Source organism: Dermacentor albipictus, chromosome 5 (assembly GCF_038994185.2).
Source record: "Dermacentor albipictus isolate Rhodes 1998 colony chromosome 5, USDA_Dalb.pri_finalv2, whole genome shotgun sequence".
Lineage (NCBI taxonomy): Eukaryota > Metazoa > Arthropoda > Arachnida > Ixodida > Ixodidae > Dermacentor > Dermacentor albipictus.
Genome location: NC_091825.1, coordinates 77,368,593 through 77,440,681, shown reverse-complemented (window position 1 = coordinate 77,440,681; position 72,089 = coordinate 77,368,593). Strand labels below are relative to the sequence as shown.

At 46.6% G+C, this 72,089-nt stretch overlaps 2 protein-coding genes, 1 long non-coding RNA gene and 1 other non-coding gene across 5 annotated transcripts; 2 read left to right on the top strand and 2 right to left on the bottom strand.

The window, feature by feature from the left end:
* Window positions 1–15,407: 15,407 nt before the first annotated feature.
* LOC139060312 (uncharacterized) lies at window positions 15,408–16,235 on the bottom strand. The gene has a single exon (XM_070539413.1). The coding sequence runs from the start codon at window positions 16,233–16,235 to the stop codon at window positions 15,408–15,410; it is 828 nt and encodes a 275-aa protein (XP_070395514.1).
* Window positions 16,236–20,885: 4,650 nt separating this feature from the next.
* On the bottom strand, window positions 20,886–39,374 carry LOC139060501 (lysosomal acid lipase/cholesteryl ester hydrolase-like). Of its 2 annotated transcripts, XM_070539657.1 has the most exons (7): window positions 39,263–39,374; window positions 36,241–36,391; window positions 35,522–35,614; window positions 32,291–32,431; window positions 29,610–29,681; window positions 24,818–24,886; window positions 20,886–21,198 (listed from the first exon to the last, which is right to left on the bottom strand). In XM_070539657.1, exons 1-7 carry the CDS (start codon window positions 39,337–39,339, stop codon window positions 20,944–20,946), a joined length of 858 nt encoding a protein of 285 aa, XP_070395758.1. In that variant the 5' UTR covers window positions 39,340–39,374; the 3' UTR covers window positions 20,886–20,943. The 2 variants fall into 2 exon arrangements, with proteins under 2 accessions (XP_070395758.1, XP_070395759.1); XM_070539658.1 differs by lacking the exon at window positions 32,291–32,431.
* A 13,124-nt stretch (window positions 39,375–52,498) lies between these two features.
* On the top strand, window positions 52,499–52,570 carry TRNAM-CAU (transfer RNA methionine (anticodon CAU)). Its single transcript has one exon. It is a non-coding gene; the product is annotated as a tRNA-Met (tRNA).
* Window positions 52,571–61,804: 9,234 nt separating this feature from the next.
* Window positions 61,805–65,243, top strand: LOC139060500 (uncharacterized). Its single transcript, XR_011514874.1, has 2 exons — window positions 61,805–61,954; window positions 64,907–65,243. It is a non-coding gene; the product is annotated as an uncharacterized lncRNA (long non-coding RNA).
* The last annotated feature ends 6,846 nt before the right edge of the window (window positions 65,244–72,089 follow it).

Below are 72,089 nucleotides of genomic sequence, written 5' to 3'. Positions count from 1 at the left end.
CCCTCAAGAACCGCAACAGTGCCCTCGTCGCCCTCTGCTGCGATGGCTTATGATGGCGGTATCTGAAGATGAGTTCCTCTGTGAGAGGTCTTTGGTCAAAGCGCGCTATCGCGGTTGCAAGTGATTGTCTCTGTAAAGTATACCGAGGACAGTCACAAAGAAGGTGTTGAAAAGTCTCCTCGGTACCACAGTCCTCACATGAGGCGTCGTCGGCCCATCCAATTCGGTAAGCCAAAGACTTGGTGAAAGCCACCCCTAGCCATAGTCGACAAAGCAGGGTAGCTTCGCGACGACACAGCCCAGCTGGAATACAAAGGCGTAGGGAGGAGTCAAGATGGTGGAGTCGGTAGTTGTGAAAACTTCCAGCGTTCCACAAGGATAACGTGATGTGACGGCTGATCATTCGAAGTTTTCGAGCGGCATCTGTCCTTGATAACGGTATCGGCTCCTCTTCGTCCCCTTGAAGAGCCGACCGAGCAGCGTTATCAGCGTGTTCGTTCCCTATGACTCCGCAGTGACTTGGAAGCCACTGAAATGTCACGTGGTGTCCTTTCTCAGTTAAGGTATGAATGAGTTCTCTAATCTCAAATACCAGTTGTTCGTGTGGTCCGCGCCGCAGGGCCGATAGCAAAGATTACAGTGCAGCCTTGGAGTCACTGAATATTGACCACCTTCGAGGTTGTTCTTGGTTGACGAGACGAAGTGCAGCGCGAAGGGCTGCAAGTTCCGCGGCCATCGGTGTCGCTGGGTGACAGGTCTTGGAACTGATGGTGGTGGCTTTCGCTGGGAAGACCACGGCTCCAGAGGAACACTGGAGAGTTGCCGATCCATCAGTATAAATATGTACGTGTTCGGCGTACCTCTCGTGCAAAAGAAGCAGAGTTAGTTGTTTAAGTGCTGGTGATGACAGCTCAGATTTTTTCCTGATTCCTGGTACGGTGTGGTGCACTGCGGGTCGAGCCAAACACCATGGAGGAATCGATGGCTTAGTTGCGGGGGTGTAGCCTGATGGGAGGCAGGTGTAATACTCCGAAATCGTAGTACAAAAAGCTGCCTGCGGCCTTTCTGATGGTAGTGTTGCCAGATGGTGGGAACAGGCACGGGCAACGTTCCTAATGTGCACTCTGAACACTTCTACCGCAATGTGTGTTTGTATAGGTTGGTCCTGAGCAATCGCAATAGTCGCTGCTGTCGATGTGCATTTTGGCAAACCAAGACAAACCCTGAGAGCCCGAGCTTGAATAGCCTGTAGAGCACGAAGATTTGTCTGGCGGGTGTTGGTCAGTACGGGCAAACTGTATCTCAAGAAGCCCAGAAAAAAAGCCCTGTACAATTCCAACATTGCATGCACTGACATTCCCCAACTCTTTCCTCCCAGAAACTTGAAAAGTTGGGAGATTGCTGTCAGACGCTTTTTCAAGTAGGTAACGTGCGGGCTCGATGAGAGATCTCAATCAATGATTATGCCAAGAAATTTGTGAGTCTTCTCATAAGAAATTATCTGGCCATTTATTGATATGGCGTAGGGTGTCATTGGTTTGCGGGTGAACGCCATCAGTGCACATTTGTCTGACGAGATTTCAAGACCTTGGTTGCGGAGGTATAGAGCTGTTAGAGTAGCAGTTTTTTGAAGTCTTGCACGTATCTGAGGACGTGTCACACCTGAGGTCCATATACATATGTCGTCGGCGTACATTGATACCTTGATCGCTGCTGGCAGATGATCAACGAGAGCAATGAGTGTGAGGTTAAATAGGGTAGGACTTAGTACACCGCCTTGAGGTACACCTCGGTACGTGTAGTGTAGTGCGGTTTTACCATCACCGGTACAGACAAAGAACGATCTCATAAAAAGGTAATGAGAGATCCATTGGAATACTCGACCACCTAGGCCAACCATCTCAAGAGCATCGAGGATAGCCTCGTGAGATACGTTATCGTATGCCCCCTTGACATCCAAGAACAGAGCTGCAGATAATCTTTTGCGTGACTTTTGAAGCTGGACGTACGTAGCGAGATCAACAACACTGTCTATGGAAGAGCGATCTCGACGAAAACCAGCCATGCAATTCGGTAACATGTTGTAGTGCTCCAGGTACCACTCCAAGCGGGCAAGGATCATCTTTTCTATTATCTTTCCTACACAGCTGGCCAGCGCTATTGGGCGGTATGAGGTGGTTTCAAGTGGGGACTTGCCTTGCTTCAGGAGAGGGACCAAGCGGCTTATCTTCCATTCTTCGGGAACCATGCCATCCTGCCAAGATAATTTGTAGAGATGTAACAGTTCTCTCCGTGCGCCGTCACTCAGGTTGTTCAAGGCGCGGTAGGATATTCCATCTGGTCCCGCGGATGAAGAACGCCTGCACAGAGCAAGAGCCGCTTCTAGTTCCTCCATTATGAATGGAAGATCCATGCGGCCGTCACGTGAAACAGGGATGCGACTGGGGGCTGGAAAGCCTGGACCGGTTGCTTGGCCAGCGATCCTTGCAAAAAAGTCTTCTGCAACATCAGCCTCTGGCCGCCCCTGGAAGAGCGCCAGCGCCTTGAATGGGAAGCGTTGTTCAGGGAAGGAACGTAGACCACGTATGGTTCTCCAGATGTGGGAAAGTGGTTTTCGGGGGTCTAGTGACTGGCAAAATCTTGCCCAACGTCGAGATGCCAATCTATCCATGCGACGTTGAAGTTTCTTTCGTAGTCGTCTGGCTGTCCTAAGGTCTTCGATGGACTTTGTACGCCGGTAACGCCGCTCCGCACGACGACGGAGCGCACGAAGTCGCTCCAACTCTATATCCAATTCCGTGTGCTTCGACGAAACCGTGACCGTGCGCGTGGCGTGTAGCATTGCAGACATGATTGCTTCCTCTAATCCAGAGGACAAGCCCTCTCGACAAGCATCCTCCATGGTGGAGGTAAAAGTGGTCCAATCAATTAATCGAATGGTGTTCCGCGGGGTGGGACTGGACATTCCTTTGATGACAAGGTATGTGGGAATATGATCACTCCCGTGTGTCTCGATATCCGAAAACCATTTAACATATCTTGTGAAAGTGATGGAGACGAAAGCTAGGTCAAGACAGCTGCCATAATTCACGCCTCGTATAAACGTTGGGCTGCCGTCATTCAGAAGTGAAAGGCCGTGGTTACAGGTGAAGTTTGCAAGTCTTTGCCCTCTTGCATTTGTTTTTGCGCTTCCCCATGCTATATGGTGCGCATTAAAATCTCCGATGATGATATATGGGCAGGGCACACAGACAAGATGTTCGTTAATCGTTTGGGATCAAAGATACTTGAAGGCGATATATAAACGCCTACAAGTGTAAACATGAGTTTGCCCTTTTTAATGGTGAGGCAAACGTATTGATTTTTATCATGAGGGGGAATCGGCTGGCGAACATAGGTCAGTTCTCGACGAATAAAAACGATGACTTTGCTGCATGCATTAGTTGTTGCGGATATAACAGCTTCGTATCCCGATAATCTGACTGGTTTTGACACATTAGGCTCACATATGACAATGATCGGGAACAAATTAGTATATATATACTGACGAAAGTCCGAAAGGCGTGATTTTAGTCCTCTTGCGTTCCACTGTATGATTGACGCTGCCTTGACTTCCTCTCGAAACGATGGGCGATGGCTGGCCATGTCTCTATTCGAGGGACTCAAGCACTGGGCTTAAGGCGTCCAGTACTTTCAGTGCATTTTGAGCAGACGTAGTTCCAAGGTTCGACAGAATTACTCGAATGGCATCTATGAGGGGACGCAGCATTGAAAGGACTTGATCTGCTTTGGGCGTGGCATCAGCGGCAGGAGTAGGCTCCCGAGCGGGCTTTACAATCTGTAGTTGTGTGGGAGATTGCTGGCTCGGAAGCGCAGGCCATTCTTCTTGAGACAAATTCCTTTCAGGTGACTTCCTTGTGCTGTTCAGCCCCTTTTTGGCCTGATTGGAGAATATGGGTGCTACAATGGAAGCGGCCCTCTCCTTTCGCGGCTCTGCCTTTTTTGAGGAGGTTCGGTGACGCCGGCGCCGACGCCGGATCGTTGCAGCAGCCTCCCTGTGTGTCGAATTGTCCCGAACCATTTGCTTGAGAACAGCGACCTCTTTCTTGATGCGAGGGCAGTCCCTAGACGAGGCAGCATGGGACCCATTACAGTTGCCGCACTTTAGGACAGTAGCCCGACACGTCTCCTCCGCGTGAGGTTCAGCACAACGGGGACACAGTATCGAGTTTGGGCAGACACCCTTGACATGTCCTAGCCTAAAGCACTGATGGCATTGAAGAGGCCTTTGTACGAAGGGCCGAACAGGGTGTCGGAAGTGACCGACTTTGACGTGTGTTGGTAAGCAATCTCCTTTGAAGATCAGTTTGACGCAGCGCGATGTTCCAAGGCGGCTCACACGCGTGATGACAACACCCTCACTGGCTGGTTTGACGAGGATAGGCAAGTCCGCGTTGGGAATGGCGACATCGATGTCATAAATGACACCTGCTGTGGATGCGTCATCCATCGGGATATATGAACGCACTTTGATGCGCCCTAGCACCGAGATTTGCTTCAGTTTTCCGAGCGCACTCCCGTTGGTAACATCGATTGCGAGGACATTTTTGCGTGTATTTATCCGAATGTCCTTAATTTCATTCGGCACGACCCCTTCCAAGAAAACAGATAGTTCTTGCCTGTTTAGCAGTCGGAGGTTGTTTGAGGGCTCTTCGGGTACGAACACGATGGCGTGAGGCCAGCGTTCAGGCCTTGACTTCAGAGTCGCTGTGCTCGCTTGCGTTGATGGGTTCGCATTGACAGTCCTCCTTTTGGCCCTCTTTCTGCGGACAGTGATGAAGCTATCATCCGATGAGTCTTCATCCGACATCGAGTATAACTCAGTGTCCTCGGTGTCACTGAGCACGCTTCCTCTCTTCCTCGTGAGGGACGGCCTTGATGACCTCTGGCCAGGAGGGCCTCTGGAAGGCTCCGCGTCCATGGCCACAAAACCGGGAGCCGAGGCACCAGGAAATTCCGAAGAATTCGTCGGAAACCAGAGAACACAGATAGAAGCGTTCTAAGAAGAAGGCACTTCGTCGTCGTCTGTTCTACTTATATACAGGAAATAACGATAACAGTAAAGGGGAACAGAAATGCAGCCATAATGAAAAACAGAGCTCTATGAGGATACTATTGGTACAAGCTGCTGGGCACATGGAGTACGTGGGAAGGTGTAATGGTTCCTGGTCTTAGTTTCGGAAATGTGGTTGTTTGTTTGAAATTAGGCGTACAATAAGGACTCGATGGCAGCCGAATGTCAGTGGGACACCTCGCATTGGGCGCTCACGGGAAGACTACAAATGAAGCTGCGCAGAATGGCATGTGTTTGACAAGTTTTGGAGTGAGGGAAGCTCACAGTAAGATTGATTATGAAGAACGACTGAGGAATATGGAAGAAAGGAAATGGGCTGGTAGAGTGTTGAGGTATTTGTACAGAAAAAGGAAAACATTGATTCACAGTCGAGGAAAAGAACTAAGAAGCTTACCAGCAAGTATGCGGCCTGCAGGGTGAGCAGCACAGTAACAAAAACGTCAAGCGGAAAGTAAGAGAGGCTCAAATAATCTCATGGATGGCGGCAATGGAAAAGACACCCGCCATGAGTAACTACATAAGAGGAAAAATGAAATAAGGAGAGAAACCATTTATGATAACTCGAAGGGAAGCTCATTAGTTTTCGAAGTGAGATCAGGGTGCCTTAGAAATCTAACCTATAAAACGAGATATAAGAACGAATAAGAAACATGTGGTTTCTGCGGTAGAGCTAGGAAAACCATGGAGCATGTTTTATTATAATGTGAAGATATCTGCCCAGCGGTCGATTTAGGCACCACTGGACTCCTTGAAGCCCTTGGGTTCAGCGAAACTAGGGGAAAAGTAAACATGTTCCCGATAGAGAGTAGTATGAGGTGATTGGAAGATTGGCGGACGTAGGGAAACGACAAAAAACGGAGACGTGCAAAAACAAAGTTCACAATAGGGGCTCAGAAAACTTGGTTATTGAATTTCATCGTGTGTTTTATTTAAACCTAGGTAGGACATTAGGCAGTATAAAAGCAAGAGGTTGGTTGCGCAACCCACCGTCCCGTTCCAAAGGTAACGCTCATAACATCCATCCATCCAAGCCGGTAGCACCCTGCGCATCGCGGATGGTTGTGATTAATCTTCGCGGCTATTCCAAGCATACTGCTTTGCCGGCAGCCATTTCATGTTTACATCAACGCTCGATTACGGCAGAGCCAGCATTTCTTATTTTTATGAACAACACTATTCAATCACGTATATTTCGTCATCAGAGACATATTCCATTGCAACCTTTTAAATTACCTACTACATTGATTTCCGATAGCCCCTAGCGTATTTCTTTAGAAAGTCGCTTATTGTGAGCCTCGAATCAGTTGTGTCGATATATGGACAGACCATGTGACATAAATTCAAAAAAGCACTACATTGTCAAATAAAGTGGCATTCGCGGAACGTTCAAACGTAATAAAGCATAAAATCACGCTTCAAGACCGCTGAGGGTCCCGTGTTCACAATGAAAATGAGCGCAAGAAGGGGCGATTATTTATGTGTTAGGTGGCGAAGAGTGCGCATGTATATCTCGGGGACACTACCCCGTTCCGCTTAATCGCGTTTAGAGTCGTTTGAATACGTGAAGATTCTAGGAATACTCTTGAACATAGGCGCTTCACTGTCGCGATTATTGTCGCAGCATCTTAATCGATGATGTGGTTAGTAGTCATGTGATGATCCACCAAGGCGTTCCAGCTTCCACTGCCTTCCTGACATTGTTCTGGTGCTGCTGAACCCTTCTTTCAAGATTCCCAGTTTCACCTATGGAGGATCCGTCACAAGGTGAAAATGGTCTCTAAATGTCATTCTATATTTTCGTCCTTTTGAACCTTTGGCGAGTGCCAGTTTATTTCACTATGTATCACCCTCGCCATCCGAGGTTTCGTCGAACTTCGGACTATAATAGAAGCAATAAATCTTGCACTTGATAATTATTTGTAACAGGATGTGGAATAAAGTCCAGGCTGATTAGCGGTGGCGTTTAAAGACAGAATGGCTTGTTATTTGTCCCTGCCAAATCTTTGGACATAGCGTAGCTGTTCCGGCACTCGGCACTTATCGGGACTGTCAAAAACTGCTGTCACGAGAATGGTTTGATGGAATACCAATCCATTCTGCCACACAATGTGAAGGCGCAGTGCTCCAAAGTAGTCAAGCCACTAGAGTTATTTCTACGCCACGTGACACATGTGGGGGCGATCATCCCAAAGAGATAATTGTCGTTGGCCCGACAAAACTGTGTGGGCGATAGCGGCCTAATAGTTGGAGCAACCGGCTTGGCTGGAGGACCGAGATTTGAACCCGGTGTCCAGCTCCGAGCTTATTTTCTTTCGCGTGTGATCTTTTCGGCAAGTCAGCATAACCACACCAACTCACCAAGCTTCATGTCAGGAGAGGCCAGGAGGTTTCGCAAAAATAATAATTTAAGATTCGTTCAAAAAGAAACAAAACATTTAATACGAGTTGTGCAGTTTTGCATACAGTCACCATTTGCTCTGGTAGTGCTTTAGCTGCATAAAGTGTCTGCTACAGCCCAGAGAGCTTCCTTATTGCATTCGACGCTGTTGAAAGTGGAGCGTCAATAGCAGAAAAAACAGACGGCCAGGTGATGAAGAGATCGTGCAAATTTGTATAGCGGTCAATTAAGTTTTCCACCTACAAGGCACAACGACGTCATCGAAGCCCGCATCACTTCAATGCAACTGTGAACGAGAAGACGCATTCCCGGAAACGTTGCTGATTGAGTTACTTCTCATTAGACTCTGCGAATTATTGAATTGAAGATGTTTTCTTAGCCGTCCGCCGTTGCATTCGGATAATAAGATAAGCACTACAGCTTACCAGCGTGTGAGGCTGTAAAAAGCCGCGTCCATGTGAATCTCATCAACATGCATGTTGAAATAGGGAGCAAAGAAAACGAAGAAAAAATTGTAGTAGAGTGTGGTTTCGATGCATGGCTCTCTGGGTTTCGGGCGCCGCACGCTTTCACGGTGCCACTCTGCGGGACGTTCCCCACCAGAAATGTGGCCGTTGTTATTCTTGTGTGTCACCTGAAACCGCCTTGCCGGTGCAAGTACGTTCGGTCGAGTCCTTGGCGAAGATCGTCCTTCACATAGATGCGGTAAAAACCGGTCGAAAATTTTGTTGCCATCACGGAGAAATAAAAAGAAAGGAACAAAAAACTCTACAGCTTCGGCAGTGTGACAGGTGATCACGGTGGGCCTGTGCCATTTTTCAAGCAATAATATTTAATAATACTTTTCCTGTTCTATTACATGTGATGTTTTTTCAAGAGAGAGAGAAAACATTTAATTAGACCATCGAGGTCGTTGCTCTTGAGGTCGAGTGGGTCGTGTCCTCATTCCAGGACTCCACTGGCCATAGCTGCCCGACGTACTTGCTGGACGAGAGCTTCTTGTCCCGCCAGCGTATCGCCGGTGAGCTGTACCTCCTACTGCTCAAATGACGTGCTAGGCGTCTTTAAGTGTTGAGGTTTGCCACCGCATCCCCCACGAGATGTGAAAGAGTGTAGGGCATGTGTCGCCGCACCAGGGGCAGATGCCGCGATATGTATGTGGGAGCATTTTACTGTATTTGTGTAGGTCTGGAAATGTGTTGGTCTGAATAAGTCTTAGAGCTACTGCCTCTTCAATGCTGAGGTTTCTGTGAGGAGGAGGATAAATCCTGCGGTTGAGTCGCTGGATCGCGAGTCGGTCGCAGTAGTTAGACGGCAGGGGCACGAAGGTAAATAGTGGGGATTGATGAGACGACTGGTATTGCCCCGCTCGGTTGATTAGTGCTCGATCTGGGGAGTTCGCCCTTTCGTTGCCCTCCAGTCCCGCGTGGCCCGGCGTCCACGTGATTTGATGGGATTCTTGCAGCCTCGGGCCTAAAATCTGAGCCGCCAGCAGCGGTGTTCCTCCATTGCTAAAGTTACGGCAGGCCTGTTGCGAGTCGGTAACGACATGAACTTCCCTGCCTACCCTGTCTTGTTGGTTTATTACCAGCGCCGCGGCTATGGTCTCAGCCGCAGCTGGGGTCTCTGCCCTGACGGAGGCCGCGAGGGTCAAGGAGTTGTCTCTCCCGTTCACGGCGGCTACCGCGAAGAGGCCTCCTACAGGGTATACGCCGCCACGTCCACGTACGTTACGTACGGGTCACCCTTGAATTGTCGGCGCAATCTGTCGACGCGAGCCTTGCGTCGTCCTTCATGAAGTTCATGACTCATGTGCTTCGGTATCGGGTTCGCCTTGATCTTGCCTCTGACCTAACGGGAGTGATCGTTGCCCATTGAGTGAGTGAAGAAACATTTATTGTAGGTCCGGCGAGGACGCGAACTCGTCGCGCACCCGGCTAGTCCCACGTCGGGACCGGCAGGTCTAGCCCACCGGCCCGGTCGCGGGCACGCCGGACAGCCAGGATTTGCTGTTCCAGAGCGGGGCTACGCAGAAGCGAGTCCCACTCCTCCTTGATGAACTTAGGGTATGTCGACCCGCACTCCCACAGCATGTGCGCTAGAGTAGAGGTCTGCCCGCAGGAGGGGCAGGCGTCGTCGCGATACACGTCCGGGTAAGCCTCGTGGAGAACGGACAGACACGGATACGTACTAGTCTGCAGAAGCCTAAGAGAAACGGCTTGCGCCCTATTCAACCTGGGGTGAGGGGGCGGAAAGACCCTTCTAGACATGTAGAAGAATTTAATAATCTCGTTATGAGTAGCGGGAGCATCCCTGTGGCCGTAGGGAGGAGGGGAGTCGGTGCTTCTTGCAGAGGAAGCGCGGTCGGTGAGGTCACGCGCAGCCTCGTGAGCAGACTCATTCAGGTTCTGGGGAGCACCCTCGACCGACCCTACGTGAGCTGGAAACCAGTGGATTGAATGATGCGTGAGAGCATATCGATTCGAGTTGCTAAGAAGACGAGCAGCTTGCTTGGCGATGCAACCCTTCTGAAAAGCCCTAACTGCCGTTTTGGAATCGCTATATATCTCGGACCCACGACCGTCTAGCAGGGCGAGGGCGATGGCGGCTTGCTCGGCGACTCCGGGGTCTGAAGTGCGAATGGAGGCGCAATTAGAAATCTTGCCGCTGGAGTCGACCACAACGATGGCAAAGGTCTTCCCATCGCTGTACTCCGCGGCGTCGACGAAGCTTGCTCTAATGTCTCGTTGCTTTATCTGTTTGAGGATGGCTGCTGCTCTGGCCTTGCGTCTGCCCTCGTTATGGACGGGATGGACGTTTCGGGGCACAGGGGCCACTTCGAACTTGTCTCGAATGCACCTAGGGATAGGGGTGCTGACCATCGGGAATCCCGCAGGGTGGTAACCCAACTCTTCGAGGATGTGTTTACCTGCCGCTGTGGTGCTCAGGCGAGTGAGTTGCGCACGTTCTTGGGCCTCGGCAATCTCCTCGGCAGTGTTATGCACCCCCAGCTTGAGGAGATCCTCGGTGTGGGTCCTGATGGGTAGCCCGAGAGCCCTCTTGACCACTTTGCGGATGAGAGCGTTGAGCTTGTCTCGCTCCGCTCTGAGCCAGTTGTGCATAGAAATTGTGTACGTAAAGTGACATAGCACGAAGGCATTGATAAGCCTGAGGAGATTGTTTTCCTTCATTCCTCGGTGCCGGTTTGCTATTCTGCGAACGAGGCGGAAAGCGTTGTCCGTCTTTGCGATGATCTTGCGGAGAGCCGTTCCGTTCCCGCCGTTGAATTCGACAAACATGCCGAGGACCCGAATAACGTCGACCCTGGGTATCACCCCCCCGTCACAAGTACGAAGACTGATGCTGCTTTCGGAAACTGGCTTCCAATCTTTGGGTCTGCCTCCCTTCTCTTTTCTGTAAAGCAGAAGCTCCGACTTGGCGGGGGAGCATCGAAGTCCGGTGGGGCGGAGATACTCCTCGATCACATCGATCGCCTCCTGCATGGATTCTTCGACTCTGCCCTCGCAGCCGCCGGGGCACCATAAGGTGATGTCGTCGGCGTATATGGTGTGCTTGACGCCCTCTACGCGTGCCAACCTCTCGGAAAGACCAATCATACAGATGTTGAACAGGGTGGGTGAGATGACGGCGCCCTGAGGAGTGCCCCGCCCTCCGAGGGGCACATCGTTGGAGCGGAAGTCCCCAATGCGAAGCTTGGCCTTCCTGTCCGTTAGGAAAGAGCTGACGTAGCTATGGAATCTGTAACCGAGACCCAGGTCTGAAATGGTCTTTACGATGAAGCTGTGGAGCACGTTGTCGAAAGCTTTCTCGAGGTCCAGACCGAGCAAAGCCTTGACGTCTCTGGAACGGCCATCCACAATCTGATGCTTTATTAGCTTCATTGCATCCTGCGTCGAGAGTCCGGCGCGGAAGCCGATCATGTTGTAGGTGTAAACCTCGTTGTCTTCGAGGTACCCGTTGACCCTGTTGAGGACGACGCGCTCCATGACCTTGCCGACGCAGGAGGTTAGAGAAATCGGCCTGAGGTTCTCGATGTTCGGGGCCTTGCCGGGCTTGGGAATGAGCACCGTACAGGCCATCTTCCACTCTGCAGGAACAACGCCGCTATTCCAGCACTCGTTGATTTTGTCGGTCAGGAAGACGATCGACGTGTCCTCGAGGTTTCTCAACATTCTGTTGGTGACTCCGTCTGGACCAGGCGCAGACTTGCGGTTGAGTGCGAAGATGGCCTGTCTGACCTCGGCAACGGAGAAGTCTTCGTCGAGCTCGGGGCGTGGAGGGCCTCGGTAGTCCGGGAGTTGGGTCACTGGATCTCCATCGCGACAGACGGGCAAGTACTTCTGTACGAGTTTTGAGACGAGCTCATCAACCGTGTGAGACCTGGTGGCTTCGTGAAGGGCCCGGGCCAACGTATGCCGCTGATTTGACTTTGAACCGGTTTCGTCGAGAAGGTGCTTCAGCATACCCCAGGATTTGCCGTTGCGCATCTGTCCGTCGACGGATTCGCAGAGCTCGTCCCACTGCTGCTGGCATAGCGCCTTGCAGTGTTCATCGATGACCTTGTTGAGCTCTGAGATCTTTTTTCGGAGTCTGCGATTGAGCCTTTGGCCCTTCCATCGGCGGAGCAGGGCGTTTTTGGCCTCGATCAGGTGGGCAAGTCTGCTGTCCATCCGCTCGACGTCGAGATCGGTTTCTACTTTCTTGGTAGCCGCGGAAGCGTCGTTCCGGACGCCTTCGCACCATTCTTCGAGGGTGGCGGGTGCCCTGTCTTTGCCGGGTTCTTCGCGAATCTTGCGAAAGCGGTCCCAATCGATGAACGTGAATTCCTTGATCCTACTCCGAGACACCTTGAAGTTGGTCTCGAGAATGTAGTGGTCGCTGCCGAACTCCATGGCGGTGTTCTCCCAGCCCACGTCCTCAACGTTCCTGACGAACGCGAGGTCGGGTGTCGAGTCCCGGGTGACGGAGTTGCCGATGCGCGTAGGAAAATTCTTGTCAGTGACCAGAGTGAGGTCCATCTCGTTGGCGTCTTGCCACAGGTTGCGTCCCTTGGTAGTGTCGTAGACGTAACCCCAGATGCCGTACGGTGCGTTGAAGTCACCGACGACGACTAAGGGTCGAGGGCCGGCCAAGTCGGTCGCTTTCTTGAGGATGGTCTTGAACTGCTGGCGCGAGTCCCTGGGGCTGCTGTAGATATTGAGGACGAATACGCTGTTTCTGCGGTGATTCTGCTGTGGTACGTTGAGCAGGATCTCAACCATGACGTATTCAATTCTACCACTTGCCAGCTTGAGGTCGTGGGTGAGATGAGTCAGCCTTTTATCAATCAAGGTGCAAATCCCTCGCCCCCCGGGCAGGCCCGACACGGCCCTGTAGCCCTGGAGCGAGGCGGCGGAGACTAATGTTTCCTGGAGAGCAATGATTTGAGGTTTGACAGCGAAAGACCTGAAGAACTGCTGCAGAGGGGCTTTTTTGTTAGAATACCCCCTGCAGTTCCATTGCCAAATGCGAAAACTCTCTTTGGACCTATCCATTATGGCGGACCGGATGGACTACCACCTAATGGGGCAGTTAGGGCTGTGCAAAGACTGGGGCCTCCTGTCACCGCCCTGGTTGGATATTGAAGTCTAGCTTCCTTTAGTATGGCGGGAACGGTGAGCGGTTGGACGACGGAGGCGGATGAAGCCATTCGCGCCTCAATGGCATCTATGCGATCAGTGAGAGCTCCGAGGCCCCTGTTGGGGTCTCCGAGTGCAACCTGAATTTGACGAACGTTATCGGTGAGACAACTGACGCTAGCAGTGACCTGTCGGAGGCCATCTGCCAGCCCAATGAGAGTTTGCTTAATCTCGCTGACTTCTGCGGACAACGCTCCCGATTCACCTGTTTGTTTTACTACTGCTCTGCGTTTGGTGGACGTCGCAGTACCGTCTACTGGGGCTGGGATTGGAGTCTCTGTGGCCCTGCCTGGTGCACCGTTATCCGACACATTCGAAACGAGTTTCCGAATCTCTGCCATTTCGTTAACTAGCCTCTTGATCGTGCTCTTGAGATCGTCGTTCTCTTTGCGTAAGCGAGTGACTTCCGCGTCCCTAGCTCGCTCTGGGCGTTGGTCGTTACGAGGTGCCTGAACAGCTTCTACATTGGCACCGGGCTTGGGACGTGCCAGATCGGCCCAAAGGAGGGTCGGCTGCTTCCCCAAATATGTGGAGGCGGGCTGAGGTCCAGATGCTGGCTGGGTTCTGCAACCCGGGCCGCCCCTGGAACCGGATCTGGATCTGGATCGGACTCGGGATCTTGACATCGACCTGGCCCTGGAGGCGGAGCGGCTCCTGATGTGACCCCTGGAGCGGCCACGAGACCTGGATCTCCCCCTGGACCGGGAGCGGCTGCGACCGTGTTGGCGTTCACACGATGCTTGCCGGGCTTGATTCGCGCCTTCCATGGGCGGGAAATGTTCGGCGTTGAGGGCGCGGGAGCGTTCCCCCCGTCTGCGTCTGACGAGATATGGCGTCTGAAATCGTCGCTTGCACTCCTTGGCGGCGGTAAGGTGGTCGCCACCGCACAGCTTGCATTTGGGATCGCAGCTATGCTGGGCGTCGGGGTTTGCTTCTCCGCATCCTCTGCAGATGGCGTCGTTCGGCGAAGGGCAGACGTCGGAGCGGTGCCCGAGCCTGCCGCAGCTATAACACACGTCCATTTGCTTGCGAAATAAAGTGCACCTGACAATAGTGCCGCCGTAGGAGACAAAGTTTGGCACTCGGTACCCCTCGAACAGGACCACCACGGTGCCGGTGTTCTTGATTCTTTTGGCGCCCAGCGCCGTGGGATTTCTCGGGTTTACAAGTTTTTTGTCGATCACCGCGGGCCCGTCGCTAAGGGAGACGCCTCGGATGACGCCCTTGCACGTGTAGTGGGGGGCGGCCTCGTAAGCGCTCACCTCGAAACGTTGACCGGCGACGGAGATGCCCTCGACACCGACGTAGCGTGCAGCGTTGTCCCTGTTTGGTGTGCTGATCACCATTATGTTTTGTTGAAAGTTAGGACACATTGTGTCCGTGTCTCGCGACGCCGAATCGAGCCCGGCAGCCTGCCATATGGCGTCGGCGACTGCGGTAGGTCCGCACTTGCTGATACACAGGCCTCCCCTGGGCCGCACGACGATCTTTGCCTCTTCCTTGGGCATCGGAGGCATCCTGGCTCCTCGAATTATCTTGCTTTTAATGCCCGCGAGGTCGGCGCTACGCCGAGCGTGGGAACTGGTGTTATGCTGAACGTCGGCCGCACTGGCATTGGCCGCGTTTCTCGTGCTCCTTGAAGAACGTCTGGCGGCAACGAGCTGCCACCCTGAGTCTTTAGTGAAGTCCTCGGGGGATAAAAACTCCCCTTCCACCTCACACTCCATCACAAAGTCCGTGGAAAAAGCCTCCGCCGAGAAGAGGTGGGCTAGCGATGCCTGGCCTCGCGAACCCTAACACGGTTAGGCTCAGCACACAGTCATGGCGTAGTCGAAAGAAAAACGGCAAGAAATGTCACAAAAGTCCACCCACCCACAAAAGTCGGGTATCAACGTGTTCCTCTTGACTTCACGGATCCGAAAATGTAGAAAGTTCAGGGGTACACACTCGAAAAACATACGAAAATGTTGGCAAAAAGCGGGAGCCGAGCGAACCACGTCAAATGTGGCTGAAACCCACTGCCGTGCCCATTGAGAGTGCGGAGCTCTGTTGCCGTTCCGGCCCGGTAGAGGATGGCTCTGCCCGCCGCCGTGTTCTGCAGTCTGGCTTTTTGCGAAGCCATAACGATGTCCGACAGCTCAGCGAATGTGTTGTGGATACCGAGGGCCGCCAACTTCTAATTTGAGGTGGTGACAGGGAGACCCAGGGCCGTTTTGTACGCGTCTCTGATGATGACATCGACTTGTTCTTGGTCGCATTTCTTTAGCGAGTGGTAGTGATACGGCATGCTATACGTTACTCTGCTGGTCACCAGAACCTGGACGAGGCGAAACGTATCTTCTCGCATGCCCTTGCGGCTTCTTGTTATTCGTTTGATAATCCGCGAGATCTGGTTGGTGGCAGACGTTAGGGTTTGGATGGTGTGGAAGGCTTTCAGGCTGCTCTGGATCCAAAAACCCAGAATCCTTATCTCATTGCCTTCCGTGATCTTCTGGACCTCAAAATAGAAGTCGATGGGGCCGGAGGACTTGTAGACTCCTCCTCTGTGCACCCGGATCACCTCGGACTTCTCGGGCGCGCAGCGCATTCCGCTCGCTGCCGGAAATCTCTCCATGGCCATCGCGGCCTCCTGAAGGGTCGCCTCTTTTCGCGCGAGGGAGCCCTTGGTGGCCGAGAGTGTGATGTCGAAGAGAATCGGGGAGACTATCGCGCCTTGCGGTGTTCCATTGTTCGGCACGTCAATCGTATCAGATCGAGTCTGGCGTATTCCGATGGTTGCCGTCCGGCCTGTCAGGAACGATTTGACGTAACTAAAGAAGGACTTTCCGCAGCTGGTGTCGGTCAGTCCCTTGAGAGTGGCCTCGTGAGAAATGTTATCGAAGGCCTCTTTCAGGTCGAGTGCGAGCAGGAGGTGTTTTCCTCCCTTCGGGATGCCTTTGAAAACTTCTTCCCTTAGGATTAGGAACGCATCTTGCGCAGAAAGTCCCGGCCTGAAGCCAAGCATAGTGTGCGCGTCCAACATTACATAGAGGACGGTGTAATTTTCAAACAATGTTTGATTGTTGCACCGTATGTACGTACCTGCTTATCTTGACCTTCTTTAGTTTTCTTTTGCATTCCATTTTTCGTCCTTAACTTTTAGTCGTATAGCTCTTCTACCTTTTTATATTTGCACCAGTATTTAGACGTACTTTTGTTCCCGGGAAGACAAAATAAAGAGTGATTGTCTGATTAAACGTTTATTATGATGATTCTTATTATTGTTGCTGTTGTTGTGGGGATCATTATCATCACTGCTATGCCAGGCAGTTTAGCGATAAGTCTTCGGAAAGCAATCACATGTACGAAAACTGCATTGTTCAATAGTTACCTGATACACATGGATGATTTGGACAAAAGAGTGTCTTGTATGTTCAGGCCACGTTTAAGTAACAAAAAGAAAAAAGAATCAAGAAGGAAAACGAACTTCGTACATGCTATGTTAAAATGCTTCGTGGGGTGTGGAGGTCCACCCAGAGTGCGAGATGAACAGCTGTCGTGACATTGTTGCCAACACGAAGCACACGTGGGGTGCCGTAATGACTAGCATACTGCATTTTTCACTATAGTATTTTAGTTTCCTTATGCGGTATTTCGTTATTATTCGCTTCATAACTCTGCAACAATTGACATATATATGATTTCGGAATTTACTATAACTAATCTTTCCTTAATTTTAATTCCCTTAATGTCTCATTTTTTAGACGCCTCGTGTACCACCCGATTCATCACCTATCCAGAAGGATGGGTTGCGTCATCTCGTCGTGGGAAACGTCTAGCCGGTGCATTACCATTGACAGTCATCATGAGGTAACTACCGCTGTCATTTTTGACATCCCTGAATGACGTTGGTGTTTCCCTCCAAAATTGAAAACACCAAACATACCGTCACTTTCTACATTATAAATCAACCGATTACCGTCAAATTGGCGAAAATCTAGCTTAAATGTAGACAAGCTTCGGGGACGTTGAGAACAATGCTATTTCGTTTGATGATCAATTCGAGGAGAGACTTGATTCGCGCTTCTTGTTTCTGACTAGGCTTTCGCAATATAAGTAGTGCCCCACTACAGGCCGCGCAAAAAAAAAAATAAAAAAATAAAAGAAATCGGTAAAGTGACATAGCCAAGGATTGTACAATGTTGAACTAAATTACGATATGTCATACTGAACCACTATATCCTCGAGATTTATGCCCCAAAAAGCGCCACAAGCCTTTCAATCTCTTCACAAGCGACGCGGAAAAAGCGAAAAGACCGAATCAAATGTTTGTACCTTCACACAGAGCACGTGCCCATGTGATGCTTATATGTTGCTATCCCACATACAATCGATCAGAGAGCTTAACGTTACAGCGCAAACACCTAAGACCACCATGCACAACTAGGCCGCACCATGTACCAACTAGGCCCTAATGAAGTTTTACTGAAATTCCGATCAGAGAGGCCAGTCGATTTCAAATATTGCAGTAACGATTTGATTTCTTTGTGAGCTTGTGACGCACGGGGCACTGGTAAAAGAATCCTTGTCTTTAAACAGTCCACGACCTACCACCTATCCGGCTTAACACAGTTCGAAGGACTTCAAGCAGGAAAAGAAAAAAACTAGGTAGCCCGTCACGTGGTGTGCCAGCGGGGAACGAAGCACGCGTTAGGTGCCTGGGTGCAGAACGCGCCTCATACATGACGCGTTTCAACTTTTCGTATACTTGGAAAGTCATCGTATACGCGAGCCGTGTCCATAATTGTTTATTTTTTAGAACATTACACGAAGGAGCATTCATCAGTAAGAACACATACATGGTAGGTCACGTCGTTCAATCACCGAGCATAAAGGCACAATTCACGGCCTACGAACATCACAATGACAAAATGCAATGGGCACGGAAATCCGCAATTAGCTCACGGTTGCTTGCATGCCTTGCTGGACTTTACGCCAACTTCGAAATCAGAGTCACTTTGTTCCAGCACTCTACAATAAATGTACAACGATGCTGAGGGGTGTAGGCGAAATGTCACAAAAAGCTTGAAGAGGCCTCGTGAAGGCATGGACATCACGATGCATTATGTAATAGCTTCCGTTACGGTCTACTTACTGAATAAAAGTGTTGCGGAAAATACTTTCAGCCCAATGTTACAGTACAAAAAGTAGCAAGAAGGTATTTAAATATGTTTTGTCCCTCAAAAGAAACACTTTGTCAAAAAACAAAAAAAAAGATGTTGAAACTAAACAACCACGGGAGGGAATATTGCTTTCGCAGATTAGAAACCCTTTAATAAACTTGACAGCGCATGTATTTAATAACTGTTGACCATTCTTTACCTTTCAGAAGGGACTTTATTATTTACCTTTATTGCACGTACTCTGCATTGTTTGGTCGTTTTGTTTAATGCCTACATTGCAGTTGTTAAAAGCACAAATTTATATTAATACAAAAATTAGGTAGAATTCTCAGACCGTATAAAATAGGCTTATAGTTGGCGAGTGACACAATTCTTTTTAATGTTATTAGAAATTTTACATATCGCCTGTCGCAGCACATGTCCAGCCCTTCAGTTGAACTGTACAAGGAGAAACACCGAAAATTAGTGGAAGTAAATTAACATTTAACGAAGTTTCAATAACTCAGATCATAAATATGCATGCCAGAGGACGAACTGGACTTCACGAATTGAAGCCGGTGTGCTTGCCATATTTGGAATTCTGAAGCTGGCTCAAGTGTTGAGTTATGTGGGGCGAAACACACTGTAAAATAATTTACACCCTAAAAAGTGAAAAAGGGTGTAAATGTGTCTATAACTGACACCCTTAGGGTGTCAGTTATATAAATCACACTCTAAGGATGTGAGTTATAGACACATTTACACCCTTTTCCACTTTTAAGAATGTTGATAATTTTACAGTGTGCGTTGCCGTTTCAGTTAAATTTGTCCCGCACTGATTAAAAAGGCGTCTTGTGACAAGGTAAGCAGAACAGCACCACAGCTTGTCACACATTTGAGGGTGCTTGTTTCAAAACCCATTTCGTGAGGACGTGTTTTGCGAATTCGCAGAATTTCATCCGTTTATTGAATGATATATATGCCACACGATCATTAGTAAAAAATGTAAATAATGAAAATGTGCTACTCATGTAAGCTGCTGGCTCCCTTGCGTGATCTACTTCATTCTGTCACAGAAGATTCTTTGCTTGTGTGTGTGCGTATCCTTTCTCCGTTATTTCGTTTTTTTTTCTTGCTTTTGTAGGTAGTTGCTGACGCCATAATTATGGCATAAAGTCCGGATCCTTTGAGCGTCCCACAGATATCTAATTACAGCATCTTCTATACGACCCGTTAAAAACGAGCGAAAGGCGTACCGCGGCTTTTCACGTGAAAAGGGAGTCTCATCACGTCGCTGAAGGCTTAAGTGCTGGTTGTGTGGTATCACAAACAACTGCAGAGCTTAATATTCAACCGGTGTAGTGGTTGAAGGCCGTTCACCAACCGTGTCGCTGACCGATGCCAAATTGGCCCTTCCAGTTGCTTGCTTCTCTGAGAAACGAAATAAAACACGCTAGCGAAATAAGACACGCCATGACCCTTTTGTCCCATCATTTGCTGATTGGACATGTTGCAGCAGAGCCGCATTACGTGTACGCGCGTTTCAGCGGTATCTGGTGCCACGAGGCCGCCACAAACAAGTTTCGATGAAATGATGAGTTTACTTTTTCACACCTGCTGCACTCCTTGAGAATGGTAATCTTTGGTGAGATTAAAAAGTGATGTAAATATTTACTTGGTCGCGCTCTCGGACAATTCAGGCTCCATTACTATGCTATGAAACAGTAAAAATGAGACAAATATTTTGAGTCAGTGCTCCTTGAAGACTAAATAATGAAAGCGTGGCATACTATGTAGTCCTTAATTGAGGAAAAATAAGACATTAATCCAATCGCAGCAATTGCTACAAAGGAAACCCATACAGGTGCCTTGAAAGAAAAGCCTCGCTGTTGAAGAAAAATTCATCCTGGCCCGGACTCGAACGCGGGACCACCGCCTTTCAGTAGCAGCCGCTCTACCATCTGAGCTAAGCAGGAGACTAGAAGATGACAGGGCGAGGTAGAAGTTGTCAACAACTCGAAGCAAAGGCAAGAGTCTGACGTAATAGTTTTGCGGAAACCCACAAGGTGGAGAGAAATGATCAATTAATGGAAAATGAGACATCCACCCAACCATAGGAACTCTTGCCTTTGCTTCCAGTTTACAAATTCGACTTCGCCCTGTCATCTGCTAGTCACCTGGTTAGCTCAGATGGTAGAGCGGCTGCCCCGGAAAGGCGGTGGTCCGCGTTGGAGTCCCAGACTAGGGCGAATTTTTTTTCAACTATGAGGCTTTTCTTTCGAGGAACCTGTACGGGTTTCCTCTGTAGCAACTGCTACGATTGGGTGGATGTCTCATTTTCCCTTAATAAACCATTTCTTCCCCCTTGTGGGTTTCCGCAGAAATATTACGTCGAACTATGCAGTCCAGTAGAAAATACAGGTTGGCTTCCGCATCCGCCTTTTCAAATGGACATTTAATGATTTGTCTTCGTATTGTATACGTGCAACATGGACAGCAATAAGAATAAGATAAGCGACTAACGAATAAAAGTTTCATCGTGCAGTGTTATTTCGCTCAATTAACCCCTATTCACGACCCCGAATCGGCGTACTTGTGGATGACATCTATGGCAACCTTGTGCAGAAATTCAGTGGCATTGAATCCAACAGCGAAGTCCAGGTGCCGCATGGTTGGTTGCGGAACGACGTGGTGGAGCACGACGTTGTCTCCCAGTCTGGAAACGAGGTAGTCCACGTCACGTGGGTCCGCCATTCGGTCTCCCTCGGACGAGAAAAGGGCAAAGAGCGTCCTGATGCGCTCCATAGGGTAGGCAGGGGGCGTCGCCTGTAGGCATTCGTGGAAGGATTGCAGGGATTACTACACTCCGCACGCGAAAGCACAGGAAGGTTATTTCTATATGCTGATTTTGCTTGCTCTTTAGCGATCCCCTTAGTGAGGAAGCTGTGGTGGCGAACTAACAACCCAGCCCGATGCGCCAGTGAGGTGCAAGGTATAAAAGAATTTAGGTGCAAGTGTATACAAAAAGAACAGCCGCACTGATACAACTGATTAGGAGACGCAGTGGATAAGTGACTTACATAACTGCGCTCACGATAAACAGACTAGTCCCGTCGCCGTGTTCGTTGACATTCGCTCACAAACATTAGCCTCATGAAACTACACCATGCCGACCCGCTCAGGTACCCCTACATATCGGGATATACTATTCGTAAATGCATGGCAAGCATACGATGACCTGTGGAAAAGAAGTGCCTGAAGAATGTACAGCACTGCCAAATCCGAAAAAATGATTAACACTTCTCATTTCTTTCGCCATGGGGTAATTACCATCAAACTCTTGGAGTGGAGTGGTGCGTAGTAATTCTTGTTTTTTTTTGTTTGTTTGTTGAAGGTTAGATCAACAAATATGCTTAACTTTGAGAGCGATTCCCGAAGGTCATAAGTAACTGAAATGCTTTATTAGAATAAACGAACAATACAAGCATCCTACAAGCACGAATGTGCAATAATCTTCCCTGCTTCCAATAATAGTAGGCCACTGGAGTACGCTTTCACTAGAAATGGCGAGATCACTTACCACGGACACACTTTTGTCTTTTTTGCGTGGCCACTTATGATCTGGAAGACCTCCTTTTTTTTTCATCCGCACGGGTTGCCACATGGCCAATCACGGTATAATTTTTAAGATTTACAGACTTTTTAAAAATCGCATGTGACAGCTATATACCAGAATTCTTGTCCGTGAGCTGGACTGTTTAAAGAGGCCGACATTACTGGCGGTAAAAACCGAAACACATTTCAAGTAATTCAGAAAAATTCAGTAATTAACTTCTCAAACAATTGCTTTACGGTCCACATCATAATTTACGAATCGTAGCCGGTGATTTCACAATACGTTTCTATTTGAAGTTAATTTCCAAGATGGCACCAGTTGCGGGATGTTTCCGAAAATGCCGGACGAAATACATGGGCGTTCCGGTAACAGAGCATTTTGTTACAAAAGTAAGTGGAACAACAGTGAATCTGTATAGCGGATTTGATGGTGTGTATACTTAAGCTGATGTTACTGTGGGAATTTATTCCAGGTGGAGACACCTTGGAAACTCACGGGTTAAAATTCCTAAATTGTAACGTGCCGTAATGTAATTCATTATGAAGTTCATTAGTGAAGTTTTGTCAATTAGTTTAACATGTGTTTGAATTTCCCCTGCTAGTAATGTCCGCCTCTTAGGATTAGTGCGAGTGTGTCCCATCGGATTAGGAACTTTCCGGTCCCGGTGATGGAACGTTGTTGCAGGGAAGGGACCTGTGTGGGCTGTAATTTAAGAAGGAGAGTGATATATATCGTCAGCTGTACTTCTATTATGGCCGTGACCATGACCCTGCGCCCAATAGACCTTGAGGGCGAATCGGGTCCACATGTGAGGTGTTTATATACTTTTTATAGCTGTTATCACATTGGCTGACATCCCTTTAATCAATCAGTTCTAGCATAAGACGTCTTTTTTTTCTTTTTGTGTGTGTGTGGTCCATGTGTGCGTGCGTGTGTGCGCGCATGCGTGATCTTTTTCTTTATATAACTGCTATCAGCTGGAATGTCGAGATGTGTCAGGCTGATGAAGGCGACCCGTCACCTATCCATCAGAACAACCGCTTAGTGTAGATCACAGAGTGCCTGCTAGCAACACGGATTTGTAGTGCAGTAAAAGGCCGATTACTTCTTAGAAACTGTTGCTGTCTTACTGGCGATAGAAATTTAGCCGTTACTGATGGAACGCACGCTATTGTTTCAGTGAGGGCGCTGCCACATAATCATATACAGTTAGCTTGCTCGAACATCCCGCCCTCTTTTCCTTAAGCTTGCGATAGCTGGCCCACACAGACCACGGCAACGGGTCCTGAAAAATGGGCTTAAGAACAAGTCCCGGAAACTGGCTAAACTCTGTTGGCGACGACTTGGACTAAAAGCCTTCCAGAAATTATGTTTATCCCTCTCCCACACTGAAATGGCTATATACCTGACGCGCACTTGCCGTACTCCTACTGCGTGTCGTTTAAGGATTTTCAGCGCTCCAGGAAAAAAAAAAGAAACATTGGAGAAGAACGGATAAAATACCACCGGACAGGAAGGAAACTGTCGTTTTCTTTCTTTGTTTTTATAGGGTGTTTTTTCTTCCCTCGAACCACTGGAAGTGGCTCGAATGTCGAAATTCCGGTTAGCCCTTCTTTGCGCCTCATATATATTCTATCAAACGCAATTTTCCACTGACTGACAGCTACACAATGGAACATCGATCATCGGCAGAGAAGCTACATTGGGGATAAGTATAGGCACTGCCACGCATACCAACGTCTCCAAGATGCCAGCATAACACATTTACGGAACTTATTATCATTCAGTACTTGGAAACAAGATTCCGTGCTTTCGCAATTGTTATTCTCAGTATTTATTTATTTATTTATTTAGTTATGACATCCTCAAGGTAAGTTGTACATTACAGATGGGAGGATCATAAGCAAAAAAAAAAAAGGGGACGGTAACAACACTCGGCATTACAATGCAAAACAAGGACAATTGCAACATTGACTTGCTAGGGCATAATCACTTAATTTTATTTTCTATTGCGGCCCTAGAAAGGACAAGATATGTTATGGCCACTAACGATGGCGACAATTTATTCCATTCTTTGCATGTTTTAGGAAAAAATGGATGCGAGCACGTGAGTGCGTTACAACGAAGTAGGCTGACTTTCTAGGGGTGGTTCAAGCGGAAAGAAATAAACGGCGCCGGCTGAATCCAACGTGAACGCAGCGCGCTATTGTGGTAGAAAATTTACTAAGGAAATACGGAATGGTCTTCTTCGAAAGGACAACGATGGATGGTGCAAAATGCGCTTCGTTTCTGTTACACTTGCGGTTCAGTGGTAGTTATTTGGTATGGACCTAGCTGAGTGGACATTGCGCGGCCTCAAGGTATTGAGTTAAGGTAGTATGACCTGGGTCCACGCTGGGCACCCAAAAGGCCGCTGGTTCGCCTTTCAATTGTCATTTTTCTTGTTTCTTCTTATTCACAGTGGCTGAGCTTAGATGCCTTTGTTTTGCCGGTTTAAAATGAGTGTCGCCAACAGCTTTTTGTCGTTCAACATGCGTTGCCACATTACTATGTCTCACCACTTACAACTTTTGTCTGTGCGCGTCGATGCTACCTTTATGTGGTGATTTGTTTTTTGAGTTCTAAATCTACATGTAGTCCATGAGATTCCTCCTTTTGTTTCGTTCATGTTGGTCTGCCTTATGTAGTAATAAACGAAAAACGTGTGAAACCGCGCGTCGTTGAAGTTCTGGTATCGTGCAATCATTAGCCCTGACTCTGCTCCAAGCAGGCTGATCGCCAGATTTATGATAACACAAAAATAAATAAAACAGAATTTGGAAGTTTTACCTGAGAGTAGCGCCGTCTGTTTTCTTTGACACCGTGATCGTACATGATGAAATCATTGGCACGATAAATCTGAAAGAAGTTTTCACTGACATTTGGTAGCCTCTTAGAAGCTAGCGCCAAGTAAGGCTTATCTCCAATATATTCAATTAATATTATTAAATTCTCTAGTTTTTTTTGTTACAAAACGATCATCTCATTATGGGTGGAACGCCGTAATGTGTGCGGCCGGATTAATTTCCGCCACCTGAAGTTCTCCCATAGGTTATTTCAAAGTGCATTGTTATCCGGGTTTGTTATTGGGGCTACATGTACAGATACATAAAATTGTAGAAACGAAAGAAATCGAAAGAAGTGCCTGTGATTACTCGCCAAAATAAATCGTTCAATCTTATAAGCTTACATCTGCTCGCTATTTAGAGGCGCGGAGGAAGGAAAAAAACCAAGAAGGGGCGCTGATGTCACACTCCGTGAAGCCTCCGTGACGCTGGAAGTTGGCTTTAAGGCCAAACCACGAGGAAAAAATCTTCGGCGGATCTTTGACGTCGGCGCCGAGTGGCGTCACACGTTGGTAGCCGGCGCCCTTGAAAACAATGCGACTCCGGCTGACGCTCGCTCGGCGCTCCAAATCTGAGCGAGCGAGACCGCAGCTCCGACGTCGGAAGTGGCGGTATCGTTGCCAAAGTCATGTCTTTCGAGTATTGCACCTTAGCTTTGGAAAAAAAGTTCGAAATGAACTCCGCAGATTAGAGAGTGAGGCCGGTCCCCTACTCTATCGGCCGGCTTTTGTGAAAATAAATTTTCGCACTCTCATCACTGCACTGCAAGAATACAAAGGCGATGACTGGCATCATACTTCACACACATCAGGAAAACATCGACCTGTGGCTAGCCCACCTGCAGTTCCCGATAACATGCTTGAGCACAATGCCGGACGCCCCGAGCTTCTCGCTCGGCTGAGTTTGCCCGGTGGGCGTCAATGAACAAAGATATATATATAGCGCGGAAGGCACGAAAGCAGCAGACAATAGGACCATCGAGAAAGAAATCATAGAACGTTCAAATAAAGCGGCGTGCGTTGCAAGACGAAGGGCGCCTTCGCACGCCGCTTCCTACTTTCAAACAGAGACGACTGGGCTGTGTTACGTGCTAGCGCCGCTTATTGTTATAAATGCAATATCGCAATACAGTGACTGTCGACGCCTTTCGAGGGCGCGTCACGGGCGTGTCTCCTCTTTCGGACATTATGTGTCCATCCACCGTTCCCTCGCGGTACGACGCAAAGCGTAATAAATCGCGAATTATTTTAAGGCACATTCAATGCACATCTTGCACGCTGTGTAAATGCTTATGAACGACAGTATAGGACGTAATAAATGTATACCAAATTTCTATTTCATGTAACGCATTATGTATAGACAGTGCACTGACTGGAACGGTAAACAAATGAAAGGAGGCAACAGCCGTTTGACCTCATAACTCCTTTTTTCGGCTGTTGACAAGCTAACGCCCAAGTGACGAAAACCCAAAAGTGAATCTATATAAGCCAAAGAACCTGGACGGAAGTCGAGGGTTGAAATTTATGTCTTGGCATAGACCATTAGCTCATTTATCGGAGGGCATCGCCGGAGCTCGCGGGGGTCCCGAGCTTTGCCCAACTCGGGCCATCCTGCATATAGCCCTCCTGGTCGTGGCTTGAGGAACCATTTTGCTTTATTGAATAAGATCGGGACGGCCGCTCACCGCGGTGGTGTGACGAGCCATAGCACTCCGACGAGGAGGCCAGCAGAACACTTTTACATACACTTACTCCGGCTTGATGTGTATCGTCCTCACGGCGACAAAGTTCTGCGGTAGCCGAGCAGTTCGCAGGTATGCATGCGGCTAGCGTGCTGACCAGGCCCGCTGCGCGCGACCATCGACCGCTTGATGGGGGCGCCGGCGTACGTTCTCCTGTCGATCCTTGTTCACTCTTGCACCGCATCCGCCAAGTTCCACTTCACTGCGGTTCTCGAGCACGCAGAAAATGTGTCTGCGGTAAGGAGGGTTAATTGCTCGCAGCAGCCGCTTCTTTCCCACCCTTCCGCGTGATTGTTTTGCGTGCCACAAAGCCACAATTGACTCGTCCGCTGTCAAAAGCCGGAACGCTGCACGACTGCATCACAGTCGGTGATGACGCGTTAGCACGAACCCGGCGAAGACGGCAGCGATACTCCGACATGGTCCTTGGTCCCTGGCGCTATACGTGGTGTACAGTGTTGTATGTGCGCGCTCGTTTCACGCTTTTTATTTCTTCGAGTTCCACCTGGCCACAACAACTGTGGGGAGAGAACGGTCTAGCTGACACCTTGGCACAAAAACATGGAGACTAACGCAAACCTGCACGCACGGCGCCTCTGCGACGGCACGAAACCGACGGAGCAGCACGCCATTGTGCTGCTCCGTAAGTGTCGTGCCACTGTGCTCCGACAACGCGGCTACTACAGCGAAACATACCACGTGACTACCTCCACACCTTTTTCCTATAGCGCGTGGACTGGGTAGGGCCTCTCCTCACTTTTTTTTCCTTCCTCCATGGTTACACACAATTCAGAGCCAAACGGAGGTATAGCATTTGTCAGAGGTTTGTTAGTAGATAAAGTGTTTACCAGTTACCTAACCGAATAGGGTTAAGCCGCACTTTTACAGTACTCATTTTTGCGATCCTCGGAAGTGCGCCCTGCTTGCGATGAGCAATGCCAAAGATTTTTTTTTAAATCAACACCATGACACTTTCCACGCGCGCCGTCTATATTTCAATTCTTAGATTCTAATTGCCTTCCCGGATCAACCACCAGTGTATATAGCTTTTCCTGCAGTCATGCCGTACACACGTGGACCAACAGGTGGATTGTGACGTCAGACTGCATGTGCCCAAATAACTCGTTGAGAACTCGGTTGTGTGCGATATATACGCAGAAAAAGCACATGGGAATTCCTATATAAATAGGAGGGAACGATGAAATCGTCCTTCGCAACAAGCACTGCACCATTCTTGACCAGATTTGTTGCATATGAAAGAAAAAGTTCAAATTCAGGGACCGTGTGAAGCAAAATTTTTATTTATGTCTTCAGTTTCTTTAGGAATACCCCTGAGAAATTTTGAAAAAGCTAAAATACCAAGTTTGCACTGTTGTAGCTCGGCAATGAAAGATGTTAGGACAGTTATTTAAACTGAACCAGATAATTCATTTGAAGCGGACAAAATTTGTGCATTATACACCGCTCCGACATACGCCACTTATTTATTAGTCTGTCTTTTTCAAAACCTTCGTAAACATTGTAACAATTTCACGTAAGCTGTAAATCGATGCACCAAGTTTGTCCACTTTAGATGCTCTCAGGGATGTAGTTTACAGAAATGCGATGTCAGCTTTTGCTAGACAGGTATAGATTATAAACTACATACTTCAATATTTTTTAACGTCGGAAATTCAGGAATTTACTTAAACAATTCCATTCCGTAAGGCAAAATCTTGCTTCCTGCAGCCACTATAGAATGCAACTTTTTCAAACGTAACATTCTTTTTTTTATGCAATAAAAAAGCATTTTTGCGTTTTGCACGTATTTGAATAAGCGGAATTGGAGCTGGCCATAAGCCATAGCTTCCTCTCATGTCCAAAATTTCATAACTAGAGCACCCCTACACTAAATCGGTAGCTCACGCAACCCCCTCTAAGTCTGCCTTTTAAAGAGTACCGCTGACACACTATAAATGAACCTCGACTACTTGCGACACCGGTTAATGGAAACGAATCTTGAACATTCTGTTTGCCCGTTATGTTTCCGAAGCAGTTTTGCTTCGGAAACATAGAAATGCACACACATGAGAAACGCAAAACTTTTGGGACATTCACTGATACTATTTGAATAAATGGAGGAAATATAAAACCTAGCGGCTATTAGACCCTCAAATATGATTTACGATTCTGAATTACACGAAGAACTCAATGAATGAATACCACCAAATAAAGAAAAATTGAAGCATGATATGTACAGTTATACAATTTCAGCAAAAACAGTTAACAAAATTATGTAGATTTGTCTAAAGCAGAGAATTATGGCGTATTAGCATGTAACTTAGTTAAAGTTGCGACATTATTTACCAGAGTTCATCAAAAGTATTGCTCGCAGTTTAGTGGTATATTTCAAAAGTATTCTATTCTTGTGCGTTTTAGTTTTTGTTTAGTGCGTTTTAGGTGTCCTTACAGATGCAATTTACAGAAAAGTCTTTCGTAGCTAACTTACAAACTCAATGCTTTTTTTTGCTTTATGTTTTCTAATTTTGGACGACTTACGTAAAAGAAAAATTATGACTAAAGAGAAAATATGCCCTCAGCAGACGGCGTACACACTATGCATTGTGAGATCTAAAAACTTTTTTAACAAAAAAAAAGGACAAGCTTCAATAAAGTTGTTTCGATAAATGCCCAATAAAATGCCTACTCATTTTTTAAGTTTTGTCATAACGCTTGCTCGGGTAAATGATCACATGAAGTTGTATTGTCTTCTCATCGCGCTTGTATATTGCTTACCGTGAAATTATTTATCAAGGCCTATCTTGAAATCAAATGAACAAACAGCTGCACATGTGCAAGAGAACGCCTGTTCGGTGCCTGCAAATGCTTTTCACAGGGCACACAAAAGTTGGACGAATACGATTATCACGTTATTAAGGTGCACATGACCAATAGCCTAATTTCCATGGCAAGGTGCTAAACCGATCTGGGTGGGCTAAAGTGCAGTGCTGCCTACCTGGTAGTAATGGTGTAAGTTCTGAACGGTCGTGCCGATTGGGTAGTGGGCCCCGTACATGGGCATTCGCGTCTGAAAGAGATAGCCGATTAGCACAAACCTTCGTTCCTACCGAAGTGTCTAGCACGAAGTTTAACTATAGGCAGCTCATGGCATTCTGTTTTTGATCATGAGGCAGCACATTCGACTGACATGTAGTGAGACCACAGAACGAAGAGTTAGATATGCAAAAGGGAGTATGATGCTCTTCGCACAATTTGCGAAAGAATGTGCCTGCTGGTAAACATAACTGATGCTATGTACTTGCGCTGCACATTTTGCGACAATGAACGGATAGTTACGCAGGCAAAGAACGCAGAAAAGCACTCCCGAAAGACGTCCCAAAGTCTCATTCGCGTTAGATTAAGCTGCGCTAGAGAAAGCATAAACATCTTATTTACAACGGGAAAATAAGACAACTTACCGTATTGCTCGATTGATCGAATGCTACATTGACTCATTTTTTCGATATTTTTCTTATGCCCTGTTGCAAGTGACAAACTACCGCACGTCGAAGCCACGCAGATTCAGTATCTGTCTCTATCACTGATCCCCACTGTGATTCCGAAAAACCAAAAGCGCTGTCAAACTCTTCTGGGGTGCTATACTGGACATCGTCAAATTCCACCAAAATAGTCAATTTCTGTAATGGCGGCATTTTGAGCCAATCAGATAGGCCGTAGCAGCCCCCTGGGCCAGCCAGAGCTGACAAGATGACGGAATCATACAATATGACGGTATTTGAAAATGTCCAGAATAGCATCCCCGGACTACTTGGCGCAGTAACACCCGTGCAGAAGCTATATAGGGCCCTGCAGCATTTCCTTTATTGCCACAGAAAGTTGCCTGCGAGTTTAAAATGGCGCAGAAAGAAGTGAAGAGACTGAAAAACAATGATGTGCACCGTGCGTCCGTATTTCTGCATGTACAGGCAGTGTAAAAAAAATTCCGGCATGCGGGTTCCCCGATAAAATTCGATCTTCACGAAGTTTTAGCCAACCGCCGTGGTTGCTCAGTGGCTATGGTGTTGAGCTGCTGAGCATGAGGTCGCGGGATGGAATCCCGGCCACGGCGGCCGCATTTCGATGGGGGCGAAATGCGAAAACACCCGTGTGCTTAGATTTAGGTGCACGTTAAAGATCCCCAGGTGGTCAAAATTTCCGGAGTCCTCCACTACGGCGTGCCTCATAATCAGAAAGTGGTTTTGGCACGTAAAACCCCAAATATTATTATTATTATTATTATTAAGTTTTAGCTTGCACCCATTAAAACGGTACATCACTGCAGCTATGTTGATCGCTTACGCGACATATAGCACCCCTAGCGCGTTTGAAATCTAGGCGGCGTACTCAGGCTCAGAAAATATTTAGTTTCTTTTTTCTCAGATCCCGCATCATGCAAATTTTTTACTCTGTACACGTTCGTTCGTCTGCACCCTAAATTGATCGGTTCATAAAAGTCGCCAGACTCGCCATCAATGTTTTCACCAGGTCTTTTTGATTCTTTGCGCGCCTATTTAAAATAATTACGCCTCTCCCCATGTACCAAAAATCTCAAGATGTCGTTTTCAATGTAGCGGTGACATTTTTGTCTACGCATTATACGTGTAGGCAAATCGCACTGCATTAGACAAGAAAGACTGCAGAAACTATCTACACAAATCGTTCTACGGTCGTTCGTTGTCTAATGCGCTCCGATTTACCTAATACGCAAGACCAACTGGCCCGAAAGTTTCCGTTCTAGTCAATGCCATACATCTATCGTTCAGCCATGTAGTTGAGCATATCCTATGCATGCAAGTCATGGAAAACTCCCGTGTTTCACTTTACATGCGATATTGCATGCTCGTCTCAGTTTTCTGTTCTTGAATCAGCTGGGTCCTTCTAGTTGCGCTTTTTCTGGTGCCCTCGACATGTAGTTTGAGAGCGAGGTGAGAGCACCGTAGGAGTCGTGCAAAGTGATAACTGCACGAACAATAACTTCAGTATAGATTCACTTCGGCTTTGTAGCAGAATAGGAGCAAAATTATCGCAACAGCGCTCCTTACGCGTACTTCTTAATTAAGTGCAAGTTCTTCGTTACTCTGTTTATATGTCACCATGCCACTTCACCAACCTGCCGAATTCGTTGATGCTGTTGTTGGCCACAATAAAATTTTGTTACATTACTAAACGACCTTTGAAGGTTAGCAGGAATGCTCAAGGGGGAGGAGTCGGATGTGTCATTCGCCTCCTTTATTTTTGTCCTTCACTCATTGAAAGACAAGACGCACGCTTACAAGATTGTCCTCAGCATTATTCTATAGGTCCCCGTGATAATTCATGGGATGTAGTTACTGTATATAAAATATTGTATGGCATATAAATGCGAACAAGCACTGTACTAGTTCCGTCTTACAATTTTATTTCTACCTTCCCGTTCTAAAGCTCGTTAAATTGTAGCAAACGAACATTTCTGGAGATGATTTATTTATTTCTTGGTGATGGACACATTTTATAATTTATTTTGTTTATATAAATGTTTCAACACCAACAGCAGAAACAAAAACCACCAATTTTTTGTTCCCAACTTATGTGCATTCCCAATTATTTTCTTGCGTCTTGCCGCTTTCAATACTTGTCGCACAGTACCGCCATTCTCACCTGATTGAACTGAGAAGGACTGCTCAAGAACGTCAACTCGATAAACGAGGTACAGAGAAGGCCGCCCAGAATCTGGCATCCAACTGTCACCGCAGGATGTACGTTTACATATCTTCCTTTTTGTCCAGGATCCATTAACAGCTGCATCGATGTAATAAACACGTGCATTAAGGACACCTTTCCGCCCCCGTCGTGACAGCTGGCTCTCTGGAACCGGCGGAATAACATTCTTCTACACTATAGGGTGTTTAAAGAAGGAAGAATGATATGTGAGATGAATAAGGCAATACTATATCAGAGCGCTTTGTGCGCCGATAAGTACCCAGTGTGCATGCTCAGCTGGATCCAAAGCTAGCCTCTGCCTATGAGTTCAAACATCTTTACGCAAAGCTTAAATATTCAAGTGAAATGAAGTTCAATTTCATTCAGTTCAAAGCCTTCTGACACTTAGGAGCCTATTAGTTACGTCGCATTAGAAATTAATGCAATATCAAGCCTTCGAGCTCTTTTTCGCTTATCTTGAGTCAATTGGCTCCCTTTTAGAACTTCAGCTGCCATTCGGAACGCAATGCACGTCACGTAAAACGCCAGAAACGAGCACAGAACAAGTGGCCCAAGCTGACTAACAACTTGGAGGACGGGGTCGCAATAAGTGAGTGGGTGGGTGGACGGACGGACGGATGGACGGACGGACAGACGGAAGGATGGATGGATAGATTGATGGATGGATAGATGGGTGGATAGATGGATGGATGGATGGACGGGTGGATGGATGGATAGGAAGGTAGACTCAAAACACCTGTAGTAGGTGAAGACGAAGGAAGAAAAGAAGAAGTCCCAGTTTTGCCATAGAGGCAGACCATCGATTGTGACAGCTAATTAGTAGACAGCTGTACGAAATAACGATAGTAGCTTTATCGGACGTTAAAACTCATAAACCTTCGCTTACTAACTAAATGAACAAGGCTGGTGTTCACGTGCGCATATCTAACGTATAAACGTAAACACATCTCACTCGATGAGTGCGGACACACCTGCTGTCGAAACGCTGGTTTGAGGAAGAGCGGCAGCTGCAACGAGCGCATTGACCTTCGTGCTGCCTCTCGCTTCAACGCGAACTAAGTGGCTAAAACACAGCGCACATGAAGCTCGCTGACCTTGGGGCGCCAAGGCTGTACCCAGTCGCTTTCACGATAAGGCCCGCGCGACCGCACCCTACGCAGCCGCAGCCGGACCAGTACCCTTTCCCCCGGTGCCTTACACGCGGTGGAAGACTGCGCGCTTCCTCCTCGTCTTTCTCCGTTGTGCGCGCAATGTCAAGCTACCCTCCCCTGCTTACCCTCGCATGATTTCACTCACAGCACACGGCGCGCGGCCACGGCGTTAACGTACCTAGACTGTATGCGGAAAGTCACGGTGACGCTGACGGCGATGACGATGGCGGTAATGCGTCTGGAGTGTCCATATAATTACTATCGAAATGAAAAAAGGACTGGAAGACTGCAACATTTAATCTGGCTGTAATATCTAGAAATGATGCAAGCGTTCACTACAAGGCACTTTTGCTGACTAGCAACAGAAACTATGCAGCGAGTGCTCGCGTTTGTCCGTCCGTATATCCGAACAGAAAGCTGGATTATGTAATAGATATGACATTTAACTAAACGTAAACCAAAGTTCCAAGAACTGCGTACTGAACGACAGTTTGTACGCAGTTCCTTTAAAGCTAACTGAATAAACAACAAAGCTAGTAAGTTGCTCTGCGCAGTTTATTGAAAAGAAAAGCACAGAATTTGCACGGAAGAATACAAGAAACGAAGTGCCTGTTTGCAAACTTCGTTTCGTGTCTTGTTCTGTCTACGATCATCTCGGCTTTGGAAATACAATTAGCTCCTCTACAAATTTTAAGGTAAAACATACAGGGCATGTCGAAAACAGAGAACTGAGATTCCATTGCACAAGCAGGTGATGACGGAATATCCTGCGATACCAAAGGATCACGTTCCAAATAGTATTTCCGACACATATCTGTACTACTACACTGCAAATATGAAATCCTAAATATCGTCAAGAAATGCAATTGCTGAGGCGATGCAGGTACTTCAATATCGGCTCCAGAATAGGCCGACCTCGTCTATTTGGTGCAGGCCAAGAGCAAGAAAGCACACGGAATAGAAATCTACATGTAGGGAGTAGAATACAATTTGGTATTGTAAACAAGGCTAGCTTAATAAAGCGTTAGGCTGAAGTGTAACAGTGATAACACTTTGAACACACGCACACGCGCACGCGCGCACGCACGCACGCACCCACGCACACGCACTCACACACACGCACGCACACGCGCGCACACACACACACACACACACACACACACGCACGCACACACACACACACACACACACACACACACACACACACACACACACACACACACACACACACACACACACACACACACACACACACACACAATGGTGGACTATAAGTACAGTTTCCTGACAAACACAGTGTTGAAATCTGGTCACAAAAAAAAGAAGCGTCAGCTTCCTGCGCACCTTTTCAACACGGCTAGCTTGTTAGCAGAGGTTCAGGGGCAGTACGTCAAGGAATAGATCGTCCGCTATATATCTTTCTGGCACCGGCCAATACGATGGCGAACATATTAATATCGAAAGCGGTCGACTAATCAGGCCAGTTAACACCAGAACAAAGCTTTATGCATTCTTTTCAAGGTGTAACAATGTCCCCTTATAGAGACCTAAAAAAGCGTTTCTATTCACATCCAGTTTTTCGATTACGTGCAGCCAACCCTTCTCAATTAATGTTAATTCAATGCCTGTTGTAGGCCATGGCACTTCGCATGCGACGTCAGCGGCGGCCGATCCGCAGATAGCCACATGTATGGAGGTCACATGGATATTACGTCATTATGTCCGTTTCGGCGTGAGTGGCTAACATTGAGGAGCAACAGCAGAGCTTCCGGCGGCAATTTTACGCACAACAGGGTTCTATATTGGCCCACAGAAAACTTTGATAGAGTTCTAGACGAACTATCTGTTAATCTAGCTTGACTCGTTATTTTCCTTTAGTGTCTCTCAAACTACCAGTAAGTGGCCATACCTTATCGCTTCAATTCGGCAGGCGATAGCAGAACAAAATTACATTTAGAAACTTTATACTACGGCTGCGGTGCGTCATAGCAGTATATTTAGGACATTAAGCACTCACCGTGAGAAGCTGGAGCACCTTCAACAATAAAGGCATGGGAGACCCCATGCTGCCGACATTTGCAACGGGACCATACGCTACAACGATGTCGACCTAGAAAGGAAAGCACGTGATTCTGTAAAACGGGACTGATTTGAGACAGTGTGTTACATAGACGGTACAGTATAAAAAAGAAAGTTACCCATCCATAAGAATCATTATCCTACAAAAAAAAATACGGGTTGATAATAAAGGATACATTACAGTTGGAGGCAAATCGGTCCTTGTCGGAGGATCCAAATTGGCACAGATGCCTTTCCGAACAGTCACCCTAACGACAGAGATAAATCTATGTGTTTGCGACCACTGCGTGGATTGAGAGATGGAAACATTGTACTAAACTTTCGCGAGTTACGAAAGAGCATTCGTTCTCAAACACCAGAAAAATAATTTTCTCCACATATGACTCAAGTCGCGTCACCGGTTGCCTGATGAGACAGCTTCCACTTGTCACATGCATTTGAATAGGTAGACAACCGTCGGTGCCAAGTGACAGATATCTCTGGCAAAGTGAACAGTCTGAATTCGCCCAGCTCTCACTCTTTCCTTCGTGACGCAACCTTCGGATTACCATCCCGTGACGCAACGCGCATTGCTTTAACGCTGCACCAAACGCAGTAGATAGAAGAAATGCACAATACAAGTGCGTGAATGACTGTCGCAGTTCGGCGACAACTCACCTTGTCGTTGTACTCCGGCCGGGTCGAAAGCAGCACCAGAGCGATGGTCACACCCTGGGAGAGAGACAACAGCGTCACTTTCGATGCGCCGGTTGCGTTGAGCACGTGGTCGATTCCGGCCGCCACGTCATGACGCCCAATCTCGTCGAAGCTGCATCAACAAGCGCCGCATTTGCTTATTGGCTCCGGCGGTGCGATAAACTTGACTACCAAAACCGTCCCAAAAATCGCAGTAAAATAACTTCACGAAAGACACTAAGTGTAAGAATAATATATAGGTAGAATAAAAATGTAAATGATCAAAAGCTTTCACAATAAATGCCGTACTGTCCTAACGGCACTGTAGATGCATTAATAGATAAAAAAATAAAGAAATTGATTGGAGGGGAAGAAAGCACACTATACATGCTAATCGACATGAAGTTATAAAAATCTAATACATATAGAGTCAGCGCACGCCCTGTGACAAGCGGGAATACTTATTACTCATATTGAAATAGTCCGTACACTAAACATTGTCCCACGAATAGCACTATTCGCAAGCAACTATAATTAGGTCACTGTCTAGAAAAAAAACATACACAACAATTTTATAACTTCTGGTTGCCTATAAGAAAATCAACAAAGTCCAATAACCGTTTTTTTTTTGCCGGCGAGGAACGTGTGTGTGTCTCTCGACGTCTAACAAATCGGGAACATTCGATGAGGATGACTTTTACAGAAACTGCTTGGCTGCAACATTGTACACAGTCTGAAGAGAATCTTCTGCGTATCCGATATAGAAGGCGGGGTATATGCACCAATTCGATACGTAGGCGACGTGAGCATTTTTCTAGAGCCCGTTCTGTCGTAAGGTTTGGTAATAAGCGTAACGAAAGGTGGATATCGCGTAAAAGGAGCAAATTTGTCCATTCATGTCGTACTGAATACCACATGGTATTCAGTAATTTGCGCCTGAGTCCCTGAAGTGCTGTTTCGGCGTCAATATCGCTGCCGAAATCGAACCTCCCGGACGACCGGTCTACGGCAAAAAATTTCACAGGACAATTCATTTGCTTATTTTCCGCCACCCGTATTCAAATACTTTTTGCGTACTGGTAATTCAAAGGACGTCAAAAAGTTCACGAAAACCCATTGAGAAATTTACTGGAGGTGTGGAAACCGAAATTTCGCTGAGGTCGCTTTACTTTTAGAAATATCGGGTGTTTGCTAAGGTGCCTCAGTATGTAGGGGTAATCATCTTTAAGTTTTACTAAAAGAACGATAGACACCACCATTCTTGACCTTGAGCTAGATTATTCGAAGAGGCGAACATTAAGAGCGCGAGAAATCGGAACGCATATTCAACTAATAAAAAAAACTGGCTGTGGCTTAGCAAAGGTTAAGCCCAGGATGCGAAGCATACTAGCCTTTATTTTAACGCGACAGCGTTAAGGAACTCGTGTCGCAGAAAAGCCGGTGTCGTCGGCGTCGGCTCAGGCGTGCGGCGCTTGCTCAGGCGCACATTTCGTTGTCGCGCCGAACGCTGCGTTGCTCGACGCTCACCGGGTCCGATGCGGGGCGCGTAGTCGCTGCGCCGTAGCAAAGCCACCTAGAAACAGTCTCTGTAGAACGCCGCAACCTTCGCTTCTCATTCCAACGAGCAGCTCTGTCTCCAGGAGGCATCTCACCTCGCGAGTGTCTAGCAGAGGCAAGCGCAGCTGCTTATATACCGCCGCGACGCCGCGAGCGACGGCGCGAGTTGGAGCCCCGTTTCTCCGCTGTCGTGACGTCATGGTGTCACGTGGTATTGAAGGCGACACCGCCGCGCCTGAGGAGCTGGGTTGAGCTCTCGTAATATGCTTCGCATAAAAATGACTAATTACCTAGGTATTTATTTACCTGAAGGCACATATTACAGTTTACGAATTCTAGCCGCTGAGTTCGCAATACATATCTACTAAAAGTGGTCATTAACACATTTAAACTATTTTAGTCCTTATAATTATCACTCTTTAAACCTAGATAATACAGATCATTAAGTTAGCAGGAAGGAATGAATTTCGTTGTTTCCATTACGAACCATGGCCAATCCCCGTTAATGGGTATGTATCGTGCTTTCAAGAAAACAACAACAACATTGACGACGACAACAAGAAAGCACCGCAATCTTGTCAACAACAATTTCTATGCAATAAACATACTGTAGCCTCCGTCAACCGCAGCATTGCTCATCTGGCCCCCGAAACGCATGTGCAGGTGCCACTACTCCCAGAGTCTGTGCGGAGAACAAATTGCCCAGAACTGTTGTTGTGCGATAGCTCGGTGGTTACGCTCGACTCCCGCATGCCCATTGCTTCACTTGTATTTATTCGAACCCCCGTGGAGGCGATCTCGGAGAAGTCTTATTTTTCTTCACAGTGGAGAAATTTCGAAGCTGGGCATGACCGTCGTGTGTCGTCGATGGTGACGACGGTCGTCGTCAGCGCGACGAATGGATGGGCGCAAGGCAAAGGCGAAGCCAGTTTCGAGCAGTGGAGTACTGTCGAAGTAATAAAAAAAAGAAGAGAAAGAAAAAACTTACATGTTTTGGTACGGCAAGTCTCGTCGCAAACTGTTGCGAAGCACTCGCATCTATGCACAGTTAGTGACGCAACATGGCCTCACCCAAGCAACCCACTTTGGTCCCAATCCGACCTCGCTAACTGCTCTTTGTAAAGAAAGGACTAAACGTTTTTTGCGTTTTGTCGTTCTAAATAATAAGTTGTGGTGTCTGTTTTCACGCTGCTGGAATGATCAAAAGACTGGCGCGACAGTGCTTTCATTTCTATAGCGCCACAGTATTTATCATTGCCGTGGGTTGGCGATACCGAGAATTCTACTTGAAAGCCTTCTCGAGCAAATGCATACACTGAGTCCGCGGCGCTTTCTCGTGCTTTCATGTAAACTTCCGAATCGCTAGACGGAAACTGTCGGCTTTCTGTGTAAACCTTGACTGCGTAAAATAGTGTATCGACAGCAAATGCGATAAGGCTAGACTTGCCTCCACTGCCAGTACTCTGGGTCGCCTTTTGATAGCGTCTTGTGGTAGGAGTACGGGTTCGATTCCCTCGAGTTCATTGCCCACACGTCGAAACCGGCGTCGACGAAAAGGAAACCTGCAAAAACGGAGGCCACACTTCTGTGACAAGGCTGTAGTGCGAGCACTTGTGGTTGCATTTACATTAGTTACCGGTGCGTCGGTAATGAGAGACTACACAAGCTTCTCACAAATCTCAACAAATTTACTAAAACATCGAGGCCGCGTTACCTTCTCTAGCGCGAGGAGCAGCAGGGATGTTCATACAGATGTCGAACCGCAGTCAAACAGCGACAATATGGGGAAAGTATTTTATATGTATTCTAACTGATTAGAAAGAACCAACAATTTCCTTATCGTAGCTACTGCAGTGGAGGTCTACTCCGCTAAAGCTCTCTTTAGATACATTAATTTAGCGTCGGCTATGAAAATTTGAAACAAACGGAGCATGACTTGACGTATAAAATGCGAATGTTGACTGAGAAACTTCAAAAGAAATCCACTTAACCTTCGTCACTCTGAGAAAAAGTTTCTGCGCTTTGGCGCCTATCTTGTCCCGAAACGGCCATCGGTATCTGTCTTCCTTGTGTGCTCTTTGTTGAAAACTCTGCGCTGGCTACCTTCCTGTCAAGACTGCCATGTCACGTTGGCAACGCACATGCACTGTTTGTGAAATGTAAAAGGGAAAGGCACGCAATATACATTACAAATCTTGTTTGGGGGCCATATAAGCCCCAAAAAGTGAAAATATTTTGAAAGTGTTGTTACAGCGAAGCTGTATATGGTTAGTCGATTCGTCCGTCCATCCGTCCGTCCGTCTGCAGGTCGCCTGTGAGTCAAAAACTCACCCTACGCAACCCCACGTGCATGCACATACAAAAAAAATATATAGACAAAGAGAGGCGCGCGATTAACCAACATCACCTAGATAACACAATGCCTGTTTACTTCGATCCCTGACGTCACGCTACCTGGCACGAAATTTCCATTGATAAGGCTGGCGTGATGACAGTGGTGACGTCAAAATAACTGTTGCCCACTCGGGAGCGTCCCCGTTAGATTCTATGGCAGTTGAGCCAGGTAACATGACGTCATGGATCGAAGTGAAAAGGCCCTGTACTCTCTAGGTGATGTTGGATTAGCTGCGCCAGTAAGTCACGTCGTTGCTCTCCGCCGCAGCCGAGCGCGCGCGTAGCAGTTCCTCTCTGGCTCCGAAATGGGTAGGCCAGGCGTCATACGTACTCCTGAGGAGCAGGCAGCTTTCGATCGGCAACGCCGCGAGCAGAACCTGGAACGAACTCGTCTACGCCGTGCTGATGCGGCAGCCCGGGCACAATTACAGGCTCGTGCAGCCAAGCGCAAGCTGTATATTAGGGTAGAGGCTTGGGAGAGTTGGTCGTGCTTCATATCGACGGATTTTACGTAGCGCACGAAAGTAGTAAAGTAAGGACAGAGACGAGTAACAGAGATAAAAACGATCGCGTATCTAGCGCGCGCAGCGCGCTCGATACGCGATGGCAACTTCGCGCTGTAGGCCGACCTGCTCTGCTCGAGTGTTGTTTGAATGTGAGCCTGCTGTCTTGTAGAACAGTATATACGGAATGTTCTCGGCACACTATATATACTGTGAAATCGAGCGCAGTCGTCACCACGCTTAATGTGAGTTGCTCCTGGCGTCGTCTGCCATGCAGTCATCAGTGTGTACACGTGCGAGTATGGTGTTGATTTCTCGTCGTTGCTGTTCCGTTGTCGTTATGCACTCTGGATCACTTGTCGGCCCGCTTTTTTTCTTTTTGACAATGGACTGCGGCATTTGGCCTTCAGTTACTGCGTCTGCGCTGTAATAGTGTGTTTGTCTGTCCAGCGCGTGCTGCGTGTTAGGCCGCCCGCTGCGTTGGCAACAGATGTTCCAACTTAGTTGCTGTCCAGCGCCTTAAACATATCACGAAAGACATTTGGTGACATTCTCAGGAAAGTAGGTGGTCACTGCGGTGTGTTCCTGCATGGACTGCTTTAGCAGGACTGTTGTAAAGCGCGCTCTGGAACGTCTGTTAGAACGGCCACGACCAAATAAGTGAGCAAAACAATGTTACATTGTCTAGTGCAACAGTGCTGACCTTCGCACGATAACTTTAATAAAACGTTATTCCTCCCACCGTGACACAGCTAGCGTCTGTATGTTAGTCGGCTCAGCGTTACCCTTTCTTTATTTGCTCTCGCAACGGGTAGCGAGCGCATTTCGTGGGAGTGGTTTCGTCCAGTGATGAGAATTAGTACTATCGCGTAGCAAAAGCAGGCGACAATCTTTGCTTAGATCACCGTCTTCAAGATGTGTTGTTCTGTAAACGCGCAATACCTATTTAAACCTAAAAGAAGTAACTAGAGAAGTTTAGGTTTGCCGGTACCTTGCTGAAGAAGCATCTGGAGCGTTAGACAAACAAGCAAAAACAGGGAGACGTACAAAGGCGCAAGACAATGTTGACAGGTGTTCTTGCGTATTCATATTTTTGTACCATAATTTTGATTCTTACTCTGGTAAAGTCATGTTTCTACAGTGGTTTTCGGTAGTTTGAAAGTCCGTTGAAGAGAAATAGTCTGATGGTAGCGTAAAAAAAAAGTTGCCTTAGAAAACGGTAATGACATTTATTTGCAAGAATATAGCGTAAAGCATGTTATCTATATAGACGACTGCGAAACATGATAGAGCGTGGTGTAACTAATGTTCGCGATAAGCCACTCGCCAGAGAAATCATGGCATTTTTCTTGTCAGAATTGGTTCTTATACGTAACGCTAAGGAGTGATTCGAATTATGAGCGAAATGTGAGATTTGTAGTCAACTACAATACCGCTTATTTGACGCGAATGTTTGCGAATGAGCCCTGCAATCGTGCTTATCGATTGTTACTCCGCAGTATCTCATTTCCTCGCTCATTACGGCGCGGTGTTTCATGACCGAGTCATGAGACTGCGAGTGCTGCTGTTAGATAAAAAAAAAAGATCGACTTCTTTCAAAAAAAAAAAAACAAGTTATAATTCGGGATTGTACTTACCAAAATCACTGCACGATTATTAGACGCACCGTAGTAGAGTATCCGGATTAGTTCTGACTACCTGTGATTATTTAACGTGCACCTAAATGCACGGGCGTTTTTTTTTGCTCTTTCTTTATATTTTCCCCATTTCGGACCCAGCGAAATGCCGCCGCCGTGGCCGGGGTGGAATTAACGTCCTCGAGCTTGGCAGTGAAGCGCCATTGCCACTGGGTTAACACGTTGGGTGGTTATACCGGGTGTTTCAGCGAACACTGTGCAAAATTTTTGAAAGCTTGCCTGTGGCAGATTGCATAATTTTAGTTCATGAGCTGGTCTACTCGAAGAGGCGAACAATACTTTAAAAAATGAATTGCACTCGACTAATTAACAAAATTGTAGTAATTAACTTTTTAACTAATTACCTTATGAGCCATATTACAATTTACAAGGTATAGCCGTGGAGTTGGCAAGGTGGATCCACTTGGAACGACTTCTCGGCAAGACAACCGTTTCAGTATATTCGCGAGCTTTGTGGATAAATCCATTGGCGTTTCAGTTCCAGTAATCTGCGGCAAAGACCGGTGATTGTGCGCTTGGCCGAGGAAAGAAAAAATGAATGAAAACTCGCTCGGGCTCAGCGTTGTGTTCAATTTAACCTTGGTCGCACTGTACTACAGTATGGAGAAAAAAATGGCTTTAAAATTAGGAAAGTACTGCTATCGCGTTCCCGTAGCGAGTCACGTTATCCACGACACTTATACGGTGGCTTGCCTGGGCTCTGCCCGGGATAATTGAGGAACCACATATCCGAGGCGGCCAGGAAGCTGGGCAGGAACAGGACGGGGTGGCGGAGACGTCCACCTCCATCCTCGGCCCGGGTCGGGGAGGCACCGTGGTCGCGGCCGTGTCGAATCCTGTCCACTTCGAGCACGTAGCCGTCGTCCGTGGTAGCGTAGCTGACCTCGCACGGGTAGCCGTAGTGCTTCACGAGCTCGCACTGCACAACGGTACAGCATACAGCCAGTAAACATATCTCGTTCCCGCCATTTCGCAGGCGAGAGATATAGGGGACAACATTCTGAGGAAAAAGAAACGCACAAAAGTCGGTCTGGGGAAACCGTCCTCTAGCCGGCTACTCTTCTCAGAGTCAGCGTTGTCATTTGAGCCAGTTGGTTGCGCCATTCGATATGGTTTTCGCGCTAGTAGACGCGGACAGAGAAAGAGGGAATAAAAGGAGCGGGTAGACTGGTGGGAGGAGTGACGACGGGAATAGGCAGTGAACAAAAAAATGAACTACATTCTGCAATTTTACGAGCAACAAAAAAAAAACATTATCTGATTATGAGACATGTCACAGTGGGGGACTTCATGTTAATTTTCACCATCTGTTTTTTTTCTTTAACGCGTACCTAATTCACTGCAAAGGAGCGTTTCTTACATTTCGCGGCCGCTAAAAATGCGGCCGCCCCGTCCGGTATTCGAACCAGTGACATCGAACTAAGCAGGGCGACGCAATGACAACTCCCCGTATTCAGAAATGCATCTTAACTTGAAGCCGATGTTTGACTTGATTTAATTGATACACATCGTGAACGCACTCAAGAAAACGCAATGAGCATCTTGAGCGCGTTCACACCAGGCGTCATTTATATCAAGTGAAGCACGTGCTTCAAATTAAAATGAATCTCTGAATACGGGGGTAAGATACCATGGCGGGTAGGATAGACTGCACAGGATGTTGGCACTGCATGATATGGAAGTTAATGGGATGATACAGCGTGCTTGAGTTACCGATACGTTCACGCAAAGTGGTGCACTTCGTTTTTTTTTTTCTCGCATTGACAAAGCGTGTTATTCGTCCATATTGACAATGTTATTCCATATTGTGGAAATATTGACATATTCGTCTCGCATTGACAAAACGCCATAACTATGAGGCAGCTTCACAATCCGCATGGTATACTTGTGCCACTTATTTTAGACAGAATGAATTTTAGCGATGCCTAAACTTTATAAAAAAACTGCATTGCACCTATAGGTTGCGCGAATGCACCAGTAATAGGAGTGTAAAGTGCAACGTTCCAGTGATAATGATAATAAATAACTGGTAGCACATCATGCGTGCTCATGAGCATCAGTATTAGGAAATCGGTAATCAAGTCGTCGATGTTTTACACAGAGCCCTTTACAGGACAAATTAATCTCCCCTCACGTAAAGCATGTAAGAAAATGTGCAAGTGAAAACTACGGAAAGCAACGCTGTTGCATACGAGTGCCACTACGTCGAGTTCTGTAATGTGCCGCCAATACGGGCTGTACATGGGTGAACTCGCGCTGCTGTTAAAGACCTCGGTAGTTTCCCAGATAACTTGTTGGGTTACTTGCTCCATGACGAAATAGAGCGAGGAACTTGTGGAATTTAGTGCATTTTGTTGGCGGTAATGTGTATTAACTGCCTCCCAAAGAACTTGCTTCCTAGGGTCACGAGAACTGTCGCGTCTGAACATGCTCACTAGGCAGTAGCCGATGAAATCAAACACGAATTCTCCGAATAATGTGCTTACCAGGTCCCAGACATGAGTGACGTGGAAGCAAAAACAATCCGCCCTAATTACAGTTTTAGAGCATGTGATGCTTAGGCGGTATATGTTTAAGGATTATTCATATAGAAAGTACGGGCCTGGTCCTGAAGTCCAGCGTATGGAAACATCACTCTCAAACCACGGTTAAATAAAAGGCGTAAGGCGGAAGTGCTTTAGGAAGAAATTAAGATGGCACATCGCGTATTTAGTGCCTAAACTTCTCGTGATGTAAATCCTATTTTCGATTCTATTAAAATACGCTCGTATTTCAACTTCATTGTTCTATCAATTAAGGTAGCCCACTTGTGTATAGACGTCGATGCAGTCGATACGTTTTCTCTCGACGCCAGCTAAACCGCGCAATATTCTTATCCCCGTCTTCTATGACTGCAGTATTTTTAAATAAAAGTAAATGGTCGCGTTATCCAATCGTGGCTTTTGGCACGTAAAACGGCAGAATTCAATTGAATTCTTCATAGACAGAGGCGACAAGTATGCAGCTACAAACGGTTCACAGACCATGCAACCCTCATGCACAATAAATTCATCTCTTCGTAATGGTCGAGGGTTCGTTTGCTTACAGGCTAAACCCCATGAGCGCAATCTTGTGAGCGACAGCGACGAGCGACGTCTTCGAGCGACGGATCAGGCCGTCGCTTGAACAGATCGCTCGGTCTTGTCGCGCGATCGCTCGGTTCTGCAAATCTAGTATTCATCGCTCGTCGCCCGGAAGTGCTATGAGCGACTAGCCTGTAGCGCGAAGCCGGAACTAGATGTACATAACTCAAGTGCTTCCGATTGTCGCACGGAACGAGCAAACGATTGAATTTTTATATACGTGCAAGGATAAGAACCTACTGGAAGACCTTCAGAAATATTTTATGCTGCTTTTTACAGTAAAACACATCCACTTAAGTTAATAAAGCACGCGTCACGCTAGTTTCGGCGCCTATATTGCTGCCTTCATACCGGCAACACAGGGGAGACGTCGCTCGAAGTCACCGCTCACATGGGGTACGACTTGTAGGCGACGAGCGAACGCGACAGCCATCTGAACCGCGTCGCTTGTCGCTGTCGCGCGCAAGATCGCTTGCATGGGGTTTATACTTACGGGTGTCAAGCCGGCCAGCAGTGCGAGTTCGTCCTCCGCGAACGCGCTGGGACGCAAAGTCAGCGCAGAAAGGGCGACGAGCCGCGTGGCAAGGAAGCGGTACGACATCATCGTATGAGCGTTCCGTACGTTCAGCGCCCGTGCAACAGCAAACACAACTTGTGGTCGCAAACGAGAAGCATCTGCCTTTCCGGCACATGCTGTGACAGTCAGCGTCGGGTCGCTTTCTCTATGTTTGTTGTTGTGAGGTGTTCTTGCACCCACAACCTCTTTAAACTGACCCACATCGCCGGGACACACGCGCTGATATACATTTTACCCGCACCTCGCACACGCGAAAGCTTGCGTCCATGTTGACCCCCATTTTCTTGAGCACTATATTTTTGATTGCGACAGGAAAAATGCGGTGCTGGCGATGCTTCGCGCCATATAGGATGACGGTGTTTTGAGCCTCACATTTTACCATTCTTCTTTGCGCCAACATGAGGTTTGCCCCATTGCAAAAGTGCATGGGCGTCCCATTTTGTTTTACGCAGGATTGAAATGGGTAAACTTGTAGCACTCCGTTAAATGCTTCTCAAAGGCTTCGCTTCACTTAGATGGCAACATGTTCGTCAGATATAATTTTTTTTCTCTGGAGAGAGGGCAAGAACTTTGCACTGAATAAGATAAAATCAAATCAAAGTATGTTTATTTTGCCAAAGAACATTTTGAAGGAGAGCCGAACAAAAAGTGGAAGCTATATATATATATATATATATATATATATATATATATATATATATATATATATATATATATATATATATATATATATATATGGTCCGCTTGACGAATACGTATATTACATAAGCAAAGCCACCATAATAACAGTAAATTAATTGGTTGTGAGTATTGAACTCTGATGGACAGTGATCTACATAAGAGGAAACAGCTACAATACTTCTTACAAGTTTTGGTCTGCTAAGCACGAGGTGGGGGATCAAACCTGGCCACAGCGACCGCATTTCGCTGGGGCCGATATGCGAAAACACCCGCACGCGTAGATTTAGCCGCACGTTAAAGAACCCCGGATGTTCCAAATTATTTTGTAGTCCTCCACTACGACGTGCCTCATAACGAGATCGTGGTTTTGGCTCGTAAAACCCCATAAAAAATATAACTCCTGACAAGTAGATGCACAGGTTAAAATTGAATTCAGGGCCTTCTGCGGTGATGGACATAAGAACCCTAAATATTAGTTGTACAGCGCTGCCCGTCGAACTTCTCGTCAAACGCGATTAGGCATCTCTCAAACTAACACTATGTTCAGTAGTCTCCGCATACTACAGTTACTCATACTTACTAACTTATACTTGGTAACTTACGTTTACATTCAGCGCAATGTTCAATATCTATCTTGTCGTGGCTAGTTGGAATATTCAATAGTTGCGTGTCCGTGTGGATACACCATGACTCAAATAGTCAGAGTTAGGCTGAGAACGAATGTGCAGCAAGATTGGAGCTCCGTGGGCTGTAGGCACTTACTTTTGGCAGTTCCGTTTTGTCAATTCCGATCGCCCGAGCGATCCGCAGGGCAGCAAGTGGCTTGCCGTAAAGGCGAGCTACTTGCTGCCTTGTCTGCATTGACTTTACTCTTGTGCGGATAACTCCCGCCAGTGGTCATCCCGTCACAGCGCGCGCGAATGAAGTTGTTGACTCATCTGACGACAGCATTACACTAGAAGTAGTTACATCCGGCCCGTCCACCGAAGGTGCAAAATGAGCGGCCGGACCCGTGGCAACCATCACTCGAGCGATCCGCAAGGCAGCGTGCAGCTCGACGTAAAGGTCTGCATTACACATCGCTTTTACTCTTCTGCATGTGAATTTCCCTGTGAAGCACCCTGTGAAGGGTCGGGACTCTTGAACTGCTTGATGTTGAGCTGTTCAGTCAGCAAATGAAGGCATCACCTGATCTGTCACGATCTAATCTAAACGAGAAGAAAGGGGGTTAACCTGGGGGCCCGAGTTTTATTAGTCATACAATAAGAAGCAAACAAACACTGACACCAAGGGCAACATAGGGGAAATTACTTGTGCTTAATAAATGAAATAAAGAAACGATAAGTTAATGGAAAATAGAGTGGATGAAAAACAACTTGGCGCTGGTGGGAACCGAAACCACAACCTTCGTATTTCGCGTGCGATGCTCTACCAATTGCGCTACCGCGGCGCTGTTTCCCCATCCACTATATTGGGTATTTATGTGTCCTAGTAGAACCCTGGGAGTGTTAGCCAGCGCCACCATTCACAGACCTCGGCGGCGTTCCACGTCCGCCGCCAAGGTCTGTGTGTTACACGTCCAACGCAAGCAAATAACGATAGTAAGGCAACGTGGAAAGTTTTTGATGAGGCCCTCAAATAAAAAAACACATAGAAAAGCGACGGATACAGTGTGCCAGGAATTCTCAATGATATTACGTTTACAACTAATAGTATTGCTACATTCAATCCTTTTAATGACCACCTTGCTAATCTTTTGCTACAACACGTGTACTTTCCTTTCTGGAGCGAAAAACGTGAATTCCTTTTTCCTTCACCTGCAACCTACGATGAAATTAGGAAAAAATAATTATTGGATGGAAAACCACGCAGTCAATAGGTGACGACGGCAAGTTAGTAGAACTTATAAACAGCTTCTCTACGCTTTTTGCTCCACCCTTAGCTCTTGTTATCAATGATAGCTTTGAAACTGGCAGGTTTCCTTCGAAATTAAACGTCGCCAAAATTATTCCAGTCTTCAAAAATGTAAGAAGATGAAAGCCGCGAATTACCGACCGATCGCCATTCTGACTGCATTCGTCAAAGTTCCCAAGAGGAACTGTTTCGTAGGCTCAATAATTTCTTTTCTTTAGATACATAGGTTATACACGTCTGAGAAATACGGTAATAGGACGGCAAAATCATCAGACCATGCCCTACTTAATATTGCTGGAAAACCATAAATAAAATAAAATTAAATAAAAAAAGTAACTTGCAGTACGTATTTTCGTTGAGCCCAGGAAGGCGTTTAATATATGCTTAACCATGGCATATTGCTAACCAAATTAGCACATTCTGGATTACGTCGTAGTAAAGGATGTGTCACCATCACGATGAACAATGAACAGCGTTATTCCTCAAAGGTAAATGCTAGGGCCACTCTTATTCTTAACTTACATTACTGATCTGCCATCCGTCCCATCTGAAGAATGTACCCTTTGTGTAGGAGATACTAACATATTTATAACAACTAGAAACAAAAATAAACTACACGACGAAGCTACAACAACCCTAAAACATTATTATTCTGACTTCGTGCAAATAAATTTCTCGCTAATGGCCGCGAAAACTAACTATACCATATTTGCCCCTAAAACACTCTTCTTTATTTATTTTGCGTCTAATGACTCGTTTGTTATAAAACACACCATTAGAAAGAGTCAGTATAAAACTTCTCGGTGTCCATTTGAACGCGCAGCTCTCATGGCACACAGGTAGTCAGGAAACAATACTTAAGATTTACACGAAAATACCTCTTCTTTACAGGTTACGTTACACATTTCCGTTAAAGACGTTGTTAACATCATATTATTTTCTCAGACGTTCACACATTACATATGCTACAGCAACTTACGGATTAACCTACGAGAGAACGCCGAAACTCTTAAAGTATATAGCACAAAACAGACCAGTACGTGGGCTTCTTTTTATACAAAAAAACAGACTTAGTTTCATGTGCTAACGGATTACTCAACACGCGACCCATAACAATTCGAATTAATTATCGTGTTTTACTACTTGCCTACAGACCTTTACGCAACGTCGTTCTATGCCCATCAATAATGTTAACATATCAAAAACCCACATGTTCACTAGGTTATACCTCAACTGTACCATTATGCATACCCTACATAAGGGCTATAGCTATGGATTATATTCATTTCCTTATATCGCCGCGAAACCGTGGAATACTTTAGCGTATGGCGTCACATCTTCCCCATCATTTTATTTATATGAGCAACTTGTTCGCGTTAATCTACTTAATTTACTACAGCAACCGCGTTGGCGAAAAGAAGGACGTTTTGCACAAATTTGTAACAAAGCTATTGTAATATTCGTTTTTAGTTTGCCTTCTAATTAACGTGTGATGATCGACGTATGCTAAAAAGCGGACCTCTGGCACGACCTTTGAAAGGGCTCTGAGGTCCTGTCTGTATAAAATAACATGTTATTATACGTATCAGAAACAATAAAATTGATTGATTGATTCTTTGTTTGATTTATTGATTACGATAGGAAACAAATAAAAAAAGAACATTCCGGTAACTCGTTCTTCCCAGTCCTACACGATATGGGACTATGACATATGCTTGAATTACCAGATTGCTTCGGTGCTGTTAGAATTTTTAAGGGACGAACACAACGAACTTTTCGCTCGATACGCGTCCAATAATGAAGGCTCTCAGTAGAAACTGCCTGACGTACTTCTTCGTTGCACGCGTTTCAGGAATAATTTATTAGAATAGTTACGCAGACTGGGCTTGACGAACCAACCAGACGAGTTAGTTTATCTGCTCACAGTGAGACGAATTTTTTCCCCTATGCACGGCTGTGGGAAAGGAGCCTATAAATTCCATGAAACTTAGTATGTCGGCAAATTACCTCGCGAATCATACGCTAGGTCGATTAACGTGATCAAAAATTAATAAACATATAACGGCAGAATGCAACGGCGGCAGCCAAAGCTTTACTTCCTTGCTGGGAAATAAACTTGCATATGTCGGGAACCAAAAGTCCTGGAAAAAAAACTGCATGGCGCAATTCGAGAAGTAATTTAGGCAAACGTGCCTCCTTATTCTTATGAATACAACCAGTCGATCAGGGTTGTGAATTGGGCCTGTAGGTGCGTGATCATGAAGGCTTTATCTATAATTCACGGACGAACATGCAGCACGACACACACACACACACACAGCGCCAACTTCCCGCAACGATTTATTTCCGGGAAATAACAACACTTGTGCTTCTCGCGCTTTACGTCACAGAACGCGTGTCCATCTACAGTCCATAAAAAAGATGACAAAACAGACCCGACAGTCACTATTATCGCGAACATACGCGTAGAAAATGCACTTCTTTCTTTGATAGTGACAGCGACGTCATGCTTTGCTCATGTATCGCCGTAAGTCTCAAATATTGGAAGCCATTCCTTATCTCTGTCTCCTATATTCGTGTGTCTCAGGTGTTCCCCCCAGTAAACGGCGCGCGCACGCGCACGCACGCACGCACGCACGCACGCACGCGCACACACACACGCACGCACGCACGCACACACACACACACACACACACACACGCACACGCACACGCACACGCACACGCACACGCACACACACACACACACACACACACACACACACGCACAGAGAGAGAGAGAGAGAGAGAGAGAGAGAGGGAACATTATAGACAAGGGAAGACCGCACAAACCAGACGCAGAGGGTGCTGATTTCCAACTGCTTTATTAGCACAGGGCACACATACTTATAGGCACACTTTGTACACGATGAAATAAAGAAAACAATAGTCGGTGCCGACGTGGGAGCGGCCCGCGACGTGCTAATACGCGTTCTGCAGGACTGTAAAATAAACGTTACTCAATCAATCAATCAATAGAATGGACAAAACGCTTGCGTAGAAAAGTAACTTTTTTGCCAAGTAAGGAAACCTTTCGCCTAACGAGCTTTGCTTTATCTATTACGAAAGGCAAAACTAGCCCTAAATTTCGCTTCACGTCCTGGGCTCACCGCCATCTTCGCAGAGAGAGAGAAATATTTCATTAGAAAGGCAGAAAAGTCGGCCTGAGCTAGCATGCTCTGGCCTGCTACTATGCACAGGAAAAAAAGGAAAGGGCACGCCTTCCAGGAAACCCTGGTAATACATGGCATATTGGAGCCGTGCTGTAGCCACACGGGACCGGACTTAGCTCGAAATAAGTCGTTTTCTGATTTTCTCACCCAAACGATTTTATTCTATTGGTATATACGATTAGCAAATTACGTCTACAAGTCCAACTATAAGCAATTCATTTTTTACAAGCTAGCTTCATAAGCTTCTGCATAAATATGGACACGATGTCGATGACGACTTCACGTAGATAATTATCATTTATTATTAATGGGAATGCGAGGCCTACGAAACAGCGGTCCCTGCTTAGTCAGTGCTCGCACTCGAGACACGTCCACTAGTTGTAGCAGTCACTGTCGAGGCGGCACACATAAGTGCGAAAATTTGAGACCAGTTCTTGTCGACTGTGCGGGAAGGGCGTTCGTTGACGAGGAGAAAGCCGAGCCAAAAAGAAAGAAAGGAAGAAAGAAAGAAGCACATTTGTGTTCGCAAGACTGGTTGGGTGCTCCACATACAAATAAAGCCGTAGTCAGCGCTATTCTCGTTCAGCAGAGTGGCGCAGTGGAAGCGTGCTGGGCCCATAACCCAGAGGTCCGTGGATCGAAACCACGCTCTGCTATATCTTTTTTTTTACGTGCAAAAATTATTTTTTATTCGTGCCTTTTTCTCGACCAGAAACGTTTTACTTCCACCGCTGTAAAACACGTACGCATGTGCGCCGATTGCAGAAAAAGTAAAAAAAATATATATAAAGAATTAAATAAAAAATAAATAACAATAAAATAAAAAGGTAAAGACGTTTTCGCTAACCCGACGTTACTTTCAATACCGCTTTCATTGGTTGTTTATACTTTCATGACCTCTTGGTTATTTAGCCCTAGAAACGTCTATCACCTGCAGTACTTTATTTGGGACGCAACTACCTTGCAGGCCTAGTTCGCCGTGCGGCTGATTACGCGCTCCACGCAGTCAGGCGCAATAAAGCTGCACGTAATCACGGTGTCACCGTGAACCGACAACCGGTGAAATCGTGATAACGTGCAGCTGTACTTCGCGTCTGTGTGCGGAGTGCATACTTAGCCGCACGGCGAACGGGGCCTCGAACTTATGGGACGCAAAACAGCTCCCATGGCAATTTCGCGAATCTCTTCGTGTCTTACTCCAAGTCGTCGCAGTCCTTCTTGGTTTTACTGCTCATTCAGAATTACTGTGCATGAAAAGACCTCTTTTCTGATTCTCTTTGATGTACTTATGAAATATATATCATTATAAATTAATATCCTTACAGTACATCTCTGAAATCCACACGACTTGGCTAATTCCCCTGAGTAGGTCTAGGCATTCCGCTGCCTGTAATGTTGTCACCATCATCATCGTATTCCTTCTAATCTTGTAATTATTCGAATGTCCTTAGTTTCCTTTGATTTAAATCATCGCTTCCGAATATGGGTACCTTGATTCGGAATTACTTTCGCGACATCATCATCATCATCATCATCATCATCATCATCATCATCATTATTATTATTATTATTATTATTATTATTATTATTATTATTATTATTATTATTATTATTATTATTATTATTATTATTATAGCTGTCCAGCTCTCCTGTCTTCGCATAGTTTCTCTCTCCTTCTGTATGCGTATTCCATCGGGGAGCCGCCATTCCGTTCCTTTGGTGTATTCCTTCTTAATATGTAGCTGTTTATGCAGTTGTTCTTTGGCTTTGTTTTTCTTATACTTATTTCATCCCCAAGTTTTTGTTTTAGTTGTCTTACATTTCTCTCTCTCACTCTCTCACTCTCTCTCTCTCTCTGTTGCTATTTGCACCAGCACTCAGAGCTCAGTGTTGTTCTTGGGTACAAAAATAAATTACTGATTGATTGACTGATTGTTGATTCAGGACGCTCTCGGCATTTTTAAATTGTTCTTCTTTCCACCCTCTTCTAGCCGACTGCAGTGAGCAAATGTCGCAGGTGAGTAAGAACCTGCGCGTGGTCCGACCACTTGCGTACACACAGACTCCTCAAATAATGTAGCTTACCACTCCAGCTTTGGCCAAGAAGCCTACGGTTTGCGGGATAAAAAGGAAAGAAGAAAGACAGTGCTAAGCAAGATGGGAGAAAAAAGAAGTGGAAGTAGATGAAATAATAATACGTAATATTTATTAAAAGGTAAACCATTAATTAGAATAATTTTTTTGCGCAATTCAGAAGAGACAAGCGACCATTTTATTCGACCTCGCCAATGTTTCACCACGTTCCACAAAATGTTTTTATTTCTGGAACTTCCCCTCCGTCATCTTGGGATTTCCAGGATGTTTACCGTAGTATTTCAATGCGAAAAGAAAGCCATTGCGAAGAAAATAAAGAAATCGTAAAGACCCAGTTCTTTCTTCGCTTTGCAGTCCTTGATCATGAACGACAGCTCACTTTTTCCAAAGCGATTGCTCTCCTAACTTTCCACCTCGGAGGTGCGCCAGCTCCAACTAGCTCTTATTTTATTTGTTTTTCTTTAAGCTAGTTTTAGACGAAGCCCGAGGGACATTCTGATTAAAAAACCTGAAGCGCATTTTGATAAGCCAGGTAGGACGTTGCTCTGTTTATACCGTCTGTCTACTAAAAAAACACGCTATGCACTGCAACTGTGCGTAGTCGTTTCTTTCTTCCATATTGCTTTTCTTTTTGCTTTTTTTTGCTTTTCGCTGCCAATAAAGAGTTACAAAAATGTTAAATACTGTCATCTTTTTTTCTTTTTTTTGCTTTGTGACGCGTAAATTAAAGCCCGCATCCGTAACTGCGTCTGCCGTGCCGGAGCGACGATTGTACACGTGCTTAATGAGGTCACTAAGAGGCAGCATGGCCGATTTACCCAGTTCGTACCCGCACCTGCCTCGCCGCATGGAGACGTAACATTCTCTCTTACTCACTGTAACACTTTCTCACTCTAACGCAGCGCTATAGGATAGAACGTTACAAGCATTGTCTGCATTCGCTTCTTTTTTCCCCGCGTTCAACACCGCAATATATATCTCGGGCACGAGCACATTGCTGACCGGACATCGTTACGTCCAAGACGCCGAATACTAAACACTTGGCAGCCGGTCCGGGTTTGTTGCTTGGCTCTCTGAAAGCGATGGTGAGAGAACGCGTTACGACGTGTTCTCGGCTTCTCTTCGTCAACGTGTGAGACGTGCCAAGTTTGAACACTTCGGGAGCAGCGGTGCTATCGACGCACGTATATTGCACCGAGAGCGGAGCGCTCGAAAGTCTGCAGAGGCGTGCGTGCTCGCACATACGTCCCGCACACGAAATGTGTTTTCGCGCTCTGTGTAAAAGCAGTTGAGGAAGAGGTGGCGTCGCACTATGACGGTAGTGCACTACAGGGTGTTTTCATTCTTCTTTTTTTTTTTAGCCGCACCCAATTTATAAAAATTGCCTGGGGCGCAGATAGCGCAGTTCTAACCCTTGGTCTAAATTCTGCTTCTGCTGGAAATAAAACGCCAAATTATATAATTACCATAATCACGCGGGGTAACTTTAAGCCATATAAATTATGGCCCATATTTCATTCTACGAATTGTAGTTGGTGAGTACGCAAGGCATATGGACTTAGAAATGATCCTGAGGATGGCACCGGTGTTGAGGTATGCTCCGTCAAGCTTGCGGTAAATATGTGCTGTTGTTTCTCTTTTAAGATCACGCTGTTCTGTGCGTTGGAGAACATAAGTAACTGAAACGCCAATGGATTTCGTTGGACATTTTGGAAATTATTATCACGAGGCTGGCTGAGAATTCGGTCTAAGTGTATACGCTTTTCGAACTCACCCGCTACAATGCGTAAATTGAAATATGGGCCGTAACATAACTAATGAACGAGGTAATTAATGCAATATTGTTAATGTTCAATGAAGCCGTTTGATAGTTTTCGTCGAAGTAGTGACGGCTTCATTGAATAATTTAGTTCAAGGATTAGAATTGAGCTGTCTGAGACGGGGAATTCTTAAAATATTGGTGCAACTAAGAAGTAAAAACACCCTGTATACTAAACGCACTAGCCACTAAGTGAACACCCGAACGATGGAAAGCTGTTGTGTTGGGAAATTTAAATGTATCTGCAGAAGATGAGAGAGGACACAACATTTTTACAGTTTCGTGTTAGCCAATAGCTTCTATAGATAGACATGCGTGAATTGTTTACAATGGGGACACCAGTAACCCAGAAACAGTACAGAAAGGAGTCTTTAGCACGACAGCTCCCATGTAAATGCATTGGAACGTAAAAACCATTTCTACACCAACTTTGATAGGGTTGGTTCCATTTTGACAAAGTTGTTATAATCTAACGACTGCAATAAACACGTTTCTTATTTACGTGCTGATTTTTTTTTAATCCATAAAAATCGCAAAAGAAAAGAAATGAAACCTGAACTATCGAGATGACAACTTTCTAACTCCGCGATAAAATTTGCTGTCCCAATTCTTTACACTGCGACTAATAAAACAAATGAAACTCACAAAATTGGTGTATTTACACCGCTTAATTGTACCGCTAATTTGTGAATGACACCATTGCAATACATTCCTAAGCGTTATAACAATTTCACGCAAGCTGTAAATTCATACAACACAAATTGGCTGCTTTGTATCCTCTAAAAGATGCAGCTTGCAGAATTACGATGTCTGTTTCCAATGCAGAATAATAGATATGTATATAATTCACGCCTCAGTTTGCATTAAATTACTTATTTTACGGGTCGTTAAACAAAAACTTCAGTCTGCAAATAAAGATTCTGCTTACCTCCGATCCCCATAATCTATCCCTCTCTCTCGAATGCAATTAATTTCCTTCAACTTGTCCCAGCGCTGTTCTCGCAAAAGGCGTTTCTGCGTTCTACACGCGGCATCGGAGCTAGCCTCGAGCTAAAGAGAGAGAGTGATTGTGAAGAAGAACAGACGTTTTAGCTTCACTGGCATCGTCTATGAAATACATCCTCGCCAACATAACCTTCCCACACAACCTTTGTGTCTCGGTGCGCGCCATTGCCGATTCAACCAAGTACTGCGCTATCCTCAGTGGCCCTGCTGACGCGAAAGTTCGGTGGTGGGCTTCCATTTGTGTGTAGCTTGTGCTATGACGGGCCGTGTCCGCTGAGGCGGAGGGCCGCAAATTTATGTTGAGCAACGCACTTCTCCGAGAAGTGCGATCTTCACACTGACAAATCGTCGAGAAGCAGCGTTCCTCGCAAACGGCGAAGAAATCTTCGCCGCTATAAACCGAGATTCCCGATGCACGTGGGACCCGCAGAAATGTTCTTTGCATTTCCTTTCAGCCGTGCGGTTACCGTACCGAAGATTACATATGCTGGAAACGTAGCTTCGACGACTGACGGACACTGGAGCCACAGACCGTGAATCTGGAATACTGCCTTTTATTTTATTTTATTGAGCACGCATAGGTAACGTGCTACAGCTGCCACAGCTTTTGCGCACGTGCCATGTTCGAGCTACTGCAACGTCGTGTGGAGTACTTGATATGCTGATAAATCTAAACCGATAGCAACCACCTGAAAAAGAATTATTAATCAAATCTATAGCGCTTGCATGTTAACAGTACAACATGGTCTTATAATATCGAATATTCTGATGATCACGCAATGTCAACAGACAATGAAGCCAATTCCTTAGCTTCATTGTCTGTTGGCTTAAGCTGGTCAAGGTTAACAAGATCGAGCCCCTCGGTTCCTCTCCTTCTCTCAAATACATTGATTTTATTCTAGAGAACGCGGAGAGTAATAGCTGACATTTGAATGCATCTAAATGAACTTCTTGGCCAAGTCGACTAGGGTGGTTGTGCCTACTACATTATAAGTAGCACGCAAGTGGATGAGGACAACTCGGGTGGTGACAGGACGAACGCCGAGTTTGACGCTATGTTGCACGCTACCCGCCGTGGTTGCTCAGTGGCTATGGTGTTGGGCTGCTGAGCACGAGGTCGCGGGATCGAATCCCGGCCACGGCGGCCGCATTTCGATGGGGGCGAAATGCGAAAACACCCGTGTGCTTAGATTTAGGTGCACGTTAAAGAACCCCAGGTGGTCAAAATTTCCGGCGTCCTCCACTACGGCGTGCCTCATAATCAGAAAGTGGTTTTGGCACGTAAAACCCAAAATATTATTATTATTATGTTGCACGCTGAGATGGACACAGGTTTAGCGCTTGTGCTGAGGCTTCCTGAGTCATTCTCGTCCGCTCGAGCACCGATTATGATGGATCACTTTGAACTTACCCACCTAATCATCTTTCTACACTAAATACAGTGGTACTATAATGAGAGAAACCATTATTTATGAGCACGACGAGAGAGGGAAAGCATTTATTTGCACCATCGAGGTCGTTGCTCTTGAGGTCGAGTGGCTGGTGTCTTCATTCCAGGAATCCACTGGCCATCGCTGCTCGACGCACTTGCTGGACGAGAGCTTCTTGTCCCGCCAGGGTATCGCCGGTCAGCTGTACCTCCCACCGCTCAAATGACGTGCTAGATGTCTTTAAGTGTTGAGGTTTGCCCCTCACCCCGACGAGACGTGAAAGAGTGTAGGACGTGTGTCGTCGCACCAGGGCAGATTCCGGTACATGTTTGTGGGTACATTTTGCTGTATCTGCGTAGGTTTGGGAATGTGTTCGTACGAATAGGTCTGAGGAGCTACTGCCTCTTCAGTGCTGAACTTTCTGTGAGGGGGAGAATAAATCCTGTGGTTGAGTCGCTGTATCTCCAGTCGGTCGCAGTAATTGGATGGCAGGGGCACGAAGGTAAAAGGTGAGGATTGATGATACGATTGGTCGTGCCCCGCTCCCTTGATTAGCGCTCGAGCTAAGGCGTTCGCCCTTTCGTTCCCCTCCAGTTACGCCTGGCCCAGGGTGCACGTGATTTAATGGGATTCTTGCAGCTTCGGGCCTAGAATCTGTGCCGCCAGCAGCGGTGTTCGTCCGTTGTTAAAGTTATGGCAGGCCTGTTACGAGTCAGTAACGACATGAACTTCCATGCCTACCCTGTCTTGTTGCTTTATGACTAACGCCACAGCTATGGTCTCAGCCGCAGCTGGGGTCTCAGCCCTAACGGAAGCCGCGAGGCTCAAGGAGTTGTCTCTCCCGTTCACGGCGGCTACCGCGAAAAGGCCCCCTACAGGGTACGCCACCACGTCCACGTACGTTACGTACGAGTCACTCTTGAATTGTCGACGCTATTTGTCGACGCGAGCCTTGCGTCGACCATCATGGAGTTCATGAGTCTTGTGCTTGGGTATGGGGTTCGCCTTGATCTTGCCTCTGACGTCTGGGGGGAGTGATTGTTGCCCATCGAGGGCACTGAGCTCCATTGCCGTTCCGGTCCAGTGGAAGATGGCTCTGGCTGCCGCCGTGTTCTGTAGTCTGGCTTTTTGCGAAGCCATAACTGCACCGCGTCCGACCGCTCAGCGAAGGTGTTGTGCATCCCGAGGGCCGCTAACTTCTCGTTTGAGGCGGTGACAGGGAGACCCAGGGCCATTTCGTACGCGCCTCGGATGATGGCATCGACTTGTTCTAGTAGCGTTTGTTTAGCGAGTGGTAGTGATACGGCATGCTATGCGTAACTCTGCCGATCACCAGAGCTTGGACGAGGCATGCGTGTCCACTTCACATGCCTTTGCGGCTTCTTGTTATTTGTTTGATAATCCGCGAGATCTGGCTGGTGGTAGACCTTAGTGTTTGGATGGTTTGGGAGGCTTTCAGGTTGGTATGGATTCAAAAACCTAGAATCCTAGTCTTTTTGCTTTTCGTGATCTTCTGGCCCTCTAGATAGAGGTCGACAGGGCCGGGGCACTTGTAGATTCCTCCTCCCTGCACCCGGATCACTTCAGACTTCTCGGGCGCGCAACGCATACCGCTCGCTGCCGGAAATCTATCCGCGGCATCCTGAAGGGTCGCCTCTTTTCGCGCGAGGGCGCCCTTGGTGGCCCAGAGCGTGATGTCGATCGTCTGCGTTCAGGGCATAACCAAGGTCCGGGATCTACTGCGCAGCTCCTTGGTCTGCGCAAGCATCGCGACGTTGAAGAGAATCGGGGAGACTGTCGCCCCTTGCGGCTTTCCTTTGTTCGGCACGTCGATCGTATCAGATCGATACTGAACTATTCCGGTAGTTGCCGTCCGGCCCATCAGGAACGATTTGACGCAATTAAAGAGGCGCTTCCCGCAGATGATGTCGATCAGTTCCTTGAGAATGGCCTCGTGATATATGTTATCGAAGGCCCCTTTCAGGTCGAGTGCGAGCAGGAGGTGTTCTCCTCCCGTCAGGATGCGCTTGAGAACTTCGCTTAGGATTGGGAAAGTATATATCTTGCAAAGTACAGCTGGATCTTCAGAGCGTCATTATAGAGAAATGCTGGAGCACTTTGTAGACAACAGAGCATTATTTGGAAACTGTGTTTTCGTCGGTAAGCGTTTGATTACAAGAAGCGGAATGAAGGCCAAACTTGGACTTATTTTAGAATTTCTCCCCATAGCCGCAGCGCCGATGCACATGAGCGTGACGTCCGTAATTTCAATCTGCTTTCTCGAATCCCAGTAATTATGGCACAGTAGAAGTTCTCAAATCTTACTAAGTTCCGCCTCTGGCTCTTTCTTAAAATACAATGGAGTCTGTGGTGTTGTCGAAAAAAATCAATAGGCCTCATGAGTTTGCGACATGCTGGTGCAGGTAGGTCATGGCGGTGTTGCCCACCTTCTTTCTTCCTGCGTGTCTTTTCGTTTTTGGCCTACCATGCCTCTTCTAACGGTGATATCGATATTTTTTCGGTACTGTACAGCTCAATGTAATTTACACTAAGGTGTAAATTAATTCGTAGTATGAAAGAGTAATTCAGTAAAATAGCATGACTAGGTTTCCTCTTTGTGTCCCTATAAAAGCGTGTGATTTACCTACACTTTCCTTTTTCGACTTCAAGTTTTATCCAAAAGTGTATATAGATACAACACGCCCACGATATCAGATAAAAGGGGGCTGCGGGGATTGTTTCGTGACATTCTGATCTGTAAACAATGTTCTCCAGCAGAAACAGCACACAAGTCGAGAACCAATAGCCCAAATGTCATACGCTTCTGCAAGGAAAGTCGACCCCAAATTCGAAATCGAAAACCCAGTCTGATCGTCATCGCAACAAGTGAAGTTCTTGTTTTCTCTACAGCATTCCTTCATTTATGCACAACCTTGCTATAGTTGAAGTACAATAAAGCGTGCCCCTTATACCATCTGCTGAATTATTACAAAAAAAAACACTTCTAGTATAATTCCGGACGCTAAACGCGTCTGCAGCGCCTGGCCGCGAGCGTGTGTTTACTTTATGATGGACGACTCGCCGGAATTCATGGGCGGCACCAGACAGTTGCTGAAATTCCCACGCGTAAAAACGTTGCTTTTCTTCTTAATTGCTATCATGCGAAGCGCCTTCCAGGGCGTCCCCTCGAAGTTCTATATACACCCACCGAGAGGATAAATTCTGTTGCGCCAAAGCTTGCAGCGAAAAATTAAGCGCATTCCACGTTCACGGAAAGGCCCCTTCGTCGTCGAGCCCGCCCGCAACTCGGCTGACGCTCTAACTCGTCTGTAAGTTGAAGATCCAAGTGACAAGGAAAAAGCAGCAACATCGAGTTCTTGCTCGTATACAGAAGATCCAAGTGACAAGGAAAAAGCAACAACACCGAGTTCTTGCTCGTATACAGAAGATCCAAGTGACAAGGAAAAAGCAACAACACCGAGTTCTTGCTCGTATACAGAAGATCCACTCAGCGAACAGCCTTGGAAGTGCTTGCACGCTTCTTGATGTTGCCGCAACTTTCTGCGGCGTATATCGTGCGACAGGTGAGTGGCAGCGACAGTGCGGGAACTATAAGAGCGACCTGGTCGTCTCCTGCCGTCTACTCCCGTGCTCGCACTTTGAGCGGTTCTCTTCGCAGCGTGGACTAAACGGCAAGTGGTGTCCTCTGCATGTGACTGTACAGTGTCGATCCGAAAGAGGGAGGGCGTGAATCGTGCAGGAAGTAGCTGGGTTGATGTTGCCACGAATGGTTCGTGTACGTCTTCTGACCTGCGGTCTACATTCTTCGTGGTTCGAGGATATCGCAGTATCTGTACCAACGCTGATCGTGACCGTGAGGCTCCGCGAACAGACTTCGACACCATAAATTTATGGTGCTCGTCCTGGTGAATGCCACTTAATCGCGCTAAAACTAAAGTTACGTCATTTTCTAGTCGATTGCTCTCGTTTCCTACCTCATATTATTTAGGTGATAACTCCGTTGAACATACGACGTGTCACTTACAAATATACTGACATTCAGTTCCGGCCCGACATAACGGGGAACCATCACATCAACCCAACTTTGGCTTCACTTAAACGCCTAGTCGGTGTGCTTAAGCCGTAACCTTCAACAGGCATCTATGCAGTTACGCAAGATCGCGTACACTACCCTTACTAGCTCGGAGGCTGAAGCTGCTTCCGCTATTTGGGATCCTGATCAAACATACTTAAGCAGTCACATCGACCAGCTTAAAAATCTTTCTGTCCGATTTAAATTTCCAGATAATTTGCGCTACTCTGGTGTCAAATCTGTAAAGCAACAGGCCAAGATGGAACTTTCATCCAACCGCCGTGAAGCCGTTCGCCTTTCACTTTTTCACATACTATACACTCACACATGTTTGAGCGGTGACTTTTTAAACCACTCCCAACTATATTTATTCACCACCATCATTTATGTAAGTTAGACGAATCACTTGTCGCATATTGTCTTTCGCCCGTTCATTTATACCTCTAACGACATTGATTGGAATAATGTACCATCGCACACTGCAACGGAACTTGACTCTGCTAAATATCAGGAACTATCGCGTGGTCCTGCCATGTATACTCAAGTATAACCCATGTTATGCATATTTTGGTGGTACTTTCGCACGTGTTTATTTATGTTGGTATCTTGCCCTCGCCAATATTGTGTATCAGTATAATCATACCTTGATAGATTACCCTCTACCTTCTCGTTTTACTGTAGAACGTATATCCTGTATTTATATCGCTACTTGTTGTTATTGTTGTTTTGTTTGCGAACAATGTACCCTTTCATGAGGGCCTTTGGGGAATTAATAATAAATAAATGTAAAACATACTCGAAAAGCACTGTCGAAAACGATTCCTAATTTGCCATATATGGCGATATGTATGAGAGGGATATTTGCTTGCGCAGTTGAAATCAAGGGTCACGCGTTGGATTTTGCGAATCATGGAGCTACGTGATTTTTGTATCGATAGAACGTAAGTGTGTAATTCATAGTAGTCAAGAAAAGTTTTGGATAATGTATTACACTGTAATACTTTTTCATCGCCAAGTTTAATGGTGGTGCGTATCCTAACAGAACAACAATTTTGGGTCTTTGGGGTCTATAGCGGTCTTTTCAGATTAATTCTGTAAGTTCAATTACCCGAAAAGCTGAGAAGCTCTAACTTGACGACATACGTTTCTCGTAGCAAATTATAAAATTTCTTGCCACGAAACAACTAGTTCACATCCGTACGTTCGCTAATTACTTGGATGAGGCAAAATCGCAGTTATATTAACGTGTGTAAAATAACAGTTGTTAAACAGACATCACGCCCAAGTATAAAACAGGCAACCATTTCGGACATTGTAACTGATTGCGGGTAAAGAAAATAAAACCAGCCATATTTGGGGTACAAGATACGTTCATTTTTATTGACTCTTTTTTACTGATTATAGTGGGCTTGATGTAAAGAACTCGTTACTTCCCCGCACATCGTCACATCATACAGTGCCTGATGCAGTTACACTGGTGGGACATGTAGTGAAATGAGTGTCGCAAGGTAATGGTGTTATTATTGTGCGGTTACGTAAGCAGCGAGCGTCAAATGATTCGCGCGAAAGGTGAAGCATCGTTTGCGATAGCATATTAGCAGACAGCCATATGAAGCAAGGATAGCACTCTTATCGGCCGTATCAACTTGTAAACACTCGCAAGCGAACTAAATTAGCAAGGATGCCGTCAGCGCTTTCGAACCGCTGGCGTGAGGAAGCGCGGCAGCCGCAGCGAGCGAAGTGACCTACGTGCTGCGTGCTGTGTGTATGGCGTGAACGCAAACCGAGCGCCGAGAACACACAGCACGCACAAAGCTACGAGCCGTCGAAGCAACTAGACTCCGCCCCCAGTGCACATCGCTCTCAAGTGCGGCCGCGCGACCGAACACAGCCGCCACATAAGCCATAAGCAGTTTCAGCCGGAGTAAAGCACCGCCCCCTTCCTCCCCTCGCGCCAGCGCCTCGCAACGTTAGCCGCGTCGCACGCGACGGAAGACGCCGCGCTTCCTCCCCGCTTTCGTCCCTTTCCCGCAGGCGACATTAGGCTGCGATCGTCGGTTTTTCATGTACCCTTTTACTCGCACATACAGCGTAGGGCGCGCGCGGCGGTGTTATCACCTTCGGAATTGATACGGAACACCACGGCGACGGCGACCGCGGTCGCAGAAATGCTCCAGGAGTATTTGCTATATCAATAAAAATCTCATTTACAGTGTGCACCGGTATGTGCAAGAAATCGGCACCCAGCGGATATGGAAAGTCGCAGCCACCTGGACCTTTCTTCTGCATGGATGTATACCAATTCTTTTAATTTTGCCCCAGTGAAGCTTCACCAGAAATGGAAATGGCATTAGAACGATTTCAACCGTGCAAACTAGCTTATTAACCTCCTTGCGCAAACGCGTAAACAAGCTACGTTCGGCAAGCACGTGCTCAAACATTGTCAAAGCTGGCCCCGTCGACGGCACCCTGTCAAATATAACTATTTGGTTTTCAAGGATTCGTAGTTTCCAATTTTCACGCATACATACTTTCCTTGCGATCTGTGCAGTACCTGTAACATTGCTGCCATGGTTTGCAAGACCAGCCTAGCGGGCGTGGCCACGTTGGTCGTGCTTACGCTGGCCTTCTTCGGCAGCACTGGTGCCGAAGCCTGCGACCCATCGGCCTGCTACTCACGGTGCGTTGGCGACGGTGCCGCGTCAGGCACGTGCATCGGAGGAGTATGCCAATGCAGAATCCACTACAAGCGCAGCGTCGAAAATTCCTTTGCCGAAGAAGGAGACTAGCGTGCAGCTCGTGTCAAGCAATGCCTGCCTGGAAATTCCGCTTACAGAAACACGACGACGAAATCCTACACGCTTGGAGATAAAGTTGTTTCCCGTTGAGTGTGGATGCTCAAGTATAATGTTTCATTGGATATTGTTTTGCCGTGTAGATCTCTATAACATGTCATTACAGTTGGTTTGTATTTTTAAACAGAGCCTAAACCTTGATACTTGCATGTTAGGGTATGAATTTCTGGACGCTATATATTCTCACATGGTGATGACGTTGATGAACACAGTAGCAATACTGTGAAAGACAAAACTTAATTTTATTGGGCGAACCTGTGCCCACAAAAACAGGCTACACTTATAACACGACAGCGGCGAACACGGTCGGTATCCGCCGTGGTTGCTCAGTGGCTATGGTGTTAGGCTCCTGAGCACAAGGTCGCGGGATTGAATCCCGGCCACGGCGGCTGCATTTCGATGGGGGCGAAATGCGAAAACACCCGTGTACTTAGATTTAAGTTCACGTTAAAGAACGCCGGCCAGATGGTCGAAATTTCCGGAGTCCTCCACTACGGCGTGCCTCATAATCAGAAAGTGGTTTTGGCACGTAAAACCCCATAATTAAGTTAATTAACACGGTCGGCGATCGTCGAAAATCTGATGAGCGGGTCAACCGCGTCGGCTTTTATACATCAGTCGTCGAATGTTCCAGAGTAATCGCTGGGACCCGCGTGTCTTCCACAAAGTTCTACGTTATTCGCGTCGCGCACACATGCAATCGGATTACACAAGGTTCGGTCACGGACAACGGATGGAAGCATCGATAACGTTAGAGAAACTTCCGATAAATGCAGGCGCGTCCTGCGCTGGGCGATAAGATTTGTTAGGCGGTGGAACGTGTCGCCGGATAAAGACAAGTTCACATGTAATTTTGAGAACCGAGAAAGCTCCTTCCTTGGCGCTTTTCTTACGGTGCTTTTCATGGATGCATGCGTCTTCTGTACTCTGTAAATTGTTATAGCTGCATTCACTTTCCCGCATTTTCTGTGGTATGTTGTTTTGTGGAATGCTCCAGACTTTATCATGGTTCATGTGTAGCATTGAAGCCTCAAGCCCAATCACCTTTCAGTTATTATGTAACACTTATTAATTATTCAAGAAACATATTGACTTTGAGATTATCCGTATACTTTGGCACATTACGTATACGTATACTCTGGCTTAGCCTCCTGTATGGAGCTTGAACCTTCCAGCTTCCGATTGGATGAGAAGCTTGGTATATGTGAAACGATGTCGAACGGCTTAAAGAGCTTATGACTGGCGGCGTATATGTGTTTTGAGAAAGCAACAGCAATGCAATCGCGCACCAACAAATAAAGTAGTATTTTTTTTCTGCGTCTCACTTTCATTTACCTTCTCCAGTCGGTTTTCTTCGTAGATAAACAAGGCGCGAACCATTCGAACGCACTGGAAGATATAAAGTTACTTGGCTAATTTGAAGCGTAGTTCAGCATACTTTCCATGCCGACAAAGCCGATTGTAGCAGTGATGTCTGAAGCCGGCACGCCCACTGCGCCTAAGAAAAAGAAAGACTTGGTGACATTTTTTCTTTTCTTTTCTGTGGTCCAGGTATGGGTTAAGAATGTACAGTAACGAAGTATAGAGGGAAAATTTTACTGGATTCTGGACCGCTCTTTGGGTGAATTGGACGTCGAGGTGGGGGGAGGGGGGAAAGAGAGATCATTAGGAGACGGAGGTGCAGGTGCCACATCAATGGCGTTGTCTCTTCATTGACGCGCTGATCTGCATTCTCTGATATCGTGAGCGCAGGAGAAGTTCGAACTGTTGCGCGATACTATATGCGGAACGAAACGAAAAATGAACAAGAAAGAAAATTACACTGGTTCAAGATCGATTTTACAATGACGATCACAATCTGCGGCTCATACCTACTACGCAGAATGGGCCAATTGGCTGGCGCTCGCTAAATGCAATATTTCAATGAACTTTTTTTTTAAAGCTGGATAAGGGAGAAAAAAACGAATCAGAAGATAAAGTGCGATCGAAGCCATGTGCTGAGCCTGTTATATTCATCTTCAACTGTCGTTAAGGTATCTCTCGTTCTTTTCGCCATGGGCACCAAGGCTGGCGACGAAGAACAGATACCAGTGCGGCTGACGCCATGAACGCCGTTTCCATTGGGAACCATGACCAATCACGCTTCGTGGGTGCGTGCCATTATTTGAAGGCGACAACGGCAACAACGACGGATGCCGTTCTTCCAGCATAGACACAGTTCCACGCAGATTTCTTGCGAACTGCGAGCTTCGGTTGCTATTTTATGACAAATACCAGAATTTATTTACCAGTTGCCAAAAGATTCAAAAAGGCACGAAGAAGAGCAGGCGAAGCCAGCACACAATGTTCTTACATCGGGTAGCCATCTTCGGTCAGGATTGCATGCATGTAAGCCGAGATGAAATTGATTTCATCCGAGATGCCTACTATATACAGCTCCCAAGTTATGTGCCGCACGTTTCTCTATTCCAACTAATGCTTGGGCATAACATCTTACTTCAAAAAACAAAAACAAAAAAAAAAACGTATGAGTGCTTTTGTTTGCGTTCAGCCTGGATGTTCAGAGAGAAAACTTGTTCTCAAATAGAGGCTTTCTGTCAAAGCGGGTGTGGAAAACTCAAATTGAGCATCAATGTATAACTCAATCTCTTAAGCTGTTGCACCTTCTCTAGAAACGGCATTGGAAAAAGCAATGGAACGCATTATGGTAAATATCACCGACTCCCTTTCAGGCTATGTCCTGAAAAATATCTCAGTGGTTTCAAATTACTAATAAAGCCTACACTCATGATCTGGTGCCTATTCTACTGCGGAGTCAACCTAGTGCACTGTAGAGGGCGCAGCCATCGACTAACAAAGATTTATCAAAGTCATCAAGTTTCTGAAAAAGTAGACCACATGTACCTCTCCTACACAAATGAGATGGGAAATCAATATGTAGAAGTGCATTCCACGATCCCTTAAACGCAGGAGGTCAAGGCTAGAAAAAATCTAGCTCTCTCACCAAATCCAAGACTAATAAAGTACATGAGAGAGATTCCTAACAACTTCTTGAAAGAGAGCATTTTGGACCAATCGGTCTCTGCTGCTCGGATTTCTTCGCCACAGGAAGATTTACAGCAATTCAGCGGAACTTCCGTTCCACACTTTCCGCTCCAACCGATTTATTTTTCCTTGCTTTTAAATATTGTGCAGATATTATTATTTTACAGAAAACTTGGCTTGCTGCTGATCAAATTTTCATCTAAAAATTTCCAGTGTGTTTGATTGGATCACCATTCCCGAGGACATAGCTTAGCTTTCTTTGTATCAGGAAAAGTTTGCCACAAAGCTACGATTGCACATCAGATAACATCACCAGAATCTGTAGTGTTAGTATTGAATCTAACACTTCCTGGTTGCACGCTATTTTCTATAATTACCACGCACTTCCCCTCTGGTGCACAAGATACCCATTAACTCAACACCTCTATTGCTTGCAATCAGAAGAACGTCATACTAATGGGCGATCTTAGTTTTCATCATGTACCACGGGGTTTGCGAACGGATAATCATGGCAAACTCTTGTATGATTGGGTTCTATCAAATTATTTCTCCTGTTTAAATTCGAGGGTACACACTGTCGTTCGGGGTGCAGTCACACTATTCCTTAGATCTTACGTTTGCTAGCTCGAGCATTTCTGTCACCTCAAGGAACACTGTTGACTCCGGTACTAACTGTAACCACTTCCCTATAATATTTCAACTGGTTAACCACTTCGTTTGTTTATAGTCATTGGTGCATGTTCTTTTATTATTGAACATCTAAATAGCATTAAAATCGGCGCCAAACACCCAGGAAGGCATGGAGAGGGATATTAAGGCAATGAGCCTTTGTCCAATTCTAAAACAATCATCAAGAAAGTCTCAATTTGTCGTGCCGTCTACAAAGGGTCGATCTTATTGTCTCTGGTGCAATCGTGACTGCGAGCGAGACTTTATATATCGAAAACTTGCATGGAAAACACTTCTATATAACCAACGCCCCGTTAATTGGGCTGATTATACATATGTAGCTGCTACAGATCAAGTTGGATTTCGTCCGGACACTCCATATAGCGCACCAAGTAGATTAGAGAGCTGCAATAAACATACTCGCCGCAAACGAGAGTACACCGCTCTGGCGACGTTAGATGCAGCAAAAGCCATAGGACACTGTAGCATATCTTATTCTATTCGATGAGCTTTAGTCTACGAATTTACCCGAAGTATATAAATGCGTGGATGTATGAATTTAGGGTGATAGAGAGCTTTGCTCTAATCAATCAATCAATCAATCAATCAATCAATCAATCAATCAATCAATCAATCAATCAATCAACACACACGCACTGAGCACGAGGTTGCGGGATCGAATCGCGGCCACGATGGCCGTATTTCGATGGGGGCATTACAGAACCCCATGTGGTCGAAATTTCCTGAGGCCTCCAGTACAGGGTGCCTCATAATCGGAAAGTGGTTTTGGAAAGTGCATCTCTAAGGCGTACACGTCACTTTGACGCAGTGAGTTTCGCGGTTCTGTGACGACGCGTGAAAGGCAGTTGGAGTGGGTGCAGCCCGAGAACTTTTCACCAATAATAGCCCAATGTGAATGGCTAAAAGGCGTCGAATCAGAAATAACTATTCTATGTTGTTCGGTCCAATGATCCATAATCAGTGTGTACGCGTCATATCAGATGGGGAGCTATCGCGGTTTTCGTGGCGTCACGTGACAGACAGGCGAAGGGGGGGATGAGTCAAAAAGCTTTTGACCAATCGCGGAGGGCTGATTGCAGAATTGTAATAAAAAGTTTGCAATAACTTTACGTTATAGCGCCCCAGGTCTTGGATGGGCAGAAAGAAATAACATGCCACTAGGCCGAAATTATGTGCAGTTTTCATCTCAAGGCGGATTCTGTTCCAAGTTCTAGTCGCACTGAATTCTATTAGCCTTTCGCAATAAACGTTACGACATTTTGGCATGCCAATGTTACCGTTTGAAAGCATGTCACGTATTGCGTATAGAAACGGCAAAAAAGATCAACGTAAAGATGCAAGCTGCTATTATTTATTCCCAGAAGATTTTTAAACAGCACACTCATGACGGAAGCATTTTGCCCGTGGCGACTAAAGCCATGGTAGAGACACCGTCAATACGCACATGAGCCCCACTCTTCAGAATAAAACTAGTTGTAGGTATCTCAGTCGGCAGCTAATATTTCTCAGCGCCCTGACCACAGTCCGCTGCGCTGGCTAGTTTTCCCGCGAGGGTGACGTGAAGCGGCGCCGTGGAGATGGTTACCGGCACGCTCAGAAAGCTGGTGGTGGTGTCGGAGTGCCATCGGAAGCAGGTGAACGGTTACGGGTTCTTACTTCTCCAAAGCAGCTTCCCGGGGTAGACTTATGTCGCCTTTCCTATAGGAAGTGGCCGCCTATAGAGCGGAGCTCCTTGGCCGCTGAGTGTTCAAGATACGACCACTGTGCCATGTAAATAGCATCGATTGCCCATAGTCCAATGGTCGACGTTAGTTACAGTGTCTCTCTATGTGACCTGGTGTACCACAACTCTAGAACACTGGCACAAGGCGAATTTCGGAATGCTGATGACAATGTTCAGCCGCGGCTATGCGGTAAGAGTAACGAATATTCGCATCCTGACCTCGAGATTCATAGGTAGTGGCTGGTCTTCGTGAACGGACAATGCGTGAACGCTCATCAAGGCTTAGGTTAAAGGAATCATAATAGGATGGTTGGGTCAGGTTATAATTAGGGCTGTCTCTATAGCTGCCAAAGTCAGCAAGTTTTACCGAGTGCTGCCAAGCAGTCGAGGTCCTTGCACAAATGGCGTCTTGGAAAGAGCAGGAGCTGTAATGCGGTATCACATAACGTGCTTGTTCTACCGTTACTTTTTTGAAGGCTCAATGAACGGTATGCTTTTAAGCCAACTTTGACACCAAATCTGGTGTACCTTCATTTCAAAGGGTTGGAAAGCGATAATTGTGCATAGCCACGCTGTTGTAGCGTGCTTGCAGAGGTAGGGAAGTTCGTGAAGGCTAATACTTGTAATATATGCGGCCGACACGGAAAACGGTCGACAGTAGGCTTAACCATAGCTAGGAGCATGATATCGTGAGCCCAATGCACATCTCAGCATCATTTAGAGTTACTTCCAGTGTTAGGAAGGATCGCAGCGGTAATTTTACACCGCAGCTCCTAGGCGCCCGCTCCTCGTTTCGCGTCGGCGTTGTGCCTTTGCATATCCTAGCGAACGAACAGCGAGGAATGAAAGAGCGAACTCGGATCGCAGCGGGGGATGAAAGACGACGATAATTAATAGCGCCAGGAGGAAAGCAGGGGTGGATGATATGGCGAAAGCTTGATAAAAGCATAGTGCCGCCCAAAAAGGGCTCTGCGGCTACAACCGCTACGAGATGGCGCTAGAGTCGCATACCGTTGTCTGTTTACCGATGGCACGCGACGAGCGTGTCCACCGATACCATGTATGGAAAGAAAGCGCTGTATGAGCAGAGGTCTGCCTGCGGCGGCTGCTGTGAATCGCAAGCACGCGTCACCCGCGCGCCACTTCTCGCGATCTCTCGATTAGCGAGGCAGTCGCGCCCCACTTCGCTCCGTTTTCAATGCGCCGCACGAAGCAGATTGTCCACGTCAGCCAACATATCGCGAAATGAAAACAGGCAAAGGGCTGCGCTCAAATTTCGCATTAGGCAATGGCGTAATCGTCGGTAAATTTGTTTTCATATTATTTTGCTCCCGTGAAAACGATGCAGGTTTGTGCAATGGTACTTAAGCAATGCGGGAACGAATGAAATATCCCTTGTCATGAGTGAGTTTGTATGGTAC

Excerpts from the sequence above, each read along its gene's own strand:
- LOC139060312 (XM_070539413.1), bottom strand. The coding sequence starts at position 16,235 with ATGCTTGGCTTCAGGCCGGGACTTTCTGCGCAAGATGCGTTCCTAATC.
- LOC139060501 (XM_070539657.1), bottom strand. The coding sequence starts at position 39,339 with ATGAACTCGAGGGAATCGAACCCGTACTCCTACCACAAGACGCTATCA. Across the intron at positions 36,392-39,262 it reads CCAGAGTACTGGCAGTGGAG|CTTCGACGAGATTGGGCGTC; the intron begins GCAAGTCTAGCC and ends TTGTTGATGCAG. Across the intron at positions 29,682-32,290 it reads GTCCTTCTCAGTTCAATCAG|ACGCGAATGCCCATGTACGG; the intron begins GTGAGAATGGCG and ends TATCTCTTTCAG.